The sequence below is a fragment of the Rattus norvegicus genome, chromosome 8, assembly GCF_021556685.1.
Source record: "Rattus norvegicus strain SHRSP/BbbUtx chromosome 8, alternate assembly SHRSP_T2T, whole genome shotgun sequence".
NCBI classification, from domain to species: domain Eukaryota; kingdom Metazoa; phylum Chordata; class Mammalia; order Rodentia; family Muridae; genus Rattus; species Rattus norvegicus.
This window is the reverse complement of record NC_141541.1, coordinates 88,015,626-88,087,714: the sequence shown is the minus strand read 5'-3', so window position 1 is coordinate 88,087,714 and position 72,089 is coordinate 88,015,626. Positions and strand designations below refer to the sequence as shown.

The 72,089-nt window shown below is 39.3% G+C and overlaps 1 pseudogene; it reads left to right on the top strand.

Moving 5' to 3' along the window:
• Positions 1-42,955: 42,955 nt before the first annotated feature.
• Positions 42,956-43,219, top strand: Dynll1l2 (dynein light chain LC8-type 1 like 2; annotated as a pseudogene).
• Positions 43,220-72,089: the final 28,870 nt, after the last annotated feature.

Genomic DNA, 72,089 nt, shown 5'->3' with positions numbered 1-72,089 from the left:
AGCCTGGTCAGTCCCTAAGTAATACGAGGTGGAGACAGGGCAATCATAGTGATTTAGTTAGCATGGCTAAAAATGAAACATGTGTGGTTCTTGGGCTACACAACTGAATGTAGTACAGCCGATGATATGTCTTGCTACTTTTTAAAAATAAGATCTGCTTGCGTACACAAGTGCATACCTGAACTGAAAAAGGTCAATGGCTTAGACGTGTCTTAGCACTCCAACTTTCCACAGCTCTGAAGATGGTAAGATGGTTTAGCACTCAGGAGTAGACCACTTATCCAATTTCTGCTTTAGATTACATTGAAGGGCAATAACTAAAAATAAAGAATCTATAGGAACAGATACAAGTGCCTGAGTAACACTGGAGAGAGCCTGCCCAGCGAGCAGTATGGGATCGAATCAATCTGTGAGAGAAGCTCGTCTGGATTCTGGAATCGCCGTGCAGTTGCTTTGTGTTTCTCACTCTATCCCTGTTCTAAATGTGAACGTCTCTTTTGGTGGTCTCATCCATCCTTCACCACTATGCTTGGTGTGCAGGAGGTAGACCGTTTATCTTTTATGTTTTGAGAGCTGCAGTCCAAGAAGATCCATGCCCAGATATGAGCACGTGACTATGGATCTTCCTTGAGAGATCCTGGATTGGAATTACCTACGCAGACCAAGGAGAGCTTTGTAAAAGAAGAAACCAAATATTTGGGGGTTAGAATGGACCAGGTTTGTTTTAGGGATACTCTCAAGTATTCCCCTTCTCCTTCACAACACATGAAGGAATCATATTTCCCTAATCGGTTTGAGGGCAACTGGATAAATTAGACATTTGGACCCAGAAGCACAAGCAAGATGGATGAAAGTTTAGAGAAACTATTTCCCCACATCCCTTTGTTTGTTCCCCTATCATTATGAAACTGTGTGACAAGATGGATCCCCCACTGTCCTTGATTCTCACTGAAATGGCCAGACATTCTACGCTGTGTGGGATGCACAAAGTAAGTAAGAAAAAAATGTTGTGCTAAGACTGCATGGTTGTAACTTCCACACAATGTCTCCTGTTGTGATTCTTGGCACAGTAATTATTTAATGGAATTCACCCTAAGTCTCAAAACACTAGTGGACATGGCACTTGACATGAAGAGGCACCAAGTACCAGACTTAACATCCTAAATCACATCACAGACGGCAAGAGCAGTATCAGTCTTAATATATGAGCAGACTTAGAATGCAGGAAGGTGGACTGCTAACTGATGCAACTCTGCAAACATTTGGAAGAGCTAGAGCTCCAGCCAGATCTCTCATGTCAGCACGTGGAATGGAAGAGAACCAGAGGACCCTCTGGAGCACACATCTGACCCTCAACATCACCAGAGCTACAAGATATGGAAAGACACATTACATAAAAGTGATAATTGACCATAGGAAGGACTCTCCCTCATCTGCACATACCTCATTTCACTGAAGAGACAATGTCACAGTAAGAGAGCTGTGGAGTTACCCCTGGAGGACTGCAGTCTCAGGTGCCTATGTGGGAATAAAAGCAATACAAGAGCATGTCTCACCATTCCGCATTCCAGGGTCACTGAGGAGGAAAGGAGCTAAGACTTTCATTAGATAGATTACAGTCTCAAAATGGACTCGCTTTAAATAATAAAAAGTGAACAGGATTTTAATCTATCCAAGATGTTGTTAAGATACAAGGAAGAAGGATTTATTTGAGCAGGGTTTCAGTCCGTGGCTGAGGAAAAACAGAATGCTTTCGTACTCACTCCCACTGAGTTCAGACTGTTCAAGAAAATAGTTACAGCTGTGACCTTAGGAAACTGTTTACAGAGATGAATGCAAACTCTGTGAGGATAAATGTAAGAAATGCCATGAATGTGACAAGACTAGGTTTGAAAGAATACACAGTAGGTATTAAATATCTTGTGAAAGTATAGAAGAAGGCTCAAATTTGTGGGGAGAGCACATTCAGTCTTAACTTACCCAAGAGAAGTAGTTCTCTGTCTTCCCTAAAGCAACATTGAAAATGAAGGAGCACAGCAGTTGACTTTTAAACTTCCTACCCCTGACCTCAAATTTCCCAAAGGAAAACCTTGTTCTAAACAAGAAGCATGCACAGAGAATAGGATGCCAAAGTCCTGGAGTGTGAAAACATTTCATTGTTCCAACACCTAAACACACTACTCAAGACACCAGCTAACACGATTGAGCAGGCTGTGTTGAGTGCTGTGGTCCTCTAGATATAAAAAAGGAAAAGATTGATAAAAGAGTTTATTTTCTCAGAGTAACATTTATATCTTAAACAAGAGACCATGGAATTGTGCCTCAGAGACACTACTAAATGGTTTTAGAAGGGGGGAGCAGCAAACAGCAGGTCACATGTCCAAATCTTCAAGGTCCTTATTTTCTCTGAGTCATTAGTGTGTTTGTGACCGTAAGTAAAAATCTCAAGTAATCAAAACTCACACAAGAAGAGGCACTCTTAGAGAAACAGAACCAAGGTTGAATTCCCCACCATTAGAGCCTGTAGGCTGGAAGCCAAGTTAAATTAGAGTAAAACAAAATAGTAGGATGTGATGTCTCTGTATCTGAGTTTCAGGAAGTCAATTTTCACCTGAGTGGAAACATGTATTACATAAATATGTCTCCAATCAGAGGCTGCTCTTTGATACAAAAATACTTCTGTGGCATTTAGAAATGTATATATGAAAGAGCCAAAAATCAGCATGCTTTTACTCCTAAAATTCTGATCATTAACAGCTAGACTTGCTGGCATGTAATGTCAATCAAAAGGGGCCAACAAAACCAGACTTCTTGAAATGGAAACTACCAGGGTCAATCAATTTGCTGATACTCGGTCTTACTATTCATACTCTCACCATTTAACTATTTTATACTTTCTGGTGATTCCCAAGTTTTTCAGCCTCAATCTCAACTCTGATCTCCATGCATCCAAATGGCTGGCTGAATATTATCCCCCTTAAAGTTCACAAATCAGAGTGGACATATGCAAATCTCCTTCTCCACTTCTGTTCTCAACCTTAGCTGCTTCTTCAAGCAGGAACTCTGGGAATCACAGTTGGTAGTATCTGACCATTCATGGCTCACTAAAAGTTCATCTAAAGCACTGCCCCCCCCCCACCACTGCAATAAAACGGCTTCAAGTCTTCCCATCTGTCAGCTGTCCCATGGCCTTCATCTCCACACACTGAGAGCAGCAGCCTCCTACCTTGTCTCAGTGTTTCCCCAGCACCATCCCATCTGCCCCCACCACATCAGCTCTTCTTTCTGTTTCTTTTTATTGTTTTTCTTTCACACCTTCCTTCATGTACTTAGTTTGCACTTTATATTACAGAACAAGTGCCCCAAGTCCAGGGAGACTTTGATTCCTGACCTAGATCGCCTCTGTCCATTCTATCCTTCCTGTGGGTCCCAGTGCATTTCCTCTGCAACACGTATCAGACTTATCTGATCTTTTACGTTATCCTCCCATTTTGTTCTGACTTCCGTGGGGGGTTAAGAGTACTCATTATATGACATGATACCTTTCCTGTGGAAATTATGATGGAATAACACTGCAAGGGAATTTAGAAGCTGTACATTTTAATGTGTGTATTCAGGAGAAGAAATTAGTAGCCCTTAGGCACCCTATGCCATGCAAGAAGCCAGGTTGCCGATGGAGAGGTTTTAACCCTTAGCCATTAAGTGATATTGTAATACTGCTGTAGACATTAATCTAATACTGGTGACTTTGCCCATTCCCACTGGGCTGACCATGACACACTTAGGGTTGCAGTAAAGAACAAGGGAGTATTTAGCCAAATGGAAATGACTCCTGGGGTGAAATTTTAGATACTAAACAATGTTGATAAAATTCATTAATAATGGGGGTTTCAGATGGTCGCTTCCACAAGGAAAGTAGTTTATTTTACTCTTACTAAATTCCGAGTATATTGATGTAGTCCTACATGAAATAAAAATATCTAACAAGAAGTCAGACCTGATAGCCAGTCTCACTGTTTCACAATCCTACAAAGCTAATGACACTTGTCAATGAAAAGAGATGTCCATCATTTACTTGAAAGTTCTGCTGAACTTTCATTGAGAAAACAGTAAACTATGTAATTTTCAAGGACTTAACTTTGGGACATTTTTGGATTCTCGAGTCATCTGAGGATATGTTTTCGATTCGATCCCCATATTTCCTCCTGCTCTTCAGTTTCGGCTTCAACGGTCAGGTTTCTGGTTGCTTGTGGATATCTCTGAAAGATAATTATAAAATTTCTTCTTACTCTTGTAAAGCTTGATTTCTTTCTTAAATATTTACCCTTTTAAAAACTCATTTATTTATTTACCCTTTTTGAGATACAGTCTTTGACTGAACGTGAAGCATATCTCTTTAGCTGGACTGACTGGCAAGCCAGCCCCAAGTATCCTCTTGTCTCCATACGTTCAGCACGGGAAATATAGGTGCCTAACTCTTTGTATGGATGTTAATGACAGACTTTCAGTTCTTCTACTTACCAAGCAAACATTGTTACCCATGGAGCCACTTCCTGGCCTTTGTCATTTGTCTTGGTTTTAAGCAAAAGTAACTTTATTGGCTTTAATACAGACCTCTTTTCCCAAGGAAACATTAGTAAACTGCAAATCTCAATTGTAATATATTCTGAATTAATGATACTAAAACTGATGGGTTACTGTAAAACAAAATTATAAATTTAGGTGTGTTTAAGCAGGAGGAGAAAGGTCATGTTATGTTCTAAGAATGTTACATATACATATGCTACATAATGATATACCAATGTAAGAGGTAATTGTTTACATAGTTTTAACAAAAATATATGCATATGTGGAATAACTATATGTATTTAGACATTCCCTAAGTAAGACTACATCTCTGACCTCTGATAGAATAATATTTATTCATGAAACACTCTGAAATTAATCCAACATAATGTTGAAAGGGCAGCATTGGTGGGTGCTTGAGTGTTGTAACAGGAAGGGTATTTCTCCACAGATGAGAAAAGTTATGTAAAGGGGAGACTTGCCTATTTTATGAGAAGTAAGAGAAATATTTGAAGTTGGACCTAGGGCTTCAAACACTATTTTATTTTCTCAGGAGGCTTTGTGGGCATGCTTTAGCACATGGCTTGCAGAATCCCCACATGGGAAACTCCTGTGGACCACTGACCTAACATCCTGATACAGTCCCTAAGAGTTGAAGGACACACAGAAATTCAAGAGCACACTGCTACTGGTGTCAGGGACATCAAAGGAACTAAAAACAGATTCCAGCTGCTTGAATTTGGATCAGGAGAGGAAACCACTGCAGTTTGTTTATGGAAGTACAGATGGCTGAAGGGCAAAGAGCCTTCCAGGGCAGACATGCCAGGAGAAACACTCGCAGGTCCCAGGTGCACCTTCCTAACATGGCCCCCAGTTTGAAGGTCTCCTAATTTTACCATCAAATAATATTTGATGTTTCTCACTTATGACTTGTATACAGACTTTGGCAATAAAACTTTCAACAAGAAAATATCTGGAGAGAGAAAAAAGCAGTTCACCTAGCAGGAGGTCAGGCCACACAGTGACCTTCTAGAACCCTCAAAGGAATTACAGAAGCTTAGAAATGGCCAGACATGGGGATTAACTGCCAAGCATGACAAACACATAATGCAAAAAGCATGATCAGATTGGAACCTTAAGAAAAATAAAATCAGATAAAAGAGATCCAGCCATTCTTAAACATGTACACTACAACTTAAATGAATTCATGAGAACAATTTATTCAGGAACAATTTGAACAAAATTGCAAGATGATTTACAGAAGGACAGGCAATTGAATATGTAGTATAATTTCTATAATTGTATTTTTGATTATTATTTCTTTAAAATTTTTAATTATGAAAAGAAAACACATTCTATGTCCCATGATGCTGTAGCTTGATAAGATGATACCTACATAAACTGCGGAAAAAAAGAAAAGATGGAGAAAAACATTCTTTAGTTTTGTTGAATTTACTCAACTTTCTAATTAGAGTCAAGAATCTAGTTACCAAATAAAGATGGCAACCTTTGCCCACATGTATGTGACCAAGCCCTTGAGAGGCAAAGGCAATTACAACAGACGGAAAGTCATCAGGCATCAGAAGGTCAAACAGAGCATTTGTCTCTAAAGTTTGTTGGCTTTCCCCCCAACTTGAATAAGGGCAAATATAACCTGCTCCCAGACCTCCTCATTCTTAACTTTATAATAATAAAAGACTCAATGAACGTTTGTTTAATTTTGTTAGTACTAATACTACTGAACGCATTAATACTATGTCTGACAATTTGGAAAATGAGACACTTAAAAACTAGCCTTGGAAAATTACATAATGGCGAATAGGCATTAAAATATCAACTTTCGAATTGATTTCCAAAATTCCCCATTGTTCAGAAACTCCTGTAATGAATGATTTTTAAAAAATGTTTTCTTACTTTCCTTCCTTCCTTCTTTCTTATTTATTTATTTATTTATTTATTTATTTATTTATTTATTTAGAGACAAGGTCACACTGTGTAGCCTTGGCTGGCCTTGAACATTTTATGTAGATCAGGCTGACTAAAAACTTAAGAGATCTGCCTGCCTCTTCTTCCCGCGTGCTGGCATAAAGGTATGCACCAGCATGCCTAGTTTCCTCTTACCGTATTACAGAAAAATAAACTCACTCATTCTCAAGTTCTATTTTGTGATACCAAACATTCAGGTAAAAATAGAATGATTAATTTTGTTTTCTGGGCATTCCCCTGTGCTCTTCAATCTTCCCACTACCAGACATTTTGCCTTTAATGGGTTTCCATTGTTTTCTAAATCCAGTCAAGACCTGATCGGACAAAGGCTCTGAGTGCATGTTCCAGACCACTGATAGTATAGCTCTACTGAGGCGCCTTAGAATCAGTAAGAACCCTTGAAATCTTTTGAGAGTATTGATTTGAATCATCTCTAGGAGAAAAGTAAAAAGAAATGTGAGGTTGTTTGTGGTTAAAGGAAGGTGCCAGTAGGAAAGAGAAAACCTGGCCTCTCCCACTTAGCAAATGACTGAACATAGAAAAGTTGTTTTCTCTGACAAACCTCTAGGTTCTCATCTGAAATAAAGCTGTGACCATTAGGTTAAATGAGCACTGATGGAGCTTTTATGTAACAGAGCTTATCACTGAGACAGGCTCGTAACAGATGCTTGATAAATCTTACAGGTTTTAAGAACTTTGGCTCATATTGCTTTTGTTGCCTTTTCGAACCCTGTTGCTAAAGATATCATATGCCTTAGTAGGGAAATGAAGCTAGTACTGTCCTGGAGAGCATCTTCCCTAAGGACTGGCTCTCACAGCATTCAAATCAAAACAATCTATTTAAAAAGTCCTACCTATTAGTAAAGACTTTGAACCACAACAATGATTATCATGGTAAGATATTCCCCAAGGATGCAAAAGTGGTTCATGTATCTTGGGGACAGCCAACAGTCACTTAATTGGACGTAAGACCTACTCAATAAGAAGGAATTCATGCCTAATACTAGAAGCTAAGCCAATAACTTGTAGCTGGTTAAGTCATAGATCCTAGAGAAGAACCTTCTACTGCATATTCTTAAATCAATATAACTACTGACTTAATTACAGTATAATGTAATTTCTGAATACTTACCTTTCTACCTACTTATCTATAAATGTAGGTCTAACTCTTTACCAAAATACCTTTTTGCATAGCAAAGACCATCACAGAAATCCACACCTGAAAACTGACTATGTGGTACCCATCATGATCAACACATTTATAACATAATACCTATACCTAAGGCTTGGGGAATGTTACCTGAGAGGGACAGACAGAATGTAAGAGCTAGAAGACCAGAACATTTGTCATGAAGTAGTGTCTTCTGTGTATGTCATGGAGTGTCCATTAAATCTCAATAATACGGTCACCTAACAAAAAAATCATTAGTCTTCCTCTACTCAAATAATGAACACTCTGTGAAAGAAATAAGGGAAACATTACCTTTTACAAAATAGTCTCAAAAATATCTTAGGATAGCTATAACTGAGCAAGTGGAAGACTTGCATAATAAAAACTTTAAGATGCTAGAAGAATATCTCCCATGTTCATGGTTCAGTAGGATTAATGCTGTGAAAATGGTCATTCTACCAAAAGTAATCTACAGATTCAATGCAATCCCTATCAAATTACCAACAGAATTCTTCACAGAAATTTAAAAAAATCAACTTTATATGGACATACACACACACACACACACACACGCATGCATGCACACGCATGCACGCACACACACACAGCACCCAAGAGTGCTAGCTAATTTTATGTCAGCATGACATAAGCTAGAATAATCAGAGAGGAGGGAACTTCAGTTGAGAAAATGCCTCCATAAGAAGTTGTAGACAGGCCTGTAGAGCATTTTCTTAATTAGTAATTTATGTAGTCAGGGCCCAGCCCAGTGTACCACCTTTGGGCAAGTGGTCCTGGGTGATAAGAAAGAAGGCTTCACAAACTCTGAGGATGCCATGAAGCTATCATACATTCATTTTGTAAGCATAAATGAGGGAGATGAATCCCAAGTCAAAGGCATAGACCAGGTCTTTAACAATTATCGTAGAAGAAAAATACTAAAAACTAAGGCAAGACATACCTACAGAGATACCACAGTTAGATAGAACCCTATATTGACAGCACAAGAATGAAAGTCTCCATGGCATGTTGCAGTAAAATACTAAGTATGCAAAGCAAATAAAATATATTGAATGCTGTAAAAATGTAAGTCATATATAAAGAAAAACTTATCAAAATAAAGCCAATTTCCCAATGAAAACCTTAAAAGTTGAAATAATGCTTTCTAAGTTCTGAAAGGTCATGAGATCTAGCCCAGACTAATATACCCAGAAAAGCTATTTGCCATAGATGAAGGAGAAAGAACAACTTTCCATGTTATAACTGTTAGGGAAAAATGTATATCCAGCAAACAAAACCTCAAGACAGTACAGAAAACAGTATTTCAGGTTGGTAACAGGAATGAGTATGGCCAAGAGACAGTGGAAAGAGATATGAATCCATAATTACTAAAACACAAAACACAGACTAAAACTAAAACACATATACACTTACACCTACACACACACACACACACACACACACACACACACACACACACACACTCTCCCCCACCCTCTCTCTCTCTCATACCCCAAAAAACCAACAGCACAGTGATTACAATTAACATATACCTTTCAATAATGAGTTTAAATACTGATTGCTTCCTTCCTCCAATGAAAAGACACAGGGTAACTGAATGGCTCAAAAATATATCTTACGACGTATAAAGGTAGGCACTGTTTAAGTGTCGAAGAATGTACAAGAGTACTACATTCAAATGGGGTCAAGAAGCAAGCTGGCTTCATTGTCCTAATATTTGACAGAATAGAATTCTAAGTGAAATTGATCAGAAAAGACAAAGAGGAGTATGTCCTTTTAACAAAGGAAATGGTTAGCTAAGAAGATATTACTATCCTAAGCATATTTGCATCAATCTCTAATGCACTCAGTTTTATAAAGAAATGTATTACTGGATTGAAAAACACAAACAGTAATGTTTAAACTCCAATAATCAATCCATTATTAGTAAGTGACTTAAATATCCTACTCCCTCCAATACATAGGGCATCTGAACAAAAAACAAGAGGGAAACTTCAGAATTAAATGGCATCACACACCAAACGTACTTAATAGATTTTTGACAATATATTCCACCAAAACACCAAAGAAGATATACTGTACTAATCAGTACACTGAAGCTTCTCTAAAATAGATCACATCTTGGGACACAAAGTACATCTTTAAAATTTAAAAAGATTTAGATAACTTCATGCATTCTTTCTGACTATGAAACTTGAACTCAACAACAAATAGATCTTTAGTAGACACACAAATTAGTGACAAGTGAACAACTCATTCTTGAATGATGAATGGATTAAAGAAGAAACCAAGGAAGAAAAGAAAATTTCTGGAACTAAGTGAAAACAAGAACACAACACAACCAAACATCTGGAATACACTAAAGCTTTCCTAATACTGGAAGCTACTCCACGAGAGAACCTACGATGCTAACTGCCTATGCTAAAACATCAGAAAGAGCACAAATGAACAGCTGGATGAGGCAAATCAAGAATTTGGAAAAACAAGAAGATAACAAATTGAAGCCCGGTTAGTGGCAAGAAATAATAAAAATCAGAGCAGAAATTAGTGAAATAGGAACTAAGCAAACAGTACAAAGAAATAATCAGCCCAAGAGCAGAGTCTTTGAGAAGATAAACAAGATGGACAGACCCTTGGCCCAACTAACTAAAAGAAAGAAAAAGGGGACCCAAATTAACAGAATCAGAAACAGACAGGGAAGCATTAAAATGGGCATGAAAGAAATTTAGATTGTAAGAGAATGTTTGCTTGTTTTTTTTAAACAACCTTGTACTGCATTAAGTTGAAAAATCTAAAAGAAATGAATGAATTTCTAGATTCAGCCAAATCACCAAAATTAAACAAAGAAGATTTTAACAACCTAATCAGACCCATGACAAGTGAGTAATTGAAAAGTAATGGAAGCCTGCCAACTAGAAAAGTATAGGGCCAGATGATTTCACAGCAGAATTCTACCAGTCCTTCAGAGAAGATCTAGCATACAGCATTAAAAAGATTATCTACCATGACCACGGTGATTTTATCCCCGAAATGCAGGGATGTTCCAACATATGCAAATCAATACATGCAATAGACCATAAATGGACTTAAAGAGAAAAATCATATGATCATATTGATAGATGTAGAAAGAACTTTTGAAAAAAATCCAACATGACTTCATGATAAAAGTCCTAGGGAAGGTAGGGCTAGAGGGGACATACAGAAACATAATGAAAGCTATACACTAGAAATCCACAGTAAATATCATCTTGGGTGGAGAAAAACGAAGCAATCCTGTTGAGGTTAGGAACTAGACAGTGCTGTGCACTATCTAATGCCTTCTCAATAGTGTGCTCAAAGCTGGAGCAATAAAGCAAGAGAAATTTAAAAAATAGAAATACGGAAAGAAGTCAACTATACCTATTTGAAGATGATATGGAACTGTACTAAAAATCTACCAGAAAACTTTAAAAATGATACACTTGTCAGCACTGTGACAAGATAGAGAATCGGTGTACTCAAGTCAATAACCATTCTACACATCAACAAACATAGAAAGAGATCATGGACACATTCCTATTCACAGCAGCCTCAAAGAAATAAAACATCTAGGATTACATCTACCCAAGTAAGTGAAGGGTTATGCAAAAAAAAAACCTTTAAGCCTCTAAAGAAAGAGATAAAGATACTAGAAAATAGAAAGACACCCTGTGCTCCTGGATTGGTAGAATTAATATTGTAAACATGATCAATTTGTCAAAAGTGATTTAGACATTCAATGTACTCTCAATTTAAATCACCATTTGATTCTTTATAGAAAAGCTGTCTTTAAATTCACTGGGAACCACAAAAGACCACAGAGAGCCTAAAAAAAGTCAAGCAAGAAAAGAGTGCTGGAAGGATTACCATTATAAATCTCAAGCTATATTACAGAGCTATCATAATGAGAACAATCTGATACTGGTGCGTTGTGTACTCTTCAGAGAAAAAGTGCCCTCAACAAATGGTACTGGGAAAACTGGATGCCCACACATGGAAGAATTAAACTAGACACCTGTCTATTACCTTGCATAAGACTAACTCAAAATAGATCACAGATTTACATGTGAGCTCTGAAACAGTGAAGAAAATACAGTGTCCTATGAGAAAAGTTTAGGAAAGTACTTGCTAAACACGAGTCTGTTCATGCAAGAATTAAGGTCAATAATTTATGAGTGGGATTTCATAAAACTTGAAAAGCTTCTGCACAGCTAAAGAACCAGTTAGGTACAGAGGAAGCCCATAAAATGGGAGAGAATGTTTGTTAGTTATAAATCTGGCAAGGGATTAATATCCACACTACACAAAAACCTCAAAAAACCAAGGAGTCAATAAAACACATGACCAATTCCGAAAATGGGCCTGGGACTTAAAAGGAGCGTTCTTAAAGAAAAAAAAGGCTTATATTATTAGAGAAATGTAAATAAAAATCAACTTTGAGATTGTATCTTATCTGAGCCAGAATAGTAAAGATCAAGGAAATTGGCAAAAAAACAAACCAAACCAACCAAACAAACAAACAAAAAAAAAACTGGAGGGGATATGGGGAAGAGGGAAGACTTACTCACTTTTGATGGAATTGTCCAGCTAACTACTCTCTAATTGGATCTCAGTATGGAGAATCCTCAAAAAAGCTAAAAGAGAAATCTATCCCATGACCCTGCTATACCATGTTCCCAAGGGATTCCACAGCCCATCCCACAGACACTTGCTCAGGCATGCTCACTGCTGCTCTCTCCCAAATGTTAGGAAACAGGAGCGATTTAAATGTTCTTCAACTGATGGATAGATAATGAAGATGTAGCACATATATACCATGGAATACAACTGAGAAGTGAAGAACCATGGAACCATGAACCCTGCACACATATACTATGAAATACTACTGAGAAGTAACCATGGAGTCATGAACCCTGCACACATACACTATGAAATACTACTCAGAAGTAACCATGGGGTCATGAACCCTGCACATATACACTATGAAATACTACTCAGAAGTAACCATGGAGTCATGAATCCTGCAGGTGAGTGGGCAAAACTAGAAAAGATTATAGTGAGTAAGGGAACCAAGCCCCAGATGAACAAATGTTGCATGTTCTCTATAATCTGATGGTCTATACGATAGATGCGAGTACATATCCTGGGAGAACTTCACAAACCAGGAAAGTAAAGAGACCATTGCCAGAGGGAGGGATTGGGGGCCAATGGAAGGAGAATAGCACAAGAAAAGTGATCGGTGGGTAAATGGAGCACTCTGAGTGGGGAAGGTTAATTGGATTTGAAGAGAAAGATAAATTCAGAAGGAGGGAAGGGGATCAAGTAACAAATAAAGATGTCTGAAACAGACATAATGAATCATATTATTAGCTCTCTACCTAAAAATAGCCATTATACATATAAGTTAATACACACACATGTGTGTGTATGTATTTATTGTTTGAATGAAATTTTGCCAGATGGACCAACAATGCTTTTCCAAGACCCAAAAACCATACTGTGAGAACTGGGATCCAGGAGTGGGTGAGGGAGTGCAAGTCACCAACCCGGAAGACAGACTCTAGAGGTCAGCACTGAGGTGCAGAGTACTGTATTGCTCAGCAGCAAGCAGTTTTATGGAGACTTTGGACCAATAGGGAATTAGCTCTGGAGTAGCCGATTATCCCACTGTCATTATGGGGAGGTGCTAGGCTGCTAATGCCCAAGGGGACTTCCTAAAAGACCAAGAATGCAGCCACTGCCCTGTTCTGGGCCCAATCTGAGGCTCGCTAGTTTTCTAGGATCTTCTATGTGGTATACGAGCAGACATAGGCATTTGTATTATTAGAGAGGTATGGAAGCCTCCCCAACTGTCCGCCCAACCTCACCTAGGGGCCGCAGCACCCACACCATGTAACAAAACACTGAGCAGGCATGGGAAACCCATTTTAGTGTTGTTGGATAAGGCTGTCCAAGAGACCCTCAAAACATTACGGGCTATTGTTATTGTCCTTGGTTGCTTCCCAGAGGTGGAGGACAAATTTCTATTGGTGAAGACTGTACTTCTTACAAGGACCCAAGGGTCCCCGAGCTAGCTAGAACTGACCTGAAAGCCTCTCCGTGAGGACCAGCTTTGATGATACCAAGAGGTAGCAATCGATCTTATAAAGGAGAGAAGCGACCAACAGTCCTACCCAGCTCTGCTTGAAGCACACTAATGACCAGTATGATGTGACAGCTGTAGTGGCATGCATACCTTGGCTGTCACCCACTGCTCTCTAATTGGAGTTACAGCCAGCTCAACAAGAGCAAAATCATGCCTGGTACCTAACCAACTACCAAGGGCTAATGAAGTCACCGGCCTTGGAGGGAAACCTACAACCACCATTTTACTAAGCCAGCATAATCCCTAACTACATTCTAAATATCTGTCCTCATACCCACAAGCTAAGTGTAGTTCTCACTTCCCATTAAGGAAACTTTTCTTTGCAACAGACAGAGACCATTACAGGAAACCACAATCAAATAAAATTCAGATTTGTGGTATCCAGTCCCAAAAGACACATCTACATAGAATACAATACAACTTCCACACCTAAGGCTCACAGCGGAAGAGAGGCAGACATGATTATAGAAACCCAAGGATCAAGGAGTTTTCTGTGAGACTGTGTTTTCTAGGGATGTCAGAAGCTATAGCCATTAAGTCTCATCAACATGACTGCTTATACATGAGCAGAACACAAACAACAATAATAGACATGCTAAAGTGAGCAAGAGAAAATCCAGGAGGCCTCAACCCTACACAAAGATCCAGGTAACCAAGGAGTAATGAGAGATAGAGAAACAGTTTCCTCTAGGGAAAAGAACATTGGTTATCTAATACCAGATGGTGAGCCATGAAAATACAAGTAACATTATAAGACTAATAAGTTGTATTTATGTATTAGGAATACATACACACACACACATACACACAAACACACACACACAAACACACACACACAATTGTATGGATGTAACAACGATTGTACAAAAGTACCCATGGATTTAAAAGAGGGTAAGAGGTGGTATGTTAGGAGTTTTAGGGAGGAAATTGAAGAGGGAAATGACCTAGTTATATTATAATCTCATGAAATATAACTTTTTTAAAATTATCAAGCCATTCTGCGTCCTTTCATCTACTAGGCTATCATTTAGTAAAGATTCTGTGGCTGAAGTGGCTGGGGGTGAATGTGGGAGGATTGTGGTCAGTGGCAGGATTTTAGAGCAGTGTCTGGGGGGGCAGCATGAGGGAGAGGGGGATCGGTTTTTTTTAGGTGATGTCCAACAGTGAGATAATTTGAATACGGTTTCCAGCTTTCAGCTACTACAAGAATTTTGAAGATTTAAAAATAGATATAATATGTTCTGTTACATTCCCAGACATGGAAGGGCTCCTCTGTCACATTCTCAGACTCTGTGGGTCTTGCAAGACATATAAAACAGAGAAGGGTGTTTAAATCTGGACAAAAGTGAGGCATAACCTAATGTTCCACATTCCAAAACAACCAAACCTTGAAATAAAATCACATCATGTTATATCCTTGCAGACATAGCTGAGGTTAATATGAAAAGTATTAGGTCTGTTCCCCTAAAATACTGTGCAAAGGAGGAAATAGATTTTAGGAAAGTGGATACGTTACTCATAGCTTGTTAGAGCGTAGAAATATTTCTGAGAAAGTAGGCTAGAGTAGGTTAACTGATGTTCTGCATATAGGCATATTTTGTGAAAAGGAGAGCCAAGTAGTATGCTCATCTCCCAAAGTGCATCCAGAAGGGACATTGAGAGTGAAGCTGGAAACAGGGTTAACAGAGAGAGACAAAGAGAATGCAAATGTCACTTGGTTTGTTTTCAAGTTTCTACAGCAACACATGTTAGATTTAAACTACATTAAACCTTTATCGGCTCATTTCAGGAAGCAATGTTTTATATCTTGTTTAGATTTTGGACATTAAGTATTTTATATATCTTACTGGATATATATATATATATATGTACATACACACACACACACACACACACACACACACATATATATATATATCTATATATATATATATATATATAACATAGTAAAGTCAGTGAGACTAAAAATTGCTAGGTTACCAGGATACTCATGCAGATTTCTGATTGTTTTATTAAAAAGATGTTAGAGATACATTGTTGAGGGAAAGCTACGAAAAGTTCCTTCATGTTCAGAAGCACACACCCTCTATCCTCTGTCGAGAACAGAGCTTACATGATTCCTTGGAGATCAATTCTTTGAGAAAGATGCAGAGGGACAGCTGTCAATCACACTAGCAGAAACTGGTTCCAGCAAATCAAGCCACTGAGCTTTGCCTATGAGTAAAGTCAGGCTGGATGGATTACATAAAAATCTCTATATTTTAAAATTTAGTGATTCTGTTGTATTTTAGATTAACCAAGAACAGCTGAAATCAACTGTGAACAAAAAACCAATTTTCATTGTTAGGATCACTTGGGTAAATTTGTTATATATTCTGTGTGAGAATAATCAATCCTCTGTGAAGAGTTTAGTTTCTTGGGACCATGCAGCCAGGAAGCTCAAACTACCCAGTACAGACCCTTCAGGCAGAAACCTGGAGCTGTGTTCAGAAATTACCTAGGCCGTCACTGGAACCAGGTCCAACCAGCATCAGCCTGTGATCACAGGAGAGACGGTAAAGAGCCTCTACTCCAGATTCTTCCTGAATTCCTGATCCACGGAAACTAAGGAAAAATGGAATGATTGTTGTTCTTTTCAGCCTCTATTTCTTGGCATAATTTGCTGACATACCAGCAGATAACCAAAACATCTGCACGTAATTTTCAAACACCAAAAAGAAGCAAGAATTATGAACTCATAAAAAAACAGAAAGGCAGTGGTTTGAAAACCATTTATACTGGAGAAGAGCTGTGTGTCTCTGTGGTTCTGAAGCCCCTGCCCCCCTTTCCTCCCTTCCTCCCTCCCTTTCTCTCAGCTATGTCTCTCTGAGAACCCAGAAGGAGGAAGGTGGATTCTGCACTGCTGCATTTGGGTGGACCGTTCTATATGCTGCCTTTGCCTTGGCCTGCAGCTTATAAGGCTCTTTCAGTGGGCAAGATGTCGCATACAGTTTTCAAAGTGTGCGCTGTGGCCATGTGACAAGATGGAAAGAGACAGACACTGCTAGAATAGCCACTTACTATTAGTAGCTTACTTCTTGGTGCCTGTGCTTCTTGAGGTCAATAAACTTCAAAATAATTTTTTTTGAGAAACCTCCCATAAAAAATGTCAAATGGTGGTTTTAAAAATTTGTTCTGAAACTTATTGCTGAGAAAGACCATGATAAGACATTTTCTTCTCTCAGTGCTTCGATCTTCATATTACAATATTCTTCATGTAGAGCTAAGTCACTAATTTTTGCAACTGTTTCTGGTATCCTGCACTTAATTTTAAAAATAGGGAAGTTGAGGGTGCATAGCCCAGTTATCATCACAGCAGGACGTTGAATAGTTGAGTAGCCTTAATTCCGGGATACCAAGGGATGTCCTTTGTTACTCAGTGGCCCCTGTGCCTTTTGTTTACACTCTTTGTAGCAGAGCTTGTGCACCCCTACAGTGTCAGCACTTTTGTGCGGAATATGTTTTATCACTACATGTTCAGAAGTAGAGATATTCTCCTTTTGCTTTGAAGCGTGTACTGTTCTTCTCTTACGGTGAAAGCTGTGTTACTGTTCAGCCAAACTGATGAGGAGAAACGACTGGCAGAGGGACATTTTTGATCATTGTTAGGCTTTGTATCAGACATGGAGGCAGACCAGTCTCTTCTGGTTTGTTTGTATGCTTTGGGTTTTTTTGTTTGCTTGTTCGCTTGCTAGTTTGTTTTTTCCATCTTGGGAGAGAGGAGAAAGCCAGGGCTCCTTGGCATTTTGAGCTTGGCAGGATATCTTCTATGCTGCAGTTCTGGAAGGCTCTGTTTGAGAACTTTTATCTTTATTATAAAACAACAACAGCAGCAACAGCATCATCATCATCATCATCAACAACAACAACAACAACAACAACAACAACAACAACAACCAAAAAGTAGACTATGGTTTAATGGTGTCCCGCATCCGCTCTGCCACAGGGCTTGGCAGTGTTGGGCTGTGGGAAGCCTCTGCGGGACACTGCTCTGGGGATGGGGAAGCACAGTCTGAGTGAGGGACACAGCCTGAGCTGGCTCAGGGTCCCCGGGCCTGCAAGGAGGCCGGTGCCTTCTGGTTCTCAGGTTCTTGGGCATCCAGGCGCAGTTGGGATGCCTCAGACAAGCTGAGAACGGAATGGGGGCTCACAGGCTGGATCTAGCCAGGGCCAAGGGAGAAAAGGGGGAGCTCTGGCTGGTTCCTCAGGGAGACTCCTTGGCTTGATGGTGACTGGCTGCTGCAGGTTTGGTGGTGGAGGTGGCTGGGAGCACAGGGAGGCCTTCTACTGGAGATTAGATGGCAGCTCTGTAGGTGAGGGGCTTCTCTGTGGCTCCCCACGGTGGATCCCATGAAAGAGACAGTCCGTGATTTTAAGGTGTTTATTGTCATGGTGGAAAGTGGATGAGTAAAACCATACCCCACTTCTCAGAGTGGGCCTGAGATTAAATAACTTTTGCAGGAGGAGCGTCTGGGAAGTTTATTGGCTAAGCCTCCAGGCCTTTGGGTGCCTCATTATAATGGAGATTTGTCTTGTGCCTTCATGAGCTCTGGTCACATCCTCTACCTGTGGAGGGGCTTGGGGCATTGCCATTACGTGACTGATGGCTACAAATCTCTGGAGGGCTGCAGGCTAGTGACCAGCCTGGCTTCCTGGCAATCTAGCGAAACACCTACCATTCCTTTCAGGGTCACCAGGGTTTCAAGCCTTCTCAACCAGGAACCAGGATGCCTTTCACAGTCCCACAATAGACGCTTGCAAACAATCCGTGAACTCTTCAGCTGCTCAGTGTTATTTCTGTAAAAGACTCGTTTTTGTTTGGTAAGATTTTCTTCAAAAATTATGAAATATTTTTGTTTCTTTGCCAGTATTTTTTTTTTTTTTGGTCTCAAATACTATTTTGACTTTTAGTCTTCAAGATGAAAGACATTTTAAAAGACATGATCGTAGGAGGGAGAGTTGTTTTGAAGAATTTTATGCAGGGGAGGGAAGGATACAAGGCGGTAAGAGGGTTGAATATGATCACAGGATATTACACACAAGAAAACAAAAGTGTCAAAGACTAAATAAAAATATTTAAAAACAAAACAAATCTGCTATTTAACATATTTGTCTCATTTGAAATAAGGATAAATGAGATCATAGATGTTATCCAATAGCTTCAGTTTAGTTTCTTGTTCTCTCGGCAGTGAGGGATCGAATCCCCGGGTCCTGTGAATGCTAAGTACACTTGGCCTATATACATATCCAGCCACATTAAAAATGACTCCTTTTTATCAATAAAGCCTTGAGAGTCGCAAAATTCTGCAAGTCGGACTGTGGAATAGTAAGCTTTAGTACTGGACAAAGAAAAATGAAGTCTGCAGACCGGAATCTACATACATGGAAAACCTCTCCAGTTGATCCCGGTGCCAGATTACAACCTGTGGACAGTGTCTCGTTCCTTCACTTATTCTTATCATTCCTGTTGCTGCTGCTGCTGATACAGCATCTTGCTATAGAGGCCAGGATGGCTTGGAATCCAGAGCGCCCCTGCCTAAGCTTCCTGAGTGCTGGAATTAGAGGTGTGCCCCATCACACTTGTTTTTAATCACTTTATTTTTTAAAAATGAAATAATTAAAGCCACTGACTAAGTGGAATATCTTTTGAGTTCAGAAAGGAATGCAAATGCCTAAAAATAAAATTTCAAATAGATGCAATAGAAAATGATTTGTTCTCATTACTCATGTTTTGGAATTACTGAAAGTCAGGATAAAACACTATGAGGACAAAGGAGAGGATGTAGATATGACCCAGTGGTTAAGAACACATTCCACTCTTGCAGAGGACCAAGATTCAGTTCCTAGTACCCAGAAGCCGTGTCTCACACCTGCCTGTAACTTCAGTTCCAGAGTAGTCCCCTCCCTATTCTGGCCTTTGAGAACATCTGAGTTGTAACATCCATACATACATTCAAGTCCTCATATATACATATACAATAAAATAATAAAATAAATCTTTGTACTGAGTATTTATAATATAGATGCATACATATAGTGTATATGTATTCATGCTTCTATAGTAATAGATTTCTATACTTCTTTTTCAAAAGATATTTAAGCTTATTCACCCTTCCAATACTCCTACCTTTATTCTTCTTTAGCTCATCAAGCCCATTTTAACCCTTCTATTTTATTCTTCACGGATAGCTTTTTATACTGGTACATTAAAACCATTCCCTCGAAAGACTCTCCCCATGTCTCTAATAATTTTCTGACTTCTATGGGTATTTCAAGTAAGACACATGTATCAGAAGAATAACACCACAGAAGAGAGAAATACTCAGCTCCAGGAGTGGGTTACTTCTCTTGGAATTGTTGATCAGTGAGGTTCTATACCTCTCAAACATTATAGGCTATTGCCATTGTCCGTGGTTACTTTCTGGAATTTGACAATAAGACCCTGTTACTGAAGAAAACACATACCCGAGTCATTGAACATGGAGAAATAAAGCTAGTACTAACCTCGAAGCTTCATGCCTATTGGCTATCTTTCATAGTGCTAGAAGGTACTGTGCAAGCTACCAGAGGAGAAGTGCAATTATTAATCATATCCAGTTGTGAACCCTGAGTGCTACAATAATGACTGTCCTGGCAAAGCATGCCCACTGGCATAATAGCACAACATCATGAAAATAATCCATAAAATTCTGTTGGATTTATGTCATGCTCCATGGGGTGAAAGCCATACTTCATATCAATATTTTGTTAAGAACCTATGGTTAGACAGGTCATAGGACTTTGAGGAGAATCCACTAGTGTTATGTATGTTGTTAAATGGACATAGTATTAAACTTACTCCTAATGACTATAATGGTATCATTATACCCATAGATCAATGCATCCCTTGAAACCCTCATCTGAAGAGCTTCTATTTGCAGTAGATGGGGATTTAACAGCAACACAGAACTGGACAAAGTACGAAGAAGGAAAGACTACAGAATGCTCAGCCCCAAATGAAAAATATATACTGTACCCTATCTCCAGGGTGAGGAATCATTGCAGATGATGGGGGCAGAAAGACTGTAAGAGCCAAAGGTGATAGGTGACTGCATGGAAACATCTGGATACAGCAGGTCAAGTCAGTTACACCTATGAATTCATAGCCTTTGTGACAACATTCATACAAGTGGGACAGCCCCATGACAGACCAAATCCTAGCACAGGGAAGGACGACAGCATTATCTGGGGAGCTATTGGCAATTGTTAACTGCTGGGAGAGGAAGGCTAGTTTTCTCTAGGAGTGAAGCCCATGACAATCTGACCATGCTCCAGTGGAAGACCACACATCCAACAGTATTTAATAACATAAATTGGTTTTGAAGGTTTTAAAAATAGGACATAAATAGCTTTGGTAAGGAAGTTGAGATTGATCTTTGAAGAGTAGAAGTGGCCATGAATATGACAACACACATTATACAAAACTCTCAAAAAATATTCATAAAATATTTGTGGAGATAAAAGAGCAAAAGAAAATAGATTACTTTATGGAGTTCATGAAAACACCACATTTTAATAGATTACTAGAGTGAAAATGACACACTTGCAACTGGGCAAAGGCCACATTTCCTACCAAGTGCTGGGTTCAACTAATGGCAACTTTTTCTGTTGTCAGTTTTTCATTTTCTCCTTTGCAAAGCTAACACATTCACCACCTGTGGTTGCCAATGATTTTCAACTTTTATGCCTTAGCACCTCGGACACCAGGAAGAGAACGACCTCAAGTTTCTCTTAGACCTGAGTGAAAATGTCCTAGAGAAAGGGTGTACCTTTGAGTGTGCAACATTGACACCACACTGTGTCAAGGGAAAGCGTTTCACTGAGCTAACAGAGCTACTACCACAAAACTACTTCAATGGAGGAAAAATGGATTTACTGTCTAAAATACCTCAATTTTATTTATGTGTTTGAGTGAGCATCATTGTGTGAGTATATGCATGTGTTTTGGGGATGCCCAGGGTAGTCAGAAGAAGATGCTAGATCTTCTAGAGCTGCAGATGCAGTTTTGAGTTGCCCAATGTGAGTTTTAGAAACGGAACTTAAGCCTTCTGCAGAAGTGGAAGCTTCTTAAATGCTGACCCATCTCTCCAGCCTTAAGGCATGTTTTTTATAAAAGGGATACTTGCCAAGTTTTCTCACACGTACATTAGTAGTTTAATCCATTATTTAATTTACAGAAATATGTTACAAATACTTATAATATTTTCACTGAAAAAAGGAATCCTCTTTTGGAATATAAAGCTTGGAATGGAACTGAGTGTAGAGCACTTGGGCAGGCCCAAGCCTACCAACTTTAGAATAGCTTCAGGAGAACTTGCTTATAAAGTTGATCCCTGGCTGGCACCTGTTAACACAGCTTTGAAATGTTCACTTTGTCACTAAGTGGTAAGAAAAAATGGTAAGCTACATTAATTCTGCTTGTTCCAACACCATCGGTTAATGAGAACACGTCTTTCTAGTGGGAGTCGAAAGTTGCTTTGATTAGTGAACAGTGCCTCCAAACCATTCCCAGTAAATGTCCACAGCAGTCAGTCTTGAGCAGGCACCTCTGGACTCAATACTCCATGTATTGCTGTGTTTTATCCAGAGGGCATGTATGTTCTGCATGCCAGGGGAGAGAGAGAATGAAGGAAGTTCACCCATTAACAGCTCCAGGATCCAGTGGTACTTTTCTACTCTTAAACCTCACGCTGTGTCTGTGGTGAATCTTTGCTGTGGTGGGATTATGTGATGGGTCCTACAGTTCCTTCTGGTGATTCACAGGAAGATGTGGACTTAGGACATATCAAACAGGAACCTTCTGGATTTACTGTATGCCTAGAACTTCCTGTATCATTTCCCATCATCTTTCCATCTTGGACACCTCTCAACTTTTCTTGAAACAGGTGGACTAGTACTTATTTTCTTCATTGTCATGATAAAATATTAATGCAGGATTATAACAAAGATGATATAAACAATTATAGCAAATCTGCACAAAGTTTGTAGAAGCTGTCTGTCCACATTAATTACATTTATAGTCCTACATATTTTGTTTGTCCTCAAATAATTTCAGTATTTTTATTGATGCCTGTTTTTCACAGGTTTTTGAAGTCACAATCGCACAGAACTATTAGAATATCCTGCATATGAAAACCATTTGGTTGTTGTAAATTAACAAATGATTGGCTGGTATTATTTTCTCCAAATAGTCTCTTTGATTGTGTTTGATATGTATAATTCATACATAGTTTGATTTGTTTTATACGTTAATGTTTTCTTAATATTTAATGAAAGCATGCAGGCATGCAGGTTTTTCTGCTTTGCAGACCTCTAGTTCTTGTAAAAGTGTTAGGTTCCAATATTTCTCTTCCTGTTTATCTTGAGTGAATGCTTTCCATACATGGCACTTACTGCAGAATGCTGTAATTGCAGGCATATTATTTTTTACTTTATTATGTGCACATGTGTGTAGCATAATGCATAGCCATAGAGCTCGAGGGTTAGGAGGTGACACTTTACATTTTGCTCAGCAACCAATGGTGCTAATATGATGCTCTGTTTAGCTTCAAGCTTAGTTTTCCTTAAGTCTGTTTTCTTCCTTTGCCTTGTCTTCCTCTATGTTGGCTATAACTGTTATACTAGGTAGGGCTCAGTGCCAGTGAACTGCTCTCTTCATTTTTGCTTCTGTCATATTATGGGGTAAGCCAGTGCCTTATTAAAAAGTCCAGCTAAAGGCTGGCTAGACTAGGTGGCTTGGTGGGCAAGAGGTTTTGTTGCCATCCCTGACAACCGATGCTGGATCTGCTGGACTCATGTGGAGGAAGGAGAAAGCCAATTCTTATAAGTTTCCACCCCCAAACAAATAAACGTAGTAAAACATTTAAAAAGAAGAATTGGTTTAGAAATGAAGGCTTATATTTTATGTATTGTGTGTTGTTGTTTACTCTTTTTTTGATTCATTTTGTTTTTCTTTATCTTACTCTTCCTTTAAAGCCATCTTTGACACAAAACTGTAGAATTTGCTTGGGGAATTGGCTTGGTGACTTTCTATGGTTGTGATGTGGCATCATGACCAAGACAACCTATGGGACAAAGAGTTTATTTGGTGCATACTGTTTCATGCGGCCATCTTGAGAGGGAGTGTGGCAGCAGAAAGTCAGGTATGGCACTGGAAGAGTTGTTGAGAATTCATGTTGTGATCTTTAAATAGGAAACAGGGAGGACGGGAAAGGCAGGAAACTTTTGAAACTTCAAAGTCCATTCCCAGTGTCACACCTCATCTAGGAAGACCACACTGTCTAATTCTTCCCAATCACTTTCACCAACTGAGGGTCAAATATTCAAAAATATGAACCTATAGGAGGTATTCTCTTTTAGTCACATAGCTATTCTTTTCCACTCTTCCAAAAATATATCTTTACCTTTTAGTTAAAAGGTAAGAGCAAAAGAAAAGTGGTACTAGGTAGTCTTCTGGTATCTTTTATAACCCTACTCTTCATGATGATCTGTGAGCAGAAATATCCTGTAGATCAGTAATAGTCCACCTTTCGTCCAGTCTCCATTGCTTATGCCTAAATACTGAGAATCATTCGTGGAACATTTCAAATCTTCTTTCTTGGATTTTCAGATTCTGAAATCGTCCTGAGGTTTGAACCAAATTATGTTTCTCATATTCTTCAGTATATCTTATGAATGTGAGATCTTCAGCTTGAGAATAAGCATAAGTTCTTGCCTATATATTTTTTATTTCATTTCTTGCCTCAAGGACTAGGGCTTCTCCACAATCACATACATGATTTAGAAAAAAAGTACTTATTCCTTATTGAGAGATTAGAAAAATAGTCTGTCTTTGGATTGATACATTCTAAATTAAAGAGCAGTTGAGGGAAGCAAAAAAGGTTTTGGTCATCACTCAAGTTTCTTGGCTGGGTTATAAACCACACAACCACAGCAAGCAGTCATGCACAAAAGTATGATAGATGCAAGGCAAAATTTTCATGTGAAAGGAATAAATCCTCTGTCATAGTAGATTTACTTATCTGTTTATTTAGTTATATTTCATCACTATCTCATTGCTTTTTAAATGAACTAGAGATAATGGAAAAATACATTCCAATGACCATTTTACTTCTTTTTTTTTTCCACAAAAAAAAAAAAAAAAAGAAAAAGAAAAGCTGTGGGCAGAACTAAAATTCGCTGATCTCAGGATTGTGATACTATTTTAGGATAATTTCATCCAGATGCTAAACTTAAAACGTAACGAATTTACGGTGTTCGACAAATGGAACATTGATCCCAGTCAGAAGAGTTTAGTATGTTATTTACCTAATAATAATTTTTTACTTCAAATTTTAAATCCGTCCTCTAAATCTGAATTTTAATAAAAGAGCAATTTACTAGGTAAATGTGTAGCAGACTGTTCGCTGCATTGTCGCATTGCAGACACAGTTGTCTGGATACACACTTTGCTGCAGAGGGTTCCAAATGTCCACTCATGATCGATTTACAGCAATTGCAAATACACACAGAGCTGTCACTGCATTTGATTGGAAAATTAGATTTAATAATATGGACCAACAAGAGATTAACTACTTAAAAAATTTATCTTTCAAGAATGTTTCCTGTTAGTGTCTAGGAATGGAGATGATGTTGCCAGCAAATATATGTGCACTATATGTCATGGAATTTTAAGGTCGATTTTTTTTACAGCACTGACAATGTTTTCTGATTGCTCACAATAGTTAAAGACTGTCCACTTGATTTTCTGTGCATGTTAGTTCTAGAAGCATGAAAATTAAAAGGCTTTATAGTATATATACACACACACACACACACACACACACACACACACAGAAAGAGAGAGAGACAGACAGACAGACACAGAGAAAAAGAGAGACACAGACAGAGACAGAGAGAGACTAGAATCTTAGCGGAAAATATTGTAGTCATTCTTTTCAACATGTCTATCAATATAAATTGTAAAATATACTTAAATATAACTGTAGGTTATACAGAACCTACAGTTATTCATAATCTTAGCAAAGATATAAATCCTTTGCTAAGCAAAAACACTTTATTTGGCTCAAAGAGAGTTGTTCCATGAAAACACTCATGTATACATGTATACAAAGGCATGGCTATTTAGAACAGCATGCTACTAAAGAGAATATAGTATATTTAATTTTACATCTTGCACATATTTAATTCATATGTGAATATTGCTTTCTCTCATATTTTGGTAGGCATTTGTTTAGTCATGAAGTTATCTAAAGTTTACTAGCATACTTCACTGTAGTAAAATCTATTATTATAATGGCATCTTCTTGTGAATGGTTTGGAAAAATATGTGACCCTATAACTTAAGAAGTGAAAAATTTCACACCCTAATTTGGAATTTTAGACATTCTACTGAGTTTTAGAATATGACTTACCTATTTTTAAAAAAGAACATTGTGGAATCCACATTGAATTATTAATGCCTTTTTGGTCAGAATATGAGTAACCCATCCCTGTGCACACCCATCAACCTAGTTTCCAGGCTTCACAGCCACAGGGATGTTTTCATTTCGATCACGATTCCAAGGCTGTCCCCAGAACAGGGACAGATGATCAAGAGAGGAGGAATCAAGCAGAGATCTGGCTCCACATCATAACCGAAGATAAGAAATACACTCATTGTCACAGTGAGAATACTGCAGAGTTCCAAGAACTGGTGCATGAGCCTAGCAGACAGGATGGGATGGAGGTCTGTTGCAGTAAAAATTAATAAGGAATGTTTTCTTTTTTCTTAATTGGATATTTTTTATTTACATTTCAAATGTTATTCCCTTTCCCAGTTTCCTGTCCATAAGCCCCTTTCCCTTCTTTTATAAGGGTGTTCCCCCTCACAAACCATCCCCCTTCCCACCACTCTGCCCTGACATTCCTTACACTGGGGAGGGGAGGGTCCAGCCCTAGCAGGACCAAGGGCTTCTCCTCCCATTGGTGTTCAACAAGGCTCTGCTACATATGCAGCTGGAGCCATGGGTCTGTCCATGTGTAGTCTTTGGATGGTGGTTTAGTCCCTGGCAGCTCTGGTTGGTTGGCATTGTTGTTCCTGTGGGGTTGCAAGCTCCTTCAGCTCCTTCATTTGTTTCTCTAACTCCCCCCAGAAGCTATTCTGCCACGAGGCCTGCAAGACGCCCACTTCCGGTTGTCTCCCTTTTAGCCACCCTTTCCATGGGGTTCCCTAGGCGGTAGTTACCGTGACACACACACACACACACACACACACACACACACACACACACACACACACACACACTTCAAATTCTGTGGGCCTTGTGGTTCTCATTCTGCATGGGCAACAGAACCAAATCCGTATTCTCCAACTGACTCTGGGCCATTTCTTTTATACACTGTCCTTTTTAGCCAGTGGAATCAAAGTTCCACAAACTTGTATTTTAGCAGTTAGATTTACATGTTAAATTCCTAATCCGCAATACATCTACACAACAAATTCACTACCAATTAATAAAGATTTAAACCACCCACCCAGACAAGACAAAATTGACCCAGTCCACCTGGATCTGGATCATCCTGCTCCATCGTTCTCCATCTTGATTTCCTGCTTCTCTTCCTCCTCCCTCCTTCCTACTTTCCCCCCACCTACTGTTCCTTCTCATCCAATGATAGGCTTGCCTTATCCTGGACCTGCCTTGCTGCAGAATGACAGCATCCTACAGAGGTCAACTGGTGAGTCAGGGGATTGTGCTGCAGAGTTTTCCTGTGATCTGAGGAAGCTTTAGAAAGGACCCTGATTTATACCTTTTTAAAGTAAAATTTCTAGAGACAAGATAGAAAGTAGGAAATGGCATATACTTTTAAATGTCAAAATTGAGCCTGAATGGATCTTATAAACATGTATTAAAAAAAAAAACAAGACTACAGTGCTCTAGATATCAAATATTTTCTTGAAGAGAATTAGGAGAAGGAAGCTTTGTTATTACTTCCTACATATGTTAAGAGATGACGTAACACATGACTGATGGCCAGCCAATGAGAACTAAGTCTATACTCATTTACTAACAACTTCTACTCTGATATGAATGTGTTGTAATATCATTTGGAAAATTTTGAGAGTAGGGGGAATTAAGTAATTTCAAGTGTTTTTCAACTCATTGATGCATATAAATATGTGCTTTTCAGTCTCAAATATTTATTAAAGTCTTAAATAACATTGTGAAAAAAGAAATTAATCCTGCCTCTGAACTTGTATTTGATAGAAAATTCCTTCGTAGCTTTGAGTGAGCAATTGCAAAAAAAAAAAAAAAAAAAAAAGCAAAACAAAACAAAAACAACAATGAAAACATATGTGCAAGCATTGAGGGAAGTGTAAATTCAACTTTAATGTAATGGAAATACCTTCATCTAACTGAATGTTAATTTTTGTCCTTAAATCATATGTGTCCAAACTGGGTGACTTTTAATTGTGCAGGACCAGATACCTATTAAGAGTACCACCATGACATTTGCTCAATCAGCATTTGTCTACAAACAATGAAATGTATTTGAAACAATAGATATTTGTAGCTGCTAAAACCCACTCAACTTATACATGGATACAATGAACTCAATAAGCTCACTGAGCACAGTAGATTCGTCATATGTTTGCATGTAGACTAATGGAAAATAAGAGGAACAAATTAGTTGCTTGATTATTTCCCAGTAATATTAAATTTCAAGTTGTCAACTTTATTCCTTTATGTACTTACAAACAGTTTCTAGAGGAACATGCCTACAGAAACAACAGGACATAACCTGTACTAAATGTAAAAATCAGGGAAGTAAGAGGGATATCACAGGGAGTAGTGTTGCGGACAATAGAGAGGGGAATAGTAGGGTTCAAGTGATCAGAACAGGGGAAAACAGAAAGTATAGGAGCTATCTAATTGGAGGGAGATAAACACAGAGGAAGGAAAAGTAAAGGAATAGTAAGTGTGATGGTTTGCATATGCTTGGCCCAGGGAGTAGCACTATTAGAAGGTGTGGCTTTGTTGGATGAAGTGTGTCACTGTGGGGGTGGGCTTGGAGAACTTCCTCCTAGCTGCCTGAGGATGTAAGACTGTTCCTGACTTCCTTTGGATGAAGATGTAGAACTCAGCTCTGCCTGCACCATGCCTGCCTGGATGCTGCCATGCTCCTGCCTTGATGATAATGGACTGAACCTCTGAACCTGTAAGCCAGCCCCAATTAAATGTTGTTCTTTATGAAACTTGCATTGGTCATGGTGTCTGTTCACAGCAATAAAACCATAACTAAGACAGTAAGCATGTCTGAAAAAGTCTTAAGGAATCATACTATTAATTTTCTACTTAAAACCAGCTATAGCACACCAGGCCAGTGTATAAAGCTCCCATTTGGATTGATGGTGCTCCCTTCAATAGCCGTAGCCCACCTAACAAAAGCTGCAATACCAGGCACAAGAAGCTGTTATTTGAGTTGTTTGTCAGGGTTGTCCAAAAGATGCTCAAAACTTGGTTTTTGCTATTGCTTATCTTCTAAAGATGGAAGGTAGGTTCCATATATTCCATATAAGGGTTTAGCCCTCCCTTCCCCATCCTACCATCTCACCCCCACCTTTGGGGTAGAACTGACATGAAAGGTAACTGAGGACTAACTTTCATGGTATAAGAAGGCATCCCTCAAGCTGTCAAAGAAGGGAAACAATGAACAGTTCTACCCAGCTATGCTGCCTATGAATCATAGCAGTGGCCAGTGTGACAATGGTGAGTGCAGTAGTGGCACACAGACCTTGGTGGTAACCAATGGCTCTCTAATTGAATTTAAGACTTGTTCAACAGGAGGGAAATCATGCCTGGTACTGGAAAACCAACAACCACCCAGGGCTAGTGAAGCCCTGTTAAAGGGGAACCTACAATCACCAATTTACTTACCCAGCATAATTCCTAGCTACTTCCTCAATATTTGCTCTCTTACTCACAGATAAGTGTAGTTTTCATCTTTCATCATGTAAACTTTCTTTGCAGAAGTGGAGACCATTACAGAAACCACAACTGATCAAAATACAGTGTGGTCGAGCCCACTCCCAACTCATACATCTACATCACAGCCCTTACACTCAAGGCTCAGAGATCATCGTGGAAGAGGAGAGAGAAAGATTGTAACCAGTTGAATAAGGATTTTTCCCTGAGATCTTGTCTCTTAGGAATGCCAGAAGGTACACCTAAAATGTCTCACCAACCTGACTGACTTCCTAAACGTGACCTGAATAAAGCCAAGAGCGGCTCTGCTAATATGGGTGGGTGGTAGGGGCGGGAGCAGCTCAAGAGGATTCGACTCTACACAAAGAACTACTGACTGTGTGGAAATGCCCAGAGACAGGGAAATAGTCTACCACAGGGAGCAGCATACCAAATGGTTGTCCAATATTAATGTTCACCCTGAAAACACATTCATACAAGTATGATCCAGACCAAGAAAGTTGCTTATAAATAAATATCTCTATACACATATATGTTTGTGACAGTAATTACAGGGATAATTCATTAAATGGAAATAGGTAAGGTGGGGGAGGGGTGAAGAGAATGGGAAGAGGGAAGTGATGTAATTATATTTGTTATAATCTGAAACAGTAAAAATATTTAATAAAAAAATCAGTGATTCATTTTAGTGTTTGCAAAAAATAATCAACCAAAAACAAAACAAAAAACCCAACAAAAATCCCCACAAACAAACATACAGAAAACAGACAAGAAAAGCACCTCACTGTTGTGAATCAAAGGAACTATGTAGAGAATTAAAACAATGTGACTGTTAATTGCACATAAAATAAACAAAAAGTCAGTAGTAGTCAAAATAAAATTCCCATCCCATGTCTTCAGATAGGTCGTTTAGAAAGAAACGTTTTGGCCAGCTCATCAAATTGAAGCAGTTTCTCATGCTGGCCAGACTCACAGAGTGATTTCCATCTCTGATAAAATTATTCTTTTATTTTCCATACATACTACAATCAAAACACCCTACTATTTTTTAAGGCTCAGTGTACTTCATTTTCCTACTGGAAAAAGGAAGAAAATATGCTTGTTCTTCACTGTTGTTGGTCATAGCTACATAAGACTGCACATCTAACTTTTCTACCATGTCTAAAAATTAAGTATGTATACAGGAGAAAAGTATCAGGAGGATTAACTGCAATTTTATGCCTCTTCCTTTGCACATCTGACTTTATTCTCAGCTCCTCATGAAGAATCATTGTTAAATTACACTTTGAGAACTTGCTTGTGGAAATACTTCTCTAGCAGATTATTACTTTCTGCACAATAAACATAGCAGCCTATGTGTCTCCCCTTGAGTACACACACACAAACACAAACACACACACACACACACACACACACACACACACACACACACACACACACCATTCTCTCTCCCTCTCTCTTCCTTCATAGAGTAGTTTAGTTGGCCAGTGAAAATGAACTCACTGATGTGTGCATGCGCATGCTTTTGTTTTATTTTAGCATTTTAAAGTAATGTCTCATTCTGAATTGTAAATATTTCATACCACTTGTTGGTGAAACATGTTGTTTCCAAAATAATTGGAAACAGCCCCTGCGGTTGTATCTGCTACTTGATTGAGAGCTATGGGTTGAATCTTGTCTGTGGAGCCTAAAGTCTGGGCATCTAAAGTGCCAGCACCTCAAAATTAACCTTACTCAAAATAGGGTCTTTGTAAAACTAAAATAGCATAATTCTGGTGGGTCCCAACACAATATTATTAGTATTCTTTAAAAAAAATCAACACATAATATGTCAGAATGCTAGGAGACTACCACACGATGCAAAGATGCAAAGAGAGTAAACAGATGCTAAAACTCTAATCCTAACACCTCCATCTCAGACGTTTAACACCAGAACCGTGGCACAATAAATGAGTGTCGAAGTCAAGAGTACATAAGATTCTGTTTTAGAAGCATAGCGGCTTGGAAGCAGGGCGGCTCAGACCTCTAATCCCAACACTTGGGAGGCTGAGGCAGGTGGATCTCTGTGAGTCTGAAACCAACATGGTGTACATGGTAAATTCATAGTGAGACCCATTGCAGAAAACAAAACCAAAAATCAAACCAATTCCCCCAAACAAAAAGCAAAGAACCCACCCCTTTCTTTCTAGAGACTTCTGTTTAGTTACAATCTCCTACTACGTAGTTTTAAACTCTTCCCTATGTCTATATTGCTAACCAGTCTTGAATCTTACATTTTCAAAACAATACTTGTATCAATTCTTTGAGAAATTCATACAATACGCTTTAATCCTATTTGTCCTCTCACCTTTTCCCAGATCCACTTTCTCTATTCTTAACCTGCCTGCCCAGTCAACTCTGAGTTCAGTCACCCCATGCTCACCCCACAAAACCTGCTCTGGTGTGTACTGTGTACCAGTAGAAGTCCAGTCATTGGATAAACTGACTCTCGCTTTCCCAGAAGCTAACAGATGCCTGCAGCTCCTTTGCTAGTGATGGGACTTCAGTCTACCTTCCGGCCTAGTATTCTGTCTGGCTTGAACTCACACAGGTCTTATACGAGTTGTCCCAATCATTGTGAGTTTATATGTGCAACTGCCTGGTGTGCTGGTAAATTGTTTTTTCTTGAAGAATGGATGGAAAAATTGAAATCCTTACCTGTTTTAAAAACATCATCCAATGTCTTTTAAGAGAGTTACAAAGTTTGTGCTCATCACTAAACATTTGCTAAATGGAAAGAGCTAGGTTTTTATTGTGACGTCTGTAGTGACATGTGGCAATTTGTGTGGTGACATGTGGCGACTTGTTTAGTGATTCATGATGGTTTTCAAACCATCCTCTTTTTCCTTTTGCATTTGCTATTTTTTTTTCTCGTTAAAAAATGTCATTCACCAAACAGTCCAATGTCTGGGGTGTTTTATACTGTCATAAGATAGGGTTTCTGAAATGTGTTTACAACTTTCACTTTGACTTATTTGGAATTTTCCAAGTACTGAACAAAAAGAGGTTTAATGAAGGTCAAATCTTTTCTCAGTGAGTAAAAGCTTTGTTAATAGAAATACCTAAGATTGAAGTTAAGAACTTTTCATAGAAATAAATCGGTATTCCTAGACTGAGCAAAAATGACAGCATGAATTTGTTTTACTTCAAAATATATGTGATAATATAGTTATAGAAAAATGGAACACAGTCTTTTGCTAAAATTACTGCTTTTACAAAATATAATCTCAAATTTGGAACCTGAATTAAATCAATTTTCCTTTCCCCTCCTTGCCTCCCTTCCTCCTCCTTCCATCCCTCCCTCCTCTATCACCCCTCCTTGCCTCCCTTCCTCTCCTTCTCCCTTCTTCTTATCATTACTTCTTCCCTCCAACCCTTTCTTCCCTCTCTTCCATTCTCTATTGCTATTTAATAGCTGTGCTCCTGTTCTCAGAGTAGACCCTATAAACCACATTTATCTTGAAAGCATAATTTTGCATAGACAGCAAGAACCCCCATCTCCTTCTGTTATTTCTTCCCATGGAGGAGGACAAGGATGCTTTTTGTTTGCCAGTCCTCTTCCAGCTCTAGATGCTCCTTTTCTAGCCCTGGTAACATTCATTGCTAACGTCTCACTCACTTTGTTAAGTTGAGATATTGACTCTATGTAGAAGCAAGTTTTTAGCTTTCATTTCGTGATCCTTATTTAAGTTATTTTTGCATACAGAAACCAGTACACATCTCCCTTTAACATAACCCTCCCATACACTTGTGGTTTTTAGAATGAATATAAACTCTTCCATTTGTCATTGAAGTGAAAACCGAGTGGTTTTACCAAATGACGTTTTTAGGTTTATGTAGTTTAATGACATAATAATTAGTGGTAATAGTAAAGAAGCCAAATATGCAAAAGCCAGCATCCTATTTTTGACTGTATGGATTCCCTGCTCAACTTGATTCCTGCACTTTCACTGCCTTTTCATCTACTCGAGACTTGTTCTCTTAGGCAACACAAATCCTGCTCACAAGACAGCACAGGGAAACACTTAATAGAGGAAATTTGTTGGGTGAATGAAGCAAATTCTTGCCATGAAACTTCACTGTCCATAAGAGTGAGCAGTCTAGAAGTTCCACTCAGACCCAACATTGAAGAGTTCACAGATTTTCTAAAAATCCACTCCTATGTGGTAGTTTTTAATTAGGTGGGCTGACTTGGTAATTTCTGTGTTCTGTTCAACTTGATACTGGAAAGTTGACTAAGGTGAAATGGGAACAGAGAAAAGTCAGATAATGACACACAAGTGGTGAAGAAGCTGGGATGTGGTAGTGTGTTCACTCTGATGAAAAGCACCTACTATGCAACCCAGAGCCTCTGCTCACTCTGTACAACATGAGAAGGAGGAGCTGACTAGTCTTCAATGTTTCCGCAGGGTTGTAGTCATCCTGCAGGAGGAAGCTGTGATGGCTGGGTTTTATCCACAATGTCTGTCAACATCCCCATACTGAGTCAATTCCCTGAGTTTGACCCAGCGATAGATTTGCCATTTTATAGATCTGAGATACTGGGGTCTTTGATATGGCTGTGTCCATGTCCGTAACAGACACTCATTTGGAATTTCATCCACTCCCTACTGGTTACCAGACAAAAGGAGAACAGGGCATCGGTGGTAGGCTCAGCAATGGCAGAGGGGGCAGCTACAGAGGAGGAAGAAGTAGATATGATCCTAGCAGCAGCAAGGATAAAGGTGAGAAGGAGCTGAATTGCTCCAGGCAGTGGCCAGGGTCAACCGAGGGGGTAAAAAGTAACAGACACAGTGAAAGGCAACACAACTGAGTGGTGAGGGAGGGAAGAGGACTGGGGAGGAGAGCAAGCCCTGGTTATTAGAAGGGTCCCCAATGTAAAGCTCCAGAAGCTATGGAACCTAACACTCTGAGCCCCCAAAATGTAGTGTTAACCGCTGTCAAGTGGTGAGGATGCCAACATCCTTGGCCCGAGATCTGTCGCACTTTTACTGTAGGGCTAAGAGTTCCGGTACCCAGGCTGTACAAGAGCCTGCTGCTGTTTGTTTTAACCCACTGCTGCCATAGCTACCGCCATAAGCCAGGGGCTGTAAAAACTGCCAAGATCTGGGGTCATTGGCAGCTAAGGCTCAAAACACTAAGATTCCATCCTGGCTAGGCACATGTTCTGGTATAGACACTAGTTGATCACAGCAAGACATTGGCCAGTCAGGCTGGGAGACATGAGTTAAACAAGACTGGTGGGTCCCAGCTGACAGTCAGATCTAACATGAGAGCATCTCTAGATGGTGATTTCTGACTTTAGAGTGATTTCAGCTCCTTCTTCCTCTGACCTAAAACCAAAACCAGCCCCTAACCATGATCTCGATGCAGACATCTGAGTAAATCCGTTGGCTCAACATTTATAAAAATTCAGAAATCAAGGTAGCTTTTATTCCTATGGTTGGCACCTATATTTATGGAGAAAGGTAAAACTAAGAAGTGAATAGAAAGAAAACCCAGTTACTGCCACCTCACAGGTGGTGGTCTTATGCTGTTGTTTGACATGTGACAAACTTCTGTATTTACCCAAACAGCATCACGTGCTGATGTTCAGGTTTGTTGTGAAATGGAAGTAAAGTGGACCTGTCACTGGGGTTTTTAATAAAAAATAAATTTGTTAAGGGGTGTGTGCTGAGCAGGCTCCTGATACCCATCCCTGGCACTTAGCTGTACACCCTCCAGGTTCCCTCGCTGCCTGAGAGGCACTCTCTTCACTATTATGTGACATAATTATCTCGTGAGACTATTTTGCAATTTCCAGAAAAAGTTTTTCATAACTTATATACTGTTTTAATATTTAAGCTTTTCAAACGTAATGACAAGTTGACAATTGTGTCAATTTGTGTGATCATTGGAAGCAAATGCATAGGGTAGTCTACTAACTAATTTTACAAATCAATTATAATGGAAACTCACACAAGTAATAAGGCACAGGTGTAAATGAAGGCAAAGTGTAAAGGAAAGCAGTGGTCACATGGATGGGTGAGATGATTCTAAACAATTTGTTGATATTTCTCTGAGAAAATGCGGAAAGCACATGTACATTAACTTTTGAGTTTTCCAAACTTAGTAGAAATTATTTACATAGTTTTCAGTAATATAACAAATTCCTAGACATGTGTGTTCACTGTTAAGATATTTTATGAACACTATGTACTGAGATAATATTTTATAATCTGTAAGAAGGGGTTGAGGTTACACCTTCCACACAAACAACCGACTTTCTGAGTTAATTTTAGTTTATCATTATAAAACAAACAAACAAACAAACAAACCACAAAAGCCATTGTAAAGATAAAGTTACCTGTATTTAGAAAGAACATTTCTTAAGTGGAAAGTGTTCAGAGAGTGAGTGTAAGGGCACACTGCTCTCATATCTCTTTTTAAAAGTAATTGTTTGTTTTTCTATTGTTGAGCAAAAGTTAAGACTTTGCCTTTTTGTTTGGCTCCAGCTTTGACTCTTTCAGAATTTCCACCTGGGAAATTAAACGTGCGTCATAGATACGCAGCCACAGGGTATTAGTTATATGGGTTTTGTTTGTTTGTTTGTTTGATTTTGGTCTGGTGTGGGCTAAAGTGTATCTCCACAAATTCTTATGTTTGAAATCTTGATCATGAAAAAACTATATTTGGAAGTAGACTTTATAGACTTAGTGAGATTGCTTGAGATCACAACACAAGCTCCTCGTGTGAGAGGATTATTGTCCTTAAAAGAATATGGAAAAGCAACTGAAACTGCAGTGTCCATGGTCAGGGATGAAAGGACTCACTCGATCAATCAGAAAATGATGTTTCAAAGCAGGAATAACTCTTTCCTCCCTCCCTCCCTCCCCCACCTTCCTTCCTCCCTCCCTCCCCCACCTTCCTTCCTCCCTCCCCCCTCAAGTTTTGCAACCTCTCTGTATCTGTCTATATCTATGTATGTATTCTAGATATCTATAGTATAGTATATTGTTCCAAGAGACACAATGAACTGAATGCCATTGGGCTACATCAAGCATAGAGGAAATTGATGCAGTTAAGAGCTTTGATACACAGAGGCAAGGCATGAACCTGTTGTCAGAACAGGGCATCCTGTTTTGCCGTGAGGAAATTTTTTGTCAGTAGGATCATGATCTAAAATAAAGACTAGGTCTTCCTGGTTGCTGCCGCCGCAGAGAGTCCGTGGGCAGCACCCCGCGAGCAAACTTGAGCCTCGGGACCACAGGTAAGACCAACTTGTCTGCTGCAAGAGAGCTGCCTGGTGAGATCGGGACACACAGAGGCAGAGTTCATCTAGGACCGGGCACGTCCTGTGTTTGCTGGAGGTCCCACGCCCGCGGATGCCGGCCGGCAGCAGCTCTCTGCTCCCAAACCCTGTGGGAAAGAGACCTCACCGCCTGGTCAGGTGGGCACTCCTGAGGCTGCAGAGCGGAAGAGACCACCAACACTGCCCACCCCTGCCCACATCCCTGGCCCAAGAGGAAACTGTATAAGACCTCTGGGCTCCCGTGGGGAGGGCTCAGGAGCGGCAGGAACCCTGCCTGAGACACCGCCGGAACCTGAAGGAAACAGACCGGATAAACAGTTCTCTGCACCCAAATCCCGTGGGAGGGAGAGCTGAACCTTCAGAGAGGCAGACAAGCCTGGGAAAACAGAAGAGACTGCTCTCTGCGCACACATCTCGGACGCCAGAGGAAAACACCAAAGGCCATCTGGAACCCTGGTGCACTGAAGCTCCCAGAAGGGCCGGCAAAGGTCTTCCTGGTTGCTGCTGCTGCAGAGAGCCCGTGGGCAGCACCCCACGAGCGAACTTGAGCCTCGGGACCACAGGTAAGACCAACTTTTCTGCTGCAAGAAAGCTGCCTGGTGAACTCAAGACACAGGCCCACAGGAACAGCTGAAGACGTGTAGAGAGGAAAAACTACACGCCCGAAAGCAGAACAGTCTGTCCCTATAACTGACTGAAAGAGAGGAAAACAGGTCTACATCACTCCTGACACACAGGCTTATAGGACAGTCTAGCCACTGTCAGAAATAGCAGAACAGAGTAACACTAGAGATAATCTGATGGCGAGAGGCAAGCGCAGGAACCCAAGCAACGGAAACCAAGACTACATGGCATCATCAGAGCCCATTCTCCCACCAAAACAAACATGGAATATCCAAACACACCAGAAAAGCAAGATCTAGTTTCAAAATCATATTTGATCATGATGCTGGAGGACTTCAAGAAAGACGTGAAGAACTCCCTTAGGGAAACACAGGAAAACATTAATAAACAAGTAGAAGCCTACAGAGAGGAATCACAAAAATCCCTGAAAGATTCCAGGAAAACACAATCAAACAGTTGAAGGAATTAAAAATGGAAATAGAAGCAATCAAGAAAGAACACATGGAAACAACCCTGGATATAGAAAACCAAAAGAAGAGACAAGGAGCTGTAGATACAAGCTTCACAAACAGAATACAAGAGATGGAAGAGAGAATCTCAGGAGCAGAAGATTCCATAGAAATCATTGACTCAACTGTCAAAGATAATGTAAAGTGGAAAAAGCTACTGGTCCAAAACATACAGGAAATCCAGGACTCAATGAGAAGATCAAACCTAAGGATAATAGGTATAGAAGAGAATGAAGACTCCCACCTCAAAGGACCAGTAAATATCTTCAACAAAATCATAGAAGAAAACTTCCCTAACCTAAAAAAAGAGATACCCATAGGCATACAAGAAGCCTACAGAACTCCAAATAGATTGGACCAGAAAAGAAACTCCTCCCGTCACATAATAGTCAAAACACCAAACGCACAAAATAAAGAAAGAATATTAAAAGCAGTAAGGGAAAAAGGTCAAGTAACATATAAAGGCAGACCTATCAGAATCACAACAGACTTCTCGCCAGAAACTATGAAGGCCAGAAGATCCTGGACTGATGTTATACAGACCCTAAGAGAACACAAATGCCAGCCCAGGTTACTGTATCCTGCAAAACTCTCAATTAACATAGATGGAGAAACCAAGATATTCCATGACAAAAACAAATTTACACAATATCTTTCTACAAATCCAGCACTACAAAGGATAATAAAGGGTAAAGCCCAACATAAGGAGGCAAGCTATACCCTAGAAGAAGCAAGAAACTAATCGTCTTGGCAACAAAACAAAGAGAATGAAAGCACACAAACATAACCTCACATCCAAATACGAATATAACGGGAAGCAATAATCACTATTCCTTAATATCTCTCAACATCAATGGCCTCAACTCCCCAATAAAAAGACATAGATTAACAAACTGGATACGCAACGAGGACCCTGTATTCTGCTGCCTACAGGAAACACACCTCAGAGACAAAGACAGACATTACCTCAGAGTGAAAGGCTGGAAAACAATTTTCCAAGCAAATGGTCAGAAGAAGCAAGCTGGAGTAGCCATTCTAATATCAAATAAAATCAATTTTCAACTAAAAGTCATCAAAAAAGATAAGGAAGGACACTTCATATTCATCAAAGGAAAAATCCACCAAGATGAACTCTCAATCCTAAATATCTATGCCCCAAATACAAGGGCACCTACATATGTAAAAGAAACCTTACTAAAGCTCAAAACACACATTGCACCTCACACAATAATAGTGGGAGATTTCAACACCCCACTCTCATCAATGGACAGATCATGGAAACAGAAATTAAACAGAGGTGTAGACAGACTAAGAGAAGTCATGAGCCAAATGGACTTAACGGATATTTATAGAACATTCTATCCTAAAGCAAAAGGATATACCTTCTTCTCAGCTCCTCATGGTACTTTCTCCAAAATTGACCATATAATTGGTCAAAAAACGGGCCTCAACAGGTACAGAAAGATAGAAATAATCCCATGCGTGCTATCGGACCACCACGGTCTAAAACTGGTCTTCAATAACAATCAAGGAAGAATGCCCACATATACTTGGAAATTGAACAATGCTCTACTCAATGATAACCTGGTCAAGGAAGAAATAAAGAAAGAAATTAAAAACTTTTTAGAATTTAATGAAAATGAAGGTACAACATACCCAAACTTATGGGACACAATGAAAGCTGTGCTAAGAGGAAAACTCATAGCGCTGAGTGCCTGCAGAAAGAAACAGGAAAGAGCATATGTCAGCAGCTTGACAGCACACCTAAAAGCTCTAGAACAAAAAGAAGCAAATACACCCAGGAGGAGTAGAAGGCAGGAAATAATCAAACTCAGAGCGGAAATCAACCAAGTAGAAACAAAAAGGACCATAGAAAGAATCAACAGAACCAAAAGTTGGTTCTTTGAGAAAATCAACAAGATAGATAAACCCTTAGCCAGACTAACGAGAGGACACAGAGAGTGCGTCCAAATTAACAAAATCAGAAATGAAAAGGGAGACATAACAACAGATTCAGAAAAATTCAAAAAATCATCAGATCTTACTATAAAAACCTATATTCAACAAAGCTTGAAAATCTTCAGGAAATGGACAATTTCCTGGACAGATACCAGGTATCAAAGTTAAATCAGGAACAGATAAACCAGTTAAACAACCCCATAACTCCTAAGGAAATAGAAGCAGTCATTAAAGGTCTCCCAACCAAAAAGAGCCCAGGTCCAGACGGGTTTAGTGCAGAATTCTATCAGACCTTCATAGAAGACCTCATACCAATATTATCCAAACTATTCCACAAAATTGAAACAGATGGATCACTACCGAATACCTTCTACGAAGCCACAATTACTCTTATACCTAAACCACACAAAGACACAACAAAGAAAGAGAACTTCAGACCAATTTCCCTTATGAATTCGACGCAAAAATACTCAACAAAATTCTGGCAAACCGAATCCAAGAGCACATCAAAACAATCATCCACCATGACCAAGTAGGCTTCATCCCAGACACGCAGGGATGGTTTAATATACGGAAAACCATCAACGTGATCCATTATATAAACAAACTGAAAGAACAAAACCACATGATCATTTCATTAGACGCTGAGACAGCATTTGACAAAATTCACCACCCCTTCATGATAAAAGTCCTGGAAAGAATAGGAATTCAAGGCCCATACCTGAACATAGTAAAAGCCATATACAGCAGACCAGTTGCTAACATTCAACTAAATGGAGAGAAACTTGAAGCAATCCCACTAAAATCAGGGACTAGACAAGGCTGCCCACTCTCTCCCTACTTATTCAGTATAGTTCTTGAAGTTCTAGCCAGAGCAATCAGACAACAAAAGGAGGTCAAGGGGATACAGATCAGAAAAGAAGAAGTCAAAATATCACTATTTGCAGATGATATGATAGTTTATTTAAGTGATCCGAAAAGTTCCACCAGAGAACTACTAAAGCTGATAAACAACTTCAGCAAAGTGGCTGAGTATAAAATTAACTCAAATAAATCAGTTGCCTTCCTCTATACAAAAGAGAAACAAGCCGAGAAAGAAATTAGGGAAACGACACCCTTCATAATAGACCCAAATAATATAAAGTACCTCGGTGTGACTTTAACAAAGCAAGTAAAAGATCTGTACAATAAGAACTTCAAGACACTGAAGAAGGAAATTGAAGAAGACCTCAGAAGATAGAAAGATCTCCCATGCTCATGGATTGGCAGGATTAATATAGTAAAAATGGCCATTTTAGCAAAAGCAATCTACAGATTCAATGCAATCCCCATCAAAATACCAATCCAATTCTTCAAAGAGTTAGACAGAGCAATTTGCAAATTCATCTGGAATAACAAAAAACCCAGGATAGCTAAAGCTATCCTCAACAATAAAAGGACTTCAGGGGGAATCACTATCCCTGAACTCAAGCAGTATTACAGAGCAATAGTGATAAAAACTGCATGGTATTGGTACAGAGACAGAGAGATAGACCAATGGAATAGAATTGAAGACCCAGAAATGAACCCACACACCTATGGTCACTTGATTTTTGACAAAGCAGCCAAAACCATCAAATGGAAAAAAGATAGCATTTTCAGCATATGGTGCTGGTTCAACTGGAGGGCAACATGTAGAAGAATGCAGATTGATCCATGCTTATCACCCTGTACAAAGCTTAAGTCCAAGTGGATCAAGGACCTCCACATCAAACCAGACACACTCAAACTAGTAGAAGAAAAACTAGGGAAGCATCTGGAACACATGGGCACTGGAGAAAATTTCCTAAACAAAACACCAATGGCTTACGCTCTAAGATCAAGAATCGACAAATGGGATCTCATAAAACTGCAAAGCTTCTGTAAGGCAAAGGACACTGTGGTTAGGACAAAACGGCAACCAACAGATTGGGAAAAGATCTTTACCAATCCTACAACAGATAGAGGCCTTATATCCAAAATATACAAAGAACTCAAGAAGTTAGACCGCAGGGAGACAAATAACCCTATTAAAAAATGGGGTTCAGAGCTAAACAAAGAATTCACAGCTGAGGAATGCCAAATGGCTGAGAAACACCTAAAGAAATGTTCAACATCTTTAGTCATAAGGGAAATGCAAATCAAAACAACCCTGAGATTTCACCTCACACCAGTGAGAATGGCTATGATCAAAAACTCAGGGGACAACAGATGCTGGCGAGGATGTGGAGAAAGAGGAACACTCCTCCATTGTTGGTGGGATTGCAAACTGGTACAACCATTCTGGAAATCAGTCTGGAGGTTCCTCAGAAAACTGGACATTGAACTGCCTGAGGATCTAGCTATACCTCTCTTGGGCATATACCCAAAAGATGCCCCAACATATAAAAAAGACACGTGCTCCACTATGTTCAGTTCAGTGTTTTGCTGCTGGCATTCGCCTATGTATTTGCTGTATCTAAACATTCTTTATGGTAACAACTGCCCCATATGAGGCATGGCTTCGGTAGCGACCAGCTGTCATCTGTAGCTGCACCTTCCCTCGCAGCAGCTGACTCCATAGTAACTATGTACAGCTGGAAGGCAGCGATCAAACATGCAGACATGTTGGAAGAGACGCAGCAGGACTCGGTGGAGTGCGCTACTCAGACACAGGACAGTGTAGAAGAGGATTTTGTAGCCCATAGCAAGAAGGAGTTTGACAATAAGTACAACTGCACTTGGCACTGCATTGTGGGGTGGAACGTCAGTGGTTGTGTGACATATGAAACCAAACACTTCATCTACTTCTATCTGGGTCAGGTGGCCATTTTTCTGTTCATATCTGGTTAAAAGCATGGACTGTACCAAACCAGTGGTCCACCCAGAAACAAGGACTGCATCCTAAATTCCAAACACCAGAAATCGAGTCTTCAGCCTTGCTAAGGGAACATCCCATTTTCATCTGTTGTGTTTTGTACAGGGCATTGTTCTCTGTTCAAGTTTGTGGTTATAAAATTAGTAAAACAGCTTACATTTGTATTTAGTTTCTAGCCCATACTTCTGTCCCTCAATTTTTACTCCCTTAGGTCACTCCTTTAAAAGTAAATCTGTTGGAGATGGAAAAGAAGACCTGCCCCAAAGCAGACATTTAATGCTGTCATGTTTTTAAAATTTATTCTGTCATAAACTTTAAATTTGCCAATAATCAAAAAGAAGCTATAATTTCATACCATAAGAAAGCCCGTCAGGAAGAATCCTGTACATCTTTCTAATTAGGAAAGTAGCTCAAAATACATATTCTTGATCTTACTGTATAGTACAGCTGAAACCCTTTCCTTTGGAAACTCTGTGGTTGCCACTAGATTGCACACAAGTCCTAGTGATATCACTAGATTGCACCCATGTCCTAGTGGTTGCCACTAGATGACACACGTGTCCAGGTGGTCATTAGTAGATCACACACATGTTCTAGTGGTTGTAACTAGATCACACACATGTTCTAGTCCTTATGTGGACATAGGACTTACAAGTAATTTGGACCGTTTGTTCACACATGGTTTAAAGAACCACAAGGACACAGAACACAGTGGCTCCAGACCACAGGTATTTTGTAATCACTTAAAACAGATTTACCAATGGTTATTTCTCAATTTCTTTTTGTTTTTCCAGAGCAACTGTTGGCTTCTATGTGCCCAATAACATTTAATTTTGCTTACTAATTTGTCCTTTTGGGGAGATCACTATGTTAGCCACCGTGAAGAATTACAAAGGAAATCAGATTTCCAAAGTTCAGTTGAAGACATGCACACATTTTCGGAAAACCTTCCACAAATTCGGAGTGAATGTGGAAGAATAGAGAAAGAGCAACTGAGACAAAGGAGATAGCTCAATAAAATGGGGAGCAGGACTGGGTATGTAACTATGAGGTAGGGGACTGCTTGTGTTTTATTCTTGGAAGGTTTTAGGACAAGTACGGATTATTTTTACTCTTAAGTCTATGACTTCAGTAATATATCAATTCATTTTTTTTATCATGAAACTCAGCTCTTACCTTCCAAAACAGTCAGTTAAATCAAAAGTACATAGTACCCTGATTATCTTCAGTCATGAGAGTTTGGATTTGAGTCTACCCAAGGGGGTCACTGAGTCCATGAAGAGTAAAGTTGCTGTACTTTTCTAGAAACTTTAGAGTTTCAAACTTACCACGTCCACAGCCTTTGTGGACACCATGCTTGCTTAAATCTACTATTCCGCGAGACCTCTCTCGTAAATTCTTACAGAACAGTGTTGAGTAACAGCTGACTCCTCTGAGAAAGTGCTGGGCGTGTGTTCTGCAATGGTGGTTGGTTTTGGAAGCAGAGGAGTCTTGTGTGTGTGTGTGTGTGTGTGTGTGTGTGTGTGTGTGTTGGTTTCTTGTGAGGAGGATTTTACCTCCTCTTCTCCTACTCCATGCAATCGTGCCATCATATCTTCTTACTGGAAATACTCCTCAATGAAGCAATGAGCAGAGTTCAGGATTTATGGTCACAGTTCACATTTGTTGAAGATTAAGTTCAACTCTCCCCAGCATGCCACCTCTGCTTAGCACGAAATGTTTAAAGCGCCGTTTCTAGGTAAACTGATTCAAATCAAGTACTTCAAGTGAATTTCTGTTTTAGCACTGGAGTTCAAAATTTCATCCTGTTAGGATTGGATTTTTCTGTCTAGGTTTCCATAAAGAAGCACCTGTGATACTCAATTATTTCTGCCCCTCTCCTCACCTCCTACCAATGATGTGAACACTTGGAGTCTTGATGAAGTTTTAAATGATCCCTGGAAATATCCCATCTCTCAGTTTGAGTGAGAGATTTAGTAAATAAAAATATGAGATGTCACTACAATGTCCAAAGGTAGCCTTCTGGGAACACATTGCTACTAAACCTCCTGTAGTCTGGAGGGCAAATAGCTTCTCTCCTCATTTCCCATCACAGTGAGGCTGTGTGAGAACCAGGCTTACTGGACACAAACTTTTCTCCACAAAAAGCAAGGGAGAAGGTGCAATAGATGTGACTCACTTTGCTGATCATGGAAACCAGCAGCTGTAATCCCCATCAAACTACGATCAGCCCACGTCAGCCATGCTTGTCTGGACCTTGCACATGCTGTAGTCCTGCTCACGTGAACTGTGCATAGGCCAATGAGTGGGTCATATAGCCACAGCTGAACTTATGGCCTACAGTGCACTAAGCAGGTGGCAAGAATGAACACAAACAAAGCAGTGTGGAAAGGGGATAATGGGCCACCCCAGTGGTAGGTAATGAAGGAAAGATTCTTTATCCCAGAGTATTGATTCACTTTTAAGTAAAAGACTTTTTAAAAAATGGGTATAGTACTACCTAAAGACTAAACATGGACTGACCCTGGACTCTGACCTCATAGGTAGCAATGAATATCCTAGTAAGAGCACCAGTGGAAGGGGAAGCCCTGGGTCCTGCTAAGACTGAACCCCCAGTGAACTAGATTGTTGGGGGGAGGGCGGCAATGGGGGGAGGATGGGGAGGGGAATACCCATAAAGGAGGGGAGGGGGAGGGATTAGGGGGATGTTTGCCCGGAAACCGGGAAAGGGAATAACACTAGAAATGTATATAAGAAATACTCAAGTTAATAAAAAAAATGGGTATAGTTACACTAACATAAAGCCTCCAGTGTAGTCCCATACCAATCAAGGGACACACTATGCTCCTGAGGTCATTCAATATATTGTAGAATCAAACAGAAAACTGCAATGTACTTACTGCCTGGTATTATCTTAAGCATGAAAACATTACAAAACATTATTTATCCTTATTTTATTAGATGTTGTATAGTTATTCTTTTTTTTCAAGGACAGAATGACAAACTTTACTAGAAATGTCCCTTGCTTGTAGGTCACATTCACATTAAAGTGTAGGCTGCGCTGCTGTCTGGCTTTGTATCCCACTCTGTGACAATTTCCAGTTAAAACCGAGTCTGGGTGGAGGGTTATCTGGAACACATGAAAGATGTCAAATGGTGGCACTGGTGGCAGTAGTAGCAGCATTCTGTGAGAGGATAGGTCTCGGGTCCTGCAGAGACTGTCACACTTTGCAGTCCCAAGGCCACCCCATGTATAGTTATTCTTATTAGTCTGTTCTGTTCTATCTTATTTATTCCATCTAAAAATGCTTGAAGAGATCCATTCCAGAGAATATGGAACTCATGTGTTACTAAAGCTGATGTGAGCAGGACAGTCATTAGAGCTCCTTTGCTCCTAGTGAGGAAGATTGCAGGTTTTCTCAGTGTTCACCTTTTGGAGAAGTCCCTATGATTGCAAATTAAAAAATAGATTATTTCCAAATGATTGGTTTGTAAGATTAAGAGTATTGGATATTCAAGTTCAATGAGATTATATAATTCATTTCGAGCTGATTTTTTGAGAGAAATACTTGCCTAGGCAAAATTTTCAAAAGTCAAAAGTGCTTTTAAATTGTTAATTAAAAGTTTATGTTCAAAAGTCTATGTTCAAAAGTCTCAGCTACAATGTCTATCTCCTAGAGTCTTTACAGTTGTTACATTCTTGTAAAATAAATAGTCCCTTTTCGCTACAGAACTTGAGTATATCTATTGCGGATATAACAAGCATGTTCTCATTGATTTTTCAAGAACATAGCACAACATTCTTCACATACTCTAGACTATGTATAAGCAAGCAAGAGATGTACAGAAGTGGCTCAAACCACATGACGGCACACACCTATAACCTCAGCTACCAACAGAGGTTGAAGCAGAAGAATCTGTAATTCAAATTTAAGACCCAGGCTATAGGTTTGTGCTACAGCACTTGCTAGCATGTGGCCCTGAATCAGTACTCAGTACCCTAACACAGTTAGAGACCTATGACTCAGTCTCGGAAAATCCATTGCCAGTCTTAATTGAGCTAAATGTCATTTAAAACATCTGAAATCATTACCACATACATATTATATTTTAAAAAGAATTTGAGTACATAGAAAACTGATGGGAAAGGAAGTTTCCACACCCTTTTCTCGGGTTCCTCTGCTGCTTATTTTGTATTAACCATTGTATTTTTGACCATACTCAGAAGTTGACATCAGCACCACTGTGAACACCAGCACAAACATTTCTATGGGTTTCTCACTAATGCCCATACCCTATTGTAGGACATCCCATTCACTGTGGAATGGCATTTCCTTATTCTTTTCCAGCGTGCTGCTTTTTTGTTATTTTTGAAGACTATTAGCTGCTTTGGGGAATGTGGGCCTAGGGAGAAAAATACAGAAGAAAAATTTCCTTATCAACACTCACATAACAGGGAGGAGATTAAGAAAAATATTTATGACGCTGGTCTTGATCACTTGATTAAAGGGATGCTTGCCTGTGTTCTCCCTTGCAAAGTTACTACTTTGTGATTCTTTGTTCCATGGAAACAATCCAGCCAGTCTCTTTCACTGGAGGGGATGGATGCTTAACGCCACTGCTGAAGGGAGTAGTCCTTATTTACAGTAGCTGGAGGTTTCCTGTAAGGAAAAAGAGGCTCTATTCGCCACCTCCCCCGTTTTTATTGAAATAAAATTTGTATCAAAGTAGTTTAATGTATTTTTATGCCATGGGTTATGTTTCTATTGTTCAATGATTACTCAGAGTCCTCATATCTAAAAAATTTAGACCATTTGACTTGTTTATTGTTTTCTAACCTATTTGATATGATAACATCATTTTAGTAGTTTTTTTTGAGGGGTGTGTTACAAGATACTCTAGACTTATCTTGTATATTGAGTACCAGTGTTAGACCAGCTGCATACTCAAGCAACTAGTTACTGCTCTAACAAGAAACTTGGAAATCATATTAAAAGGAATGAAAAGAAATGAAAATAAGAATAGAAGAAATTAGAAAATATAAAAGCTAAAATCAAATTAAAAATAGAAAAATTATAGGTCCAAAAGCCATTTCTTTAGAATAATTATACATAGGAAATCTTTTTTCAAAGTTTCAGTACAATAAACTGCTAGGCTATCAACCTAAAAATAAAAATGCATAAGTACACACAATTAAAAAATGACAAGAAAATAGCCATAGAAACAAATGCTTATTGAAGTGATGAAGGCACCTTTGACAATTTATGCAAACCAATGTGAAAGCACAGACTAAATGGATAATTTCCTGGAAAATATAATTTATCAAAATCAATCATAGTAAAGCCAGATCTATAAAGATCAATTACTATATAAAACAGGGAGAAAGATTCCCCACCATCCCCATAAAGGAAACTGAATTACAGTACAAAAGGTAAACAGAGAAATCAACATTGACACCTGTGAGATACACAGTATACAAATATGCTACAACTTATCTATTTGATTTAATATGGGCACCATATGTTCTATAGATTAGAATGTACGCATTTGTAATAATAATAATGATGATAATAACAATAATAATAATTCCTAATTCTTTTCATTTCACTTATTCTGTGGGTATGTATGTGGACCTGTTTGCCTCTGTGCACATATATGTGCAGGTATGTGTGTGTGTGTGCAGGTACATGTGTGTGGCGTGTTTATGCATGTGTGTGTGTGTGCAGGTACATGTGTGTGGTGTGTGTATGCATGTGTGTGTGTGTACATGTTTTTCACCTCAGTTAAAAGAATTTATCTTTTGAGATTATACATTAATCCCCAGTTCCATTTTCTCCCTCTAAACCTTCTCATATGCCCCTCATTCCTGTATTTTGTTTCTTGAGATACAGGACCTCACTGATTTGGCTAGACTGCTAGTGAGCAAATCCCAGAGGCTCTCCTATCTGTCCCCCTAGTACTAAGCTTATAGGTCTGTGTCTCTGTGTCTGACTTTACACATGAATGATGGGCTTTGGGCTTGTGCTGCAAGCTCTTAACCAACCAAGCATCTCCATAGCCAGTCCTTTCCTTTTTTGCTAAATGGGGTCTAAGCTCATATTTACTGAATAAACATGACAACTCATGTAATCTTCCTTATATTGCTGACTTTACAGGTTGCTCTATAATTTTTCCTTCTAAAGTAAATGCTTTGTTAAATACCCTTACATGAAGATCCTTGGAGGCCATAGATACTTATTCTAGAAGACTCAGAAGTAACTCATGGAGATGAGGAATATAAAGCTCTTTCAGGAAATGATACAATGTATAACTTAGTGCAAAAATACTGTTCTTAGCTTCTAAACTTATGCATCGGAAAGGGTTGACCCAAATGAGTATGAACGCATTCTTTAAACTTTCTAATAAACTTTCCAAGATCAAGAATAAAACTGATGCACTTCTGAGGAGCCATTCTTTCAGAAAGGCATTTTATCTACTGAGAAACATTAAATATCACATTTCTGAAGCAGAATATCAGTCATGTGCAACAATTTCCATTAATTCAAATGAAGAACAAAAACATTTCGGGATACTTTTTTTTTTTTTTTTAAATATTTTTTTTTTTTTTTTTTTTTTTTTTTGGAGCTGGGGACCGAACCCAGGGCCTTGCGCTTCCTAGGTAAGCGCTCTACCACTGAGCTAAATCCCCAGCCCAATTTCGGGATACTTTTAGTCCATGAGAAGCATATTTTAAAATGGAACTATTGAGTCATGTGATAAAACTGGCTTTATTAGTCATTTGACTACTTGACTAGTATTACAAAATTACCATCTAATTATTATTACTATTATTATTATTATTATTATTATTATTATTATTATGACACCTAGAGTTTGTATTAGAAATTTCACTCCTATTTGTTAATTGGAGTATTGCATGAAATTTAACAATTGTCTTATTTTATTCAGGAATTCATAATAGTTGCATGGTTTGTATTTATGCATGTGCATATATATATATATGCTTGGTATGCAAGTATGTATATATTTCTGTGTTTCTGTGTTTACTATTGTTCAGCCATGTAGAGGAAAATATGCCTTGATGTTCATTTAAAGCTCGTCTCTGATGTGACAGCAGTCATATAATCCTTTACTAGAATTTTCTATCTCCTTGCTTAAGCAACAGTGAGCAAAGAGTTGCAGTGTCACGACTTATTGGTGTAGGGGAAATGGTGGCATTTAAACTATGCCTTGATGCATGCTGGCCGGGATTCACTGGAACTGTCAGACTGTGCAGCTGAGCATGTGTTCCTACTCTCTGCTATTCCGCTCTGTTTTAGTTATTTAACACATCCAGATAGATGTGGGAAATCAGAGGTCTCACTGTAGTACTACTGGGCATCCATTCCTCTTCCTCATCCATAATAAATCAACTTGCAATGACCATGAACACTAACAAAAAGGGGGGCACAACACAGATTGCATTTTATTGTGATGCATTACATTTCCATGAATAATATAAAGGGATATGCCCATTCAATGCCCTTTTATTTCCTCCTTATCAGAAAAATAAATCTAGAACAGGAAGATCTTTCAATGGTAGAGGGCTTGCCTAGCAAGTATGAGGCCAGAAATTCAATGCAAACACTGAAAAGCTACTGAGTGAGTGAATGAGGATGGGTGAATAAATCTGATAGGAAGCCAATGTGTCAGTGAAAAGGAAATCGTAACCCTGCTATTTATTCATATGCATTTCTGGGAGTTAGTGAAAATAAACAATGGTGCCCATCTTACTAATTAATTGCCAAGCTACATGACCTTTATTCTTATTAAACATAATAGTTAACTATAATATTCAGTGTAAATCTTGTCCTTTGTATTGACTATATTTAATATAAAGACAATGCTTACCAAACTTTAATTCCTACAACTCCCAACATTTGGATGCAAAAATATCACTTTACCAGCCAGAAGTTTCAAAAGATCTAAACTGTCAACACTGTGTTAAAAAACCAGATGACTGAAATTTTGTGAGATTTATTTAAAGACCTTTGCATAATACACCCTCGAAATTTTACCCAGGCTCCCAGAACTGAATACTGAAATCCTTCATGGAAGAATTCTCTTAAAATGGGGGTCCACACAAATGAAAACCTTCTATTTCACAGCTTGCACTCTCAAATCATCAAGTTTACTCACATCTTGGAACATTTAAACAAGAATGTGGCTGGTGCCTCACAGAAAAGAGAGGCGCCAACTGAATGCTGAAGAATCTGGGGTCTGTCACTGAACTGTGCCACCACAACAGAGCCCCATGCCAAGCCCTTGAAAGCCCCATCACCTTCTGCTTAGGGTGTCTCCTGACTAGCTTGGTAGTTTGAAGGCACAGGGGTATGGGGTCTAACAAAGACGTAAAGGAAACAAAGTAACCACTCACAATAAAATAATGAAAGTATCTGAAAAATGATCTTTATATGGATTTTTCTTTATTTTGATACTAATAATCATTCTTTACTTGTCCCATATCATTCCTCATTAGCCATATGTATTGGGATAACTTTTCATAAGCTATATATGTTGGTACAAACTTCATATAAATAATTACTTTTTCACAAGCTATGTGTGTTGGTATAACCAAAGACATGAGTGGAAACATTAGGGATTGGACCATCTTCAATTATTTCATTCTGGAAACTGAATTCAAAATATATGAAAATCCCAGGAGAAAAATATATTGAGGGGGGAACAAAAGATATATGCAGAAGCCAGGAAAAATCAGAGAATTGCTAGAACGATCACTAACTTATGAAGTCATGATTGCAACCACCTTTAGACCATATTGAAATATTCAAATTGGAGTGTTTTAAGATTCTAAAGCTATGAGGTATTGATGTCATAACATATTGTGCTCTGCAAAAATTACATGCAACATTCTAGGGTGTTTTCTTAAAATTTCTACATCTGTGACCAGAAAAGAAGCTTTACTCTAAGGACTTAACTTTTAGAATGGAAGAAAGTTATGCCAGAATAGCATGGGGTTTTCAAACACACAGATAAGTTTTGGTGACACTTTAGCTATGGGGACATCAGCTAGAACTGGTCTTTAGATATCTTATGCCACAATCCTCTTCCCGCTCATGCTAATTCACTGAACATGTCCTTTGAGAGACAAGGGGTACACACCATTTTGAGAGCTGTCTGCCATCTGATTATTTACACTCTGTAAGTAAGGCAATTGCATCATTGCTCATTTAACAATTCTTGTAAATGTAATCATTTATGTTCTCTTGGCCTCTCTTTCCCAACATCTGAGATTTCTTACAGGTTCCATTCTTACAACCTGTATATGCAATCAGTAAGTAGAGACAAAAATCTCCCAAAACTCAGTCTGCTAGTGATAAGAGTAAAAGATGATGAGTAGTGTAAAGTCAACAGCCCCCTTCTTGTCATGAATGGGCAATTAATGCTGACAAGTTCCAATCAGGAGGGACTGTACTAGAAGGTCCTAAGGCAAGATGTTTCTACATTTAACATATATTAAATGCTATTTAATGTGTTAAATGATATTTAATAATTGCCTCTTGCCCAATTTATATTCTTAGACCACAAATTAAATCCCTACTGTTGCTAAATTTAGAAATTAAAATAGATTTATGGGGCTTCTGATTTCATATCAGCGATTATTAATCTAAGCATTTTCCATATTCCAAAACAAAACTTCTGCAAACCCAAATACAACAAACTTTGTTACATTTAGTAGAGAATAAAATCTTGGCTAGGGGAGGCACCTACCTGGAATACAGAGAGTGATAAGTAACTGCAAAGAGACACAGGAATCGTTCTGAAGATTATCTGGAATATGTGCCACTAAATGTCATGTAAGTTGAGGGAAAGATTAAAGTGATTGTCAAATGTGCTGGACAGTTTAAAAGGGATAAACAGGCATGAAAACTGAGATAACAGGGCCAGTTATGATAATTTAGGACAAAGGGTATTTAAGAGTAGGAGACTTAGGATAAAGAGGACATGTAACTTAAATACAAAGAGGTCCTTTCTCCAAGAAGCTATGGTATTCTAAATACAAACACACTTAAAATGCAGCCCTGGTGTCTTAGTTAGGGTTTCTATTCTTGTACAAATGTCATAACTAAGAGGCAAGTTGGGGAGGAAAGGGTTTATTCAGCTTACACTTCCACATTGCTGTTCATCACCAAGGGAACTCAGGACTGGAACTCAAGCAGGTCAGGAAGCAGGAGCTGATGCAGAGGCCATGGAGGGATGTTACTTACTGGCTTGCTCTCCCTGGCTTGCTCAGTTTGCTTTCTTATAGAACCCAAGACCACCAGCTCAGGGATGGCACCAACCACAATGGGCTGGGTCCTCCCCGCTTGATCAATAATTAAGAAAATGCCTTACAGCTGGGTCTCATGAAGGCATTTCCACAACTGAGGCTCCTTTTTCTGTGATAACTCCAACTTGTGTCAAGTTGACACACAGAACTAGCCAGTATATTTGGGATGATGTTAAAATAGAGATATGTAAGAAAAAATGGAGAAGTCTACTGTTCCAGCTGGACATTGATAGAGCAAATAGGTACAAATTACTGACCATATAAACCAGAAAGGGTGTGATCTGCCATGTTGAATAGGCCATGTACTTGCCATAGTCATTTAACACTGGTATCTTCTTTGATGAATTTTATCATTACCTAACCAATATGTTTTGTCTCATTGGGTCACCTTATTACTTTTTCTAGCAATGTCTGCATTTCTTTCTTTAAAAGAAAGTTTATCAAAATTATTGATTAATTCAGTTTGCATTTCAATATCAGCCTCCACTCCTCCCAGATCATTCCCTCATTCCTTCTCCTTTGAAAAGGGGGAGCCCAGGGCTAGAGAGATGGCTCAGCGATTAAGAGAAGAGGAAGCCCCCCTCTAAGTATTGCCTGCCCACATTAACTCCCCCACAACATCTGCACATCAACTCACTGCAGGACTAGGCACATCCTGAAGCCAGATAAGGCAGGCCAGTTAGGGGAAGAGGTCCAAAGGCAGGCAGGCAGGCAGGCAGGCAGGCAGGCAGGCAGGCAGGCAGGCAGGCAGGCAGGCAGGCAGGCAGGCAACTGATTCAGGAACAGCCCCCACTCCTGATGCTGGGAGACCCTCATGAAGTCAAATCTGTTCATTTGCTACATATGTGTAGGGGGTCTAGGTCCAGCCAGAGTTCTCTCTCTTTGGTTGATGGCTCAGTTTCCCCCAAAAGCCCAGGTCAGTTAACTCTGTTGGTCTTCATATGGAGTCCCTGTCCTCTTACGGTCCCTCAGCCCTTTCATCGACTCTTCCATAAGACTCCCCAGGCTCCATCTAATGTTTGGCTGTGGCTCCTGCATTTTTTTTATTGACTGCCGGGTAGAGCCTCTCAGAGGACAGGTGTGCTAGGCTCCTGTCGGAGAGCATAGCAAAGTATCATTATTAGTGTCAGGGATGGGTTCTTGCCCATGGAGTGAGTCTCAACTTTGGGCAGTCATTGGTTGGCCATCCCCTCTGTCTTTGCTTTGTCTTTGCCCCTGGACATCACGTAGACAACACATTTTGGGGAGAAGGTTTTGTAGGTGGGTTGCTGTCCCTATGCCTCCACTAGGAGTCCTTCCTGGCTACACAAAGTGGCCACTTCAAGATCCATGTGCCCCACTGCTAGGAGTCTCAGCTAGAGTTGCCCATTAGAACCTCCAGGATCTCTGCCAAGTCCAAAGTCCTAGAGATCGCTCTCCACTGCACACAACTGACTTCCGTTCTCTTTCCCCTCCTCTCCCTTCATCTGACACCCTCCCCCACCTCACACCCCTCCCCATCCCATCTCTCACCCAGATCCTTCCCTCCATTGACCTCTGATATCTATTTCATTTCCTCTTCTGAGAAAGTTTAAACCATTGCCCCTTGGGCCCTTCTTGTTACTTGGCTTCTTTGAGTTTGTGGATTATAGTGTGATAATCCTATGCTTTATGGCTTACAATTAAGTACATACCATGCAAGTCCTTTTGGGTCTAGGTCATCTCACTCAGGACATTTTCTAATCCCATCCATTTGCCTGCAAAATTAATGATATCCTGGTTTTTAATATCTGAGTAGTATTTCATTGTATAAGTGACCCACACTTTCTTTATTCGTCTATTGAGGAACATCTAGGTTGTTTCCCAGTTTCTGGCTATTACAAACAATGCTGCTATGAACATAGTAGAGCAAGTGTCCTTGTGGTAAAGTGGGGCATCCCAATTTTCTAAGAAAATGCCAATTGATGTCCAGAGTGTTTGCACTCCCACCACCAATGGAAGAGTGTTTCCTTTGCTCCCCATCCTCACCAGCATGTGCTGCCCTTGAGGTTTTGATCTTAGTCATTCTGATGGGTGTGAGGCAGAATTTCACAGTTGCTGTGATTTGCATTTCCCTGAGACTAAGGACATTGAACATTTCTTTAAGTACTTCTAGGCCATTTGAGATTCCTCTGATGAGAATTCCCTGTTTAGCTCTGTACCCCATTTTTAAATTGGGTTATTTGGTTTGTTGGTGTCTAACTTGAGCTCTTTGTATATTTTGGTTATTAGCATCTCTCTCTATCAGATATAGGATTGGTGAAGACTTTTTCCCAATCTGTAGGCTGTGGTTTTGTCCTATTGACAGTGTTCTTTGTCTTATGAAGCTTTTCAGTTTCAGGAGGTCCCTTTTATTAATTGTTGATCTTAGTGCCTGAGCCATTGGTATACTGTTCCAGAAGTTGTCTCCTGTACAGATGAGTTCAAGGCATTGAGGTCTTTGATCCATCTGGATTTGTGTGCCAAGGTTATATGGAGCATAAAATACACATATATTAAACAACCCTCAGTGGACACTTGGAAAGAAGCTATAGTTTCTACTATGGTGCAAAACCAAAGTTTGGCTTTTTCTTACTGAACACATTATTTGTATTCTCTACATTATTATTAATGTTTCTTGCTTTGTCTAATTTAAATTATGAATGTCTATTAAAATATCCTAAAACAATAGTAATTAAAGAGAAACAGGCTTGAGTTTGTGAGGAAACAAGGGGGAAGGCGCATGGAAGGATTTGGAGGAGAGGGAAGAGGAGAAATGGCATAATTATATTTTAATTAAAATATTTTAATTTACTTCTCTATCTGTCCTGAAATCCTTATGTACTTTATGTTTGTGAAAATTTCACTGCTGTTATTGAGTGAATAAATATCAGTGATTAAGTGTTTTGTAAAATATGGGTCTTGGCATTAGACTGACAAGTTCCAATCAGGTAGGGACTGTACCAGAAGGCCCAAAGGCTAGATATTTCTGCTTTTTAACATTAGTTAAAAGACAGAAAGATTAAGTAATTTTATAATAATACCCCTTTTTCTTCTCCTCCTCCAAATCCTTCCATACATCTTCTCCCTTGCTTCTTATCACACTCACACCTGTTTTTCTTGAATTACTATTGTTACAGAATATTTTAATATGTACTCACAATAGAAATTAGACAAAAGCAAGATACATTAACAGGAATATAGAAAATCTGAATAGCGTGGCCAGTAAGGAAAAGACAAACTTTGAAGGAAAAATATATATTCAAATACCATGAAACAGCCTAAGGAGAATAAACCTACCATAATCATATAATATTCTAATAAAACTGCTGAACTGACAACTGAAAGAAAGAATATGTTGTCAGTGATACAAAACTCAGCACACACACACACACACACACACACACACACACACTGAGCATATGTGTGTCTAGGTGTCTGTAAGTGTATAGCTGTGTGTTCCTGCTCACTGTTGCTTTATTTGTAACACTTTTCCTGAATCTCGGTTTGAATGAAGTTTCAGTTTCCTAGGTTTCTGAGACTGTGTACTTGCCCGGGACTTAGAAGCTTCAAAAGTCTGCTTTTGTTTTAGATGCTCTGAAACTAATTTTCTGATTTTTGAATTCGTAGGTGTGAGAACCTACAGAAAGCCTGGTCTTTGCTCATGTTCTCCTGAACAGAGAGTATGTAAAACAGGTAGATACCGCTCCCCTCTGCTTGCACACTGGAGTCACAGAGGTGATCCAGTCACTTCATTTCCCTGTAGATATTGTTAGTTTTTGTTTTTCTTAGACACCTTATATTTTGTGAGGAGATGTTTGAGAAGATTCATAACTCGTATCACTGCCATAACATTGTCTAGGCTCTTCTTCAGTAATTTTATAATATATTAAACTGGCAAATAACCCCATAGAAGAGAGAGTAAAATGCTTATCTGTTTAAATGTAATAGTGCGAAGTGTAAAGGCCTATTTCTTTTGCTTTGATTTAAAAGAGCTGAAATACTGTTATGCTTCTATTTTGCCAAAGAGAACGAGCCTACAGGAGAAATGTAAATGAGGAGAAAATCCAGAAACTTCCTTACCCTTCTCAATATCAATATTCATCTTATCTATCCCTTGGAACATGATTTTAGTTTCCTCTTTTCCCTGAACCTGTTTTCATTACATTAACTACTAGATACAGAGCATTTAACCATGGTCACTAGCACCCAGAATTATGCTTCTGTACTGTAACAGTCATAATATTTCTACAATCAGTTTTGTTTCATTTTTCCTAATTATTTTTAAATGAGCTTTATTATAAAACAAGTCGATTCTGGTTAGTTTTGTTGTGTCATAACGATAAGCAGAATTTCTTAAAGAAATGGCCTATTTTAAGACTCTGAGGAGAAGAATACAACATGATCCAAAGTCGTTTCATACTGCTGAAGAGCAAGAAGATAGTCAAAATTAAAGAGCAGAGAAATAAAAAGTAACTCAATAAAAATGAGAGTCTATCTAAGGTCAATGGATGCTAACTGAAAAAGCTTCCAGTTGGAACAGTTTTAGCAAGAAAAAAAAGAGCAGCATTAAAATATGACTTAGAAGGAAGTTATTTTCCACAGGCCCTTATTCTGTCATTTCCACTGATCCAGAGCCACTGCACATCAAAAGGGAGCATGGGACATAGTCATCAGCTTATTTACAGTAAGAGAGATCGAAATCTGAGCATTTTTTCTGTAGTGTTCACTCTGTTTTAGATTACAGAACCTTCCTTCATCTGTGGATAGGCTTGGAAAATATTGATCAAGATTAATTCAGATATAACTTGCTACTGAGAAGATACTCAAAGGCATTCCAAGTTAGATTTAGTTGACAAGAATTTAAAGTCATAAGGCTCTTGTACTTTTGGCTTTGAGAATGTAAATTAATAAGTATACTATTAGATAATACTAATAGGTATACTATTAATACTAATTAATTAATATTAATTGGTATTATGATGTTAATTGTTAATATCAACAATTAATGTCAATATTTGTAATACTAATATTGTAATATTAGTATGTGTAATATTAGTAATACTAACAGTAATTAGTAATACTAATAGTAATAGTAATATTAATGCTAATTAGTATCAATCAGTATTATGTTAATAATTAATATCCATCATTAATACTAGTAATACTAATAGCTATAGGTAATAGGTATACTAATAGATAAAATTACAGTTATACCTGTCACCAGTTAGACTTCTTCCATCTGTCTATTTCTTTTCAAATTTTATTTTACACCTTCATGATTACAGTGTTATTATAACACTCCTATGTAGTTTCCCCATTAGTTACACAAATTGTCTTTATATAACTGAGAAATGCAAGGGCTCCGAGAAAACACATGCACACATACATTGCAAGTGTTGTTTTGATTTCTTTTGTATATAAAACCTCCATACATGTTTGTCGATTCCTTACAAACAGTTAAAAAGTGACTACTTTGTACTTATTCTAGAACAAGAAAGAATTGATGAACTGGATTCAAAGGCAGATTCTCCGAGTTCAGTCTCAAACATTATAATATACTATGTTTTTGTATTAAGTGTGGTATGTGTAACTTTAAGAAAATTACTTGCAAAAGAAAAGAACAATTTATGGAATGACCAACAACACAGCATTCAAGAAGGCTCCTAAGGTGGCCAAGTCCAGCCCCAGGAGTCTTTGAAGTGGTTGCACTCAGTGTTGGGCTACTCCTTTGCCTCCATCTGATCTGCATTATCCATTCTTTACATTTGACTTTACCCTGTGTTTCTCTAAGGCCTGGCTCGAATTTCTCCTTCTATAGTGAACTGTCTCTATCTTATTTAGCTCACAGTAAGGAAGAGGAAGAATTAAATCAAACGTTGCTGTTCTAGGTAACAGCTGAGGTTGCTTAGTTTTAAATGTCATCTGTTTATCTCCTTAGAGTTTGTCTAATCCAATCTAATTTAATCTAATCTAATATAACCCAATCAAAGCTAAGCTAAACTAATCTAATCTAATGTTGTCTAACTCTGTCTAATCTCCTGTTCCCTGTTATATGGAAACTCTTGCTGAGTCTCTCAGCCAAATCCGGGTTAAGTCCATGGGGCATGGAGATACATAAAGATGGATGAAAGGCCAATACCGAGACCACAGTCAGCTAAACTGTCTGTCTCCGCTGACACTACAACAGCACCGTGTTGCAAAATTCAAATGGAAACAGCTACAGAAATCAGGAATCCCAGATGAAGCACAAGTGGATAAAGAAAGAATTTATGTCCACCTCTGGACTGACTGCCCCATTTCCAAGAAATTGGAATGCTGGGCATTGTTTAGTTCTACTTGAATTACAGTGACAGAAAGACAAAATCTAAGTACCCCTAGTTCTTAGAAAAATCATAAAATAACCCAAAACAATAACCTTGAGGAGTCATAACTTTTTAGCTCGCTCCACAGAAGGCTACATTTACTCTCACCTTTAGCTCTCTACTACCTTTTTTCAGCCTTAGTGATCTGTGGTAATTCAATCCAATCCAACCCAACCCAACCCAACCCAACCCAACCCAATCCAATCCAATCCAATCCAATCCAATCCAATCCAATCCAATCCAATCCAATCCAAAACTCAGACAGAGCATTACTCTATTTTAGTGCCTTGAGGAGAGCATTTATACTAAAATAACTGTTTATGTCTTCCATTTAAGCACGGAAATCTGTTAGTTTCATTGTGTCTCTGTTTAGTTTCTGTTTCAATGACCTGTACATTGGTGAGAGAGAATTCTTGAAGTCTCCCGCTAGTCTTGAATGGAGTTCAGTGTATTTTGAGCTTTAGTAAAGTTTCTTTTAAGAACATGGGTGCCTTTGCCTTTGGGGCATAGATGCTCAGAATTTAGAGTTCATCCTGGTGGAATTTTTCCTTTGATGAGTATTTAGTGTCCTTCCCTGTCCCTTTGGATTACTTTTGGGGGAAAGTCAATTTCACTAGATATTAGAATGGCAATTCTAGTTCCTTTCCTGGGACTATTTGTTTGGAAAGCCTTTTTCCAGCCCAACCCTTTATTCTAGAGTAATGGAGTTTTTCTGTTTGTTTTGTTTTGTTATTTGTTTTGTTTTGTTTGTTTTGTTTGTATGCAGCAGAATGATGGATCCTGTTTACATATCCAGTCTGTTAGCCTAGTGAATTGAGTTCATGAAAGTTGAGATATATTAGTGACCTATGATTGTTAGTTCCTGAAATTTTGATGGTGGTGGTACTGTGTGTGTGTGTGTGTGTGTGTGTGTGTGTGTGTGTGTGTGTGTGTGTGTGTGTGTGTATTTATTTTCTTTTGGTTTTGCTGTGGGATGATTAACTTCTTGTGTTTTTTGGGTATAATTACTCTGCTTCTGATACTAGAAATCTTCTGGTATCCTCTGCAGGGCTAGATTAGTAGAAAGATACTGATTAATTTGGTCTTGTCATGGAATATCTCTGTTTTCCCATCTATGGTGATTGAAAGTTTTACTAGGTATAGTAGTCTGGGCTGCCACCAATGGTCTCTTATGGTTTGCAAAACATCTGTCCAGGACCTTTTGGCTTTTAGAGTCTTTGTTTTGAAATTAGGTATAATTCTGATAGTTCTGCCTTTACATATTACTTTTCACTTTCCCCTTTCAGCTTTGAATATTCTTCTTTGTTCTATACATGCAGTGTTTTTCTATTATGTGGCAGTAAGATATTTTTTCTGGTCCACTCTATTTGATTTTCTGTAAGTGTCTTGTGTGTTTATGGCCATCTCTTTCTTTAGGTTAGGGAAGCTTTCTTCTATGGTTTTGTTGAAAATGTTTTTTGGCCATTTGAACTGGGAATCTTCTCTCTTTTCTATTCCTATTATTCTCAGGTTTGGCCTTTTCATACTGTATTAAATTTCCTGAATGTTTTGAGTTAGAAGCTTTTCACATTTGGCGTTTTCCTCTCTTGTATCTTCTAGCCTGAGAGGCCGTCTTCCGTTCCTGTGTATTCTGTTGGTGATGCTTGCATATGTAGTTCCTGTTCTTTTTCCCAGGATCGCCTTCATTTGTGTTTGCTCTATTGCTTCTATTTCCATTTTTAGGTCTTGGGCAATTTTAATAGTTTCCTTCACCGGTTTGATTCTATTTTTCTGTATTTCTTCAAAGGATTTATTTATTTTGTCTTTAAAGGCCTCTATCATCTTCATAAGATGAGATTTAAGGTCATAATCTTGCTCTTCAGATGTGTTAGAATACCCAGGGCTTACTTTAGTACTAGAACTGGTTCTGATGGCACCATATGGCTTACCTGGTTGTCTCTGATATTGGCTGGACTGGTTGTCCTTGGAGTAGGAAGCCTCTGGGACCAATTGCCCTGAATGGCAATAGGCCTCTCAAGAGGCAGGAAGAGCTGTGGGCTGAGGTAGCAGGTGCAGTATTCCAATGCAAGGTGTGAACTGGAAGGAAAACAGAACCTCCATATAAAGTTTTATCCTTGTCACAGTGGCAGTTGAGTGGCTGTGGGCAGATAGAAACCAGTTGACAAATACTCAGCGTTGTGACATCTTCATATTATTTTCAGGGTTATAAAGAAACTAAAGGATGTTGGTGAGATATATAGGAAGGTGATTGGACGTGCTAATTGATCGGTAGGAAAGCAATCCTTGAAGAGGTATATTTGAACCAAATCTCAAATACAGAAAGAAGCTATATGGCTTAAAAACATGTCTCAATGCTAGAATATATACAAGACTCTGGGTTTAACTCTTAAGTATCACATGAAGGTCAACAAAACAGATAGTATAAAAGGAAAAACTTAAAAAATGAAGATTAAAAGAGTAATCAGATATTTTAAAATATGAGGGAACTGTCCTACGGTGAGTATGACAGTCAAGTGACAAAACTGGCCAATAGTTAAAGAGAAATGTGGGCATCCTGTGAACCAAACTGCAGAACATGGCACAACCAGAGCCTGGGTCATGTAGAGTAGCTGGAGTTTGCAAAGGGATCTGGCTTTATTCGAAAGTCACAAGAAGCCAAAGGCAGATTTTAGGCATGTGAATAACTTCATCCTATGGCGGACCACTTTAAGAACCATCTGGATCGACTGTAGCCAATGTGTCAGATCAGTCTTCCTAAATCCAGCTTTTTCTTATCTTTGTTTAACTACATCCAGAGTTAAACAAGAAGCTGTGAAAAGGCTAACCTCTCACAGGGCATAATGGTTTAAAGGATCTGTTCCTTTGGAAAATATTGATGACCATAAAATATTGGTACATTGCCCATAGAATAATGATTACCAAGAGGATTCTAAAATCCATATCAGGAACAGAATGTTCTTTTCTCTACAGAATGCAGAGTAATAAAAGTATAATTCTCTCTCTCTCTCTCTCTCTCTCTCTCTCTCTCTCTCTCTCTCTTTCCCCCCCTCTCTCTCTCCTTTTCACCTTTATAGTTAGTAGTTTGTTTAAATATCACATTCTGTTATCATTGTAAAAAAATTGTCATCTTTTTCTTGGGTTTGCGTCAACTATTTTACACTATTTTCTTCTTCCATTAGCTTTCACTTAATTCTTTTACTTTTTATGTGTGTTACATGCACTTGTGTGTGCAGGTACACACACCTGCATGTATGCATACAAAAGATAGAGCAAGACATCAAGTGTTTTTTTTTTCTTTTTATTAACTTGAGTATTTCTTATATACATTTCGAGTGTTATTCCCTTTCCCGGTTTCCGGGCAAACATCCCCCTCCCCCCTCCCCTTCCTTATGGGTGTTCCCCGCCCAACCCTCCCCCCATTGCCGCCCTCCCCCCATAGACTAGTTCACTGGGGGTTCAGTCTTAGCAGGACCCAGGGCTTCCCCTTCCACTGGTGCTCTTACTAGGATATTCATTGCTACCTATGGGGTCAGAGTCCAGGGTCAGTCCATGTATAGTCTTTAGGTAGTGGCTTAGTCCCTGGAAGCTCTGGTTGCTTGGCATTGTTGTACTTTTGGGGTCTCGAGCCCCTTCAAGCTCTTCCAGTTCTTTCTCTGATTCCTTCAATAGGGGACCTATTCTCAGTTCAGTGGTTTGCTGCTGGCATTCGCCTCTATATTTGCTGTATTCTGGCTGTGTCTCTCAGGAGCGATCTACATCCGGCTCCTGTCGGTCTGCACTTCTTTGCTTCATCCATCTTGTCTAATTGGGTGGCTGTATATGTATGGGCCACATGTGGGGCAGGCTCTGAATGGGTGTTCCTTCAGTCTCTGTTTTAATCTTTGCCTCTCCCTTCCCTGCCAAGGGTATTCTTTTTCCTCATTTAAAGAAGGAATGAAGCATTCACATTTTGATCATCCGTCTTGAGTTTCGTTTGTTCTAGGGATCTAGGGTAATTCAAGCATTTGGGCTAATAGCCACTTATCAATGAGTGCATACCATGTATGTCTTTCTGTGATTGGGTTAGCTCACTCAGGATGATATTTTCCAGTTCCAACCATTTGCCTACGAATTTCATAAACTCGTTATTTTTGATAGCTGAGTAATATTCCATTGTGTAGATGTACCACATTTTCTGTATCCATTCCTCTGTTGAAGGGCATCTGGGTTCTTTCCATTTTCTGGCTATTATAAATAAGGCTGCGATGAACATAGTGGAGCACGTGTCTCTTTTATATGTTGAGGCATCTTTTCGGTATATGCCCAAGAGAGGTATAGCTGGATCCTCAGGCAGTTCAATGTCCAATTTTCTGAGGAACCTCCACACTGATTTCCAGAATGGTTTTACCAGTCTGCAATCCCACCAACAATGGAGGAGTGTTCCTCTTTCTCCACATCCTCGCCAGCATCTGCTGTCACCTGAGTTTTTGATCTTAGCCAATCGCACTGGTGTGAGGTGAAATCTCAGGGTTGTTTTGATTTGCATTTCCCTTATGACTAAAGATGTTGAACATTTCTTTAGGTGTTTCTCCGCCATTCGGCATTCCTCAGCTGTGAATTCTTTGTTTAGCTCTGAACCCCATTTTTTAATAGGGTTATTTGTTTCCCTGCGGTCTAACTTCTTGAGTTCTTGTATATTTTGGAAATAAGGCCTCTATCTGTTGTAGGATTGGTAAAGATCTTTTCCCAATCTGTTGGTTGCCGTTTTGTCCTAACCACAGTGTCCTTTGCCTTACAGAAGCTTTGCAGTTTTATGAGATCCCATTTGTCGATTCTTGATCTTAGAGCATAAGCCATTGGTGTTTTGTTCAGGAAATTTTTTCCAGTGCCCATGTGTTCCAGATGCTTCCCTAGTTTTTCTTCTATTAGTTTGAGTGTGTCTGGTTTGATGTGGAGGTCCTTGATCCACTTGGACTTAAGCTTTGTACAGGGTGATAAGGATGGATCAATCTGCATTCTTCTACATGTTGCCCTCCAGTTGAACCAGCACCATTTGCTGAAAATGCTATCTTTTTTCCATTGGATGGTTTTGGCTCCTTTGTCAAAAATCAAGTGACCATAGGTGTGTGGGTTCATTTCTGGGTCTTCAATTCTATTCCATTGGTCTATCTCTCTGTCTCTGTACCAATACCATGCAGTTTTTATCACTATTGCTCTGTAATACTGCTTGAGTTCAGGGATAGTGATTCCCCCTGAAGTCCTTTTATTGTTGAGGATAGCTTTAGCTATCCTGGGTTTTTTGTTATTCCAGATGAATTTGCAAATTGTTCTGTCTAACTCTTTGAAGAATTGGATTGGTATTTTGATGGGGATTGCATTGAATCTGTAGATTGCTTTTGGTAAAATGGTCATTTTTACCATATTAATCCTGCCAATCCATGAGCATGGGAGATCTTTCCATCTTCTGAGGTCTTCTTCAATTTCTTTCCTCAGTGTCTTGAAGTTCTTATTGTACAGATCTTTTACTTGCTTGGTTAAAGTCACACCGAGGTACTTTATATTGTTTGGGTCTATTATGAAGGGTGTCATTTCCCTAATTTCTTTCTCGGCTTGTTTCTCTTTTGTATAGAGGAAGGCAACTGATTTATTTGAGTTAATTTTATACCCAGCCACTTTGCTGAATTTGTTTATCAGCTTTAGTAGTTCTCTGGTGGAACTTTTGGGATCACTTAAATATACTATCATGTCATCTGCAAATAGTGATATTTTGACCTCTTCTTTTCCGATCTGTATCCCTTTGATCTCCTTTTGTTGTCTGATTGTTCTGGCTAGAACTTCAAGAACTATATTGAATAAGTAGGGAGAGAGTGGGCAGCCTTGTCTAGTCCCTGATTTTAGTGGGATTGCTTCAAGTTTCTCTCCATTTAGTTTAATGTTAGCAACTGGTTTGCTGTATATGGCTTTTACTATGTTTAGGTATGGGCCTTGAATTCCTATTCTTTCCAGGACTTTTATCATGAAGGGGTGTTGAATTTTGTCAAATGCTTTCTCAGCATCTAATGAAATGATCATGTGGTTCTGTTCTTTCAGTTTGTTTATATAATGGATCACGTTGATGGTTTTCCGTATATTAAACCATCCCTGCATGCCTGGGATGAAGCCTACTTGATCATGGTGGATGATTGTTTTGATGTGCTCTTGAATTCGGTTTGCCAGAATTTTATTGAGTATTTTTGCGTCGATATTCATAAGGGAAATTGGTCTGAAGTTCTCTTTCTTTGTTGTGTCTTTGTGTGGTTTAGGTATAAGAGTAATTGTGGCTTCGTAGAAGGAATTCGGTAGGGCTCCATCTGTTTCAATTTTGTGGAATAGTTTGGATAATATTGGTATGAGGTCTTCTATGAAGGTTTGATAGAATTCTGCACTAAACCCGTCTGGACCTGGGCTCTTTTTGGTTGGGAGACCTTTAATGACTGCTTCTATTTCCTTAGGAGTTATGGGGTTGTTTAACTGGTTTATCTGTTCCTGATTTAACTTCGATACCTGGTATCTGTCTAGGAAATTGTCCATTTCCTGAAGATTTTCAAATTTTGTTGAATATAGGTTTTTATAGTAAGATCTGATGATTTTTTGAATTTCCTCCGAATCTGTAGTTATGTCTCCCTTTTCATTTCTGATTTTGTTAATTTGGACACACTCTCTGTGTCCTCTCGTTAGTCTGGCTAAGGGTTTATCTATCTTGTTGATTTTCTCAAAGAACCAACTTTTGGTTCTGTTGATTCTTTCTATGGTCCTTTTTGTTTCTACTTGGTTGATTTCAGCTCTGAGTTTGATTATTTCCTGCCTTCTACTCCTCCTGGGTGTATTTGCTTCTTTTTGTTCTAGAGCTTTTAGGTGTGCTGTCAAGCTGCTGACATATGCTCTTTCCTGTTTCTTTCTGCAGGCACTCAGCGCTATGAGTTTTCCTCTTAGCACAGCTTTCGTTGTGTCCCATAAGTTTGAGTATGTTGTATCTTCATTTTCATTAAATTCTAAAAAGTTTTTAATTTCTTTCTTTATTTCTTCCTTGACCAGGTTATCATTGAGTAGAGCATTGTTCAATTTCCATGTATATGTGGGCATTCTTCCCTTATTGTTATTGAAGACCAGTTTTAGGCCGTGGTGGTCCGATAGCACGCATGGGATTATTTCTATCTTTCTGTACTTGTTGAGGCCCGTTTTTTGACCAATTATATGGTCAATTTTGGAGAAAGTACCATGAGGAGCTGAGAAGAAGGTATATCCTTTTGCTTTAGGATAGAATGTTCTATAAATATCCGTTAAGTCCATTTGGCTCATGACTTCTCTTAGTCTGTCTACATCACTGTTTAATTTCTGTTTCCATGATCTGTCCATTGATGAGAGTGGGGTGTTGAAATCTCCCACTATTATTGTGTGAGGTGCAATGTGTGTTTTGAGCTTTAGTAAGGTTTCTTTTACGTATGTAGGTGCCCTTGTATTTGGGGCATAGATATTTAGGATTGAGAGTTCATCTTGGTTGATTTTTCCTTTGATGAATATGAAGTGTCCTTCCTTATCTTTTTTGATGACTTTTAGTTGGAAATTGATTTTATTTGATATTAGAATGGCTACTCCAGCTTGCTTCTTCTGACCATTTGCTTGGAAAGTTGTTTTCAAGCCTTTCACTCTGAGGTAGTGTCTGTCTTTGTCTCTGAGGTGTGTTTCCTGTAGGCAGCAGAATGCAGGGTCCTCGTTGCGTATCCAGTTTGTTAATCTATGTCTTTTTATTGGGGAGTTGAGGCCATTGATATTGAGAGATATTAAGGAATAGTGATTATTGCTTCCCGTTATATTCATATTTGGATGTGAGGTTATGTTTGTGTGCTTTCATTCTCTTTGTTTTGTTGCCAAGATGATTAGTTTCTTGCTTCTTCTAGGGTATAGCTTGCCTCCTTATGTTGGGCTTTACCCTTTATTATCCTTTGTAGTGCTGGATTTGTAGAAAGATATTGTGTAAATTTGGTTTTGTCATGGAATATCTTGGTTTCTCCATCAATGTTAATTGAGAGTTTTGCTGGATACAGTAATCTGGGCTGGCATTTGTGTTCTCTTAGGGTCTGTATAACATCAGTCCAGGATCTTCTGGCCTTCATAGTTTCTGGCGAGAAGTCTGGTGTGATTCTGATAGGTCTCCCTTTATATGTTACTTGACCTTTTTCCCTTACTGCTTTTAATATTCTTTCTTTATTTTGTGCGTTTGGTGTTTTGACAATTATGTGACGGGAGGTGTTTCTTTTCTGGTCCAATCTATTTGGAGTTCTGTAGGCTTCTTGTATGTCTATGGGTATCTCTTTTTTTAGGTTAGGGAAGTTTTCTTCTATGATTTTGTTGAAGATATTTACTGGTCCTTTGAGCTGGGAGTCTTCACTCTCTTCTATACCTATTATCCTTAGGTTTGATCTTCTCATTGAGTCCTGGATTTCCTGTATGTTTTGGACCAGTAGCTTTTTCCGCTTTACATTATCTTTGACAGTTGAGTCAATGATTTCTATGGAATCTTCTGCTCCTGAGATTCTCTCTTCCATCTCTTGTATTCTGTTGGTGAAGCTTGTATCGACAGCTCCTTGTCTCTTCTTTTGGTTTTCTATATCCAGGGTTGTTTCCATGTGTTCTTTCTTGATTGCTTCTATTTCCATTTTTAATTCCTTCAACTGTTTGATTGTGTTTTCCTGGAATTCTTTCAGGGATTTTTGCGATTCCTCTCTGTAGGCTTTTACTTGTTTATTAATGTTTTCCTGTGCTTCCCTAAGTGTGTTCAGGTCTTTCTTGAAGTCCTCCAGCATCATGATCAAATATGATTTTGAAACTAGAATTTGCTTTTCTGGTGTGTTTGGATATTCCATGTTTGTTTTGGTGGGAGAATTGGGCTCCGATGATGGCATGTAGTCTTGGTTTCTGTTGCTTGGGTTCCTGCGCTTGCCTCTTGCCATCAGATTATCTCTAGTGTTACTTTGTTCTGCTATTTCTGACAGTGGCTAGACTGTCCTATAAGCCTGTGTGTCAGGAGTGCTGTAGACCTGTTTTCCTCTCTTTCAGTCAGTTATGGGGACAGAGTGTTCTGCTTTCGGGCGTGTAGTTTTTCCTCTCTACAGGTCTTCAGCTGTTCCTGTGGGCCTGTGTTTTGAGTTCACCAGGCAGCTTTCTTGCAGCAGAAAATTTGTTCTTACCTGTGGTCCCGAGGCTCAGGTTTGCTCGTGGGGTGCTGTCCAGGGGCTCTCTGCAGCGGCAGGAACCAGGAAGACCTGTGCCGCCCCTTCCGGGAGCTTCAGTGCACCAGGGTTCCAGATGGTCTTTGGCTTTTTCCTCTGGCGTCCCAGATGTGTGTGCAGGGAGCAGTCTCTTCTGGTTTCCCAGGCTTGTCTGCCTCTCTGAAGGTTTAGCTCTCCCTCCCACGGGATTTGGGTGCAGAGAACTGTTTATCCGGTCTGTTTCCTTCAGGGTCCGGCGGTGTCTCTGGCAGGGGTCCTGCCGCTCCTGGGCCCTCCCCCACGGGAGCCCAGAGGCCTTATACAGTTTCCTCTTGGGCCAGGGATGTGGGCAGGGGTGAGCAGTGTTGGTGGTCTCTTCCGCTCTGCAGCCTCAGGAGTGACCACCTGACCAGGCGGTTGGGTCTCTCTCTCACCGGGTCTGGGAGCAGAGAGCTGCTGCGGGCCGGGATCCGCGGGTGTGGGACTTCCGGTAAACACAGAACGTGCCCGGTCCTAGAGAAATTCTGCTTCCGTGTGTCCCAAGCTCACCAGGCAGCTTTCTTGCAGCAGAAAATTTGGTCTTACCTGTGGTCCCGAGGCTCAGGTTCGCTCGTGGGGTGCTGCCCAGGGGCTCTCTGCAGCGGCAGCAACCAGGAAGACCTGTGCCGCCCCTTCCGGGAGCTTCAGTGCACCAGGGTTCCAGATGGTCTTTGGCTTTTTCCTCTGGCGTCCGAGATGTGTGTGCAGGGAGCAGTCTCTTCTGGTTTCCCAGGCCTGTCTGCCTCTCTGAAGGTTTAGCTCTCCCTCCCATGGGATTTGGGTGCAGAGAGCTGTTTATCCGGTCTGTTTCCTTCAGGGTCCGGCGGTGTCTCTGGCAGGGGTCCTGCCGCTCCTGGGCCCTCCCCCACGGGAGCCCAGAGGCCTTATACAGTTTCCTCTTGGGCCAGGGATGTGGGCAGGGGTGAGCAGTGTTGGTGGTCTCTTCCGCTCTGCAGCCTCAGGAGTGCCCACCTGACCAGGCGGTTGGGTCTCTCTCTCACCGGGTCTGGGAGCAGAGAGCTGCTGCGGGCCGGGATCCGCGGGTGTCTCAAGTGTTTTTTAATATCATTACCACCACCCCCATTTTATTGCCTTGAGATATGCTCTTACACTGAATTAGGAGCTCACTCTTTTGGATAAACTTGGAAGGGCAGGGTGTTTTGGGTCATGTAGGCCCTCCAATGCTGAGGTTCTATGCCACGTGCCTACACAGCCATGCCTGACATTTTACATGGGTGCTGGAGATTTAAATTCAGTTCCTTATGCTTATAGAGCAAGTACCATCTCCATCCCCATCAATTATCTTTCAATAGATGATAAAGCTCTCTTTCCTGAGGTTCATCAGGATGCAATTGATACAGTAGATAGTAACATCATTTCCTATTTTGTATTATAGTTTATGAATTCTTTGGGAATTTCATGAAATGCATTTTGACTATATGCTCCTCCTCCTCCTTCAACTCCTTGCAGATCCAACCTCTTCACCCTCACATCCTTACCCACCTAAATTCAAGGTTTACTTTTTTCCCCACTTCTCCTCCTACATTTTCTTTCTAAACCCATCAAATCTAATTTGTGTTGCCAAACTGTCCTTGGAAATGAGACCTATCCTGAAGTGTGATCAACATACTAGTGGTAATACCATTAAGAAAATTGATTCTCCATCTCCAACACCAATCAAAAGCCAATATCTCCTTAGCAAGTGATGGAATTTCATGCCCACTGTCTCTACTCCGCAGTGGGAAATTTTATGGCTTGAGCTTGTGTATGTTGTCACAATCATTGAGTTCACATTGTCAACTGCTCTGTGTGTCTGGGAAAAACTGCTTCTTTGAAATTATCTCCCACCTCCTGCTCTTACAGTCTTTCTGATCTATTCCCTGCAATAATTTCCAATACTTGGAGGAAAGAGTGTGATAGGTATATTTCATGTAGAGCCAAACAGCTTATACCTTCTTATAGTTTACATGACGACCAGTTGTGGGTCTCTATGTTAATTGCTAACTACTACAAGGAGAGGCATCTTTGATGTGGTTGATATATGGGTACAGCAGTAAGTCATTAGGTGTCCTTTGAATGCTATGTCCTTTTAACAGATTAATAGTATTATGTTCTACCCTAAGGACTATAACCTATCTGGTCACACATTATTGTCCCCGTTGACCATTGCCAGTTATGGGTTCCATTTAATGGAACAAGCCATATAGATTTTTAAAAATGTGGTTGGTTACTCTCCATAACATTTGTGACCCTACGGAATGACAGTTGTTATCTCTTGCATGGGTCACAGTTGGGTGAGACTAGTGATGACATTTTTCTTCCAGTGCATTCATACCCTTTCAGGTAAAATTATTACTCTTATTAATATAATAACCTTGTAACTAGACTACATTTTAATCATATTCAACAAGTCCATCAACTTCCAAATAGCCATAATGGGTTTCCAATTTAAAAAAAAAAACATGTTTTTGAGACAGGTTGACCGTGACTATTTTTTTTTTTTTGGTTCTTTTTTTCGGAGCTGGGGACCGAACCCAGGGCCTTGCGCTTCCTAGGTAAGCGCTCTACCACTGAGCTAAATCCCCAGCCCCAATGACTATTTTTTTTTTAAGCCAAGGCTGAAATTGTCTTCACGTCTTGGAGATACATTACCACACCTCCTCTGTATGATTCTCTCTGCCCTATCAGCTGTTTAATTCTTTTAAAACTGTTAACAATTTCATAGATAACTATGAATTTTGGGTTACTTTTATACAACATTTCCTTTTACTCATTCCCTTCCATCTCTCTTCCACCTTTCTTATTCTCTTCAAACCCCCTTCTAATTTCATGTCCCTTTTTGTGACCAGTTGATTTGTATTATGGTTGGTTACATGAGCATGAGTTG